The 72,089-nt window shown below is 42.0% G+C and overlaps 1 protein-coding gene across 1 annotated transcript; it reads left to right on the top strand.

Moving 5' to 3' along the window:
* The first annotated feature begins 31,915 nt into the window (after positions 1 to 31,915).
* LOC145412134 (uncharacterized) lies at positions 31,916 to 64,651 on the top strand. Its single transcript, XM_080282068.1, has 4 exons — positions 31,916 to 32,166; positions 38,754 to 38,922; positions 48,868 to 49,022; positions 63,500 to 64,651. The coding sequence occupies exons 3-4, from the start codon at positions 49,005 to 49,007 to the stop codon at positions 64,568 to 64,570; spliced, it is 1,089 nt and encodes a 362-aa protein (XP_080138194.1). The 5' UTR covers positions 31,916 to 32,166; positions 38,754 to 38,922; positions 48,868 to 49,004; the 3' UTR covers positions 64,571 to 64,651.
* The last annotated feature ends 7,438 nt before the right edge of the window (positions 64,652 to 72,089 follow it).

The raw sequence follows: 72,089 nt of genomic DNA, 5'->3' as shown, positions 1-72,089 counted from the left end.
TAGATGATTTACCCAAGCTTTTCTTATAAGCTTTTCTAATACCTTGCTTACAACACTGGTCAGTGATACTCGTTGGTAGTTGAGTGGATTTTGTCTACAGTATTTCCTTTCTTGAATAAGGGGACAATATTTGCTTTTTTCCAAATATCAGGTAGTTTGCCTTGACTCAAGGATTTCTTGAAAATTAAAAATAATGGTTTACTTAACTCCTTTGCACATTCTCGTAGTACCCAACATGAAATTTCATCAGGACCACTTGCTTTTCCTCTGTCTAATCTACTTAACTCCTCCTGTATTACATTTTCTGCTATTTGTATATGTGGTAATATGTGTGGACATGCATGTTCCACATAGTCCCTCTCAAAATTTTTTTCTTCTGTAAAAACTAATTGGAAATTCTTTTTTAGTGCTTCACAAATATCTTTCTCTTGTGTGTAAGTGATTCCCTCGTCCGTAATTGATTGTATTATATCTTTTACTTCGGTTTTGCTTCTGATATAGCTGTGAAACAGCTTTGGTTGATCACTACTTTTATTTATTATATCCTCCTCAAACTGTTTTTGGGCTTCCCTCCTTATTCTTGTATAATCGTTTCTTGCCTGTTTGTAATTACTATACACCCTTTCACTATTGTGTCTTCTGTATCTATTCCACAACAAATCTCTTCTTTCTTTTGATTTTTTACATTCTGTATTGAACCATTTCTTTATTTTCTTATCTGCTTCTTTGTGTTGTGGGATGTACTTCTGGACTCCTATTTCATAAAATTCACAGAATTTTTTATATACAGCATTTAAATCTTGTCCTCTAAGCTCATTTTCCCAATCAGCTTCTAAGAAATACTTCTTTAGGTCTTGATAATTTCCCTTTTTATATTTTAGGCTCTTTTTGTAACTGTCATTGCTGTTTACTGTCATATGCTATCCTGAAGTTATAATTTAGTACTGCATGATCGCTTCTGCTGAGTGAAGGGTGATATATTAAACTGTCAGTATCATTTTCTTGCCTAGTAAATATTAGATCTAGCACTGAAGGTACATCAAGTCCTATTTTTCTGGTGGTTTCCCTCACATGTTGCGTTAGGAAGAGCTCTTGTACGTGTGTGTGTGTGTGTGTGTGTGTGTGTGTGTGTGTGTTCTTACCTAATTGTATCTGTACAGGAATGAGTCATGCTCGTACTGTCCCGTGTATTAAACCATTTTTATCAAACATATTCTTAAATTTATGAATCATTTTGGCACACTATTTGGTAGTGCATTGGATTCCACTGATAAATTATCCTATTTGGGAAACTGATTTTCCGTACATCTTTGTCACCTCTCCTTTTATGCAGTTTTTTGCAGTGTCCTCTTGCTGATGCCACCCCATAGGTTATATACTCATTTATGTCTGTTTTATCTTTCTCTGAGATGCATTTGTATAGGGTAATCATGTCTCCTATTTTCCTTCTCTCTTGTAGTGTTGGTAGGTTCAGTTTTTTTAGTCTTTCTTCTTAGCTGAGATTCATTAAGCTTGGTACCCATCTTGTAGCAGCCCTTTGTACTTTTTGAGTCTTGTCAATGTGTTTTTTGAGATGAGGATTCCAGACCACTGATGCATGTTCCCGGGTTAGTCTGATGAATGATGTTACTGTATTACTTTCTCAGCATGTCCTCATTTAACCCTTTAACCCCTAATGCGCGGCCATGGACAGCCGGCCCCCCCCGGGTGGCGGTGTTCGATTGCGGGCTTGAGTACCTCTAGGAAAATATTAGCCAAAAATCAGAGATTAACCCTAGAACATTATACTTGGTATGGCAGATAGTACTTACATTCAGCTTTCTCCAGAGACAGGTGTTGAACCTTCGTGGACTACCCAAGGACTTGTGGAGACTTGCAAAGTTGGGTAACAAAATCTTCACTTTCACACCTCCAGCAACCTGGTTTCCCCTCTACCACAGCCTCATTCTGTCACAGTAAACTTTATACTACAACCTACAGGTAGTTTAGAATCCGTATTTGTACAATAAGCACTGAAAATAAGGTTGAAATCAACGAAGTGTACGGCCGACATGCAGGGCGGCAGCGGTCCTCCCATCACTCAACAAACATTTCCATTTTCACAGCTAAAAACACGTATACTACATTATTTTCAATCATATTACTTCCCAAAAGATCACCGCAGCGCGCTTTTTATTCTGCCTTACACCCGTCACTTTATTCTTGCTCCTGTCGGCCGCTCGCACTGACTCGGAAGAGCTAGAACTCGCCATAATGTCACTTTGAAAGCCTGCGGTAAACTGATGCTAAACAAGGGCAAACCGTGCAAAAAAAAGCTAGTGTTACAACTGGGGAAACAAGCGTTTCCTATTAGCATAAACTGCTTGTGAGAGGAGAGCGCAGATTTACAGTTCTGAGTTGTCAGAGCGCTGCCATGTATCACAGCCAGGCTGGCCGGGCCGTGATGGGGGGGCGAGGGGGGAAAAGCGCGATATTTGACAACAGCGGAGGTCAGTAGTACAAAGGTAAAGTATGCTAATTGTAGCTAAAGGGTGGTGGTACTGATAGACAATACCAGCTGGAACATCCTTGCCCGAGTTTATTCAAAATTAACTCGAATTGCAAATGCGACGCTCCGCTGTTATGTCCTTTTCGGCGAGCGTCGCAAACGCGACGCCCCGCGTTTTAGGGGTTAACCGCGGGCTTGATTTGCTTTTTCTTGCGGCACCCGTGTGCATATTCGCACTCCGACAGACTCTTTAAAAATATTTGCCAAAAATCAGTTATTAGTCCTAGAATATTAAAATCACATATGCTTATGGCACATACCTTCAGCTTTCTCCTGAGGTATTTGTTGAGCCTTCATCGAGTACCGTAGTACTTGTGGAGACCTCTGAAGTTGGGTAACGAAGTCTCCACTTTACACTTCCCGACAACCCGTAATATGATTACCACAGCCTGATATTATCACTAGAAACACTATTCTATGAGTCTCAAATAGTTTGGAATCCATATTTCAAAAAAAAAAAAACACTGTGAAAGCAATGAAAATTACGATGGCATATGACCTTCCCACTTGCGTTAGTTCGCCGCTGGTGTTGTCATTTATTATTCATAAAAACACTCACAGTTTATATTTCTATTACTATATAACACTTATATATATCTACAGTCTTTATCCATAAGTTTCCTTCAGTAATAGTAGTTTATTGTCACTGTAGGCATTCAATTTCTTTCAGTAAAATACGTAGCATTCACTTTCTCGTTCTGTATACTAGGATTGAGAGTGAATGTCACTTTCACCTTCACTCTCATAACTCATAGTATTCATACATGCTAGAGTGAAACTTTCACTTTTATTACTCCTAGTATATATACTTGTATTCTTATAATACTGCTCATTTACATTTCTATTTACGTTCTTTATTTTATTTACTTTATTTACATTTCTGTTTTATTTACACTGTGTTATGCACTGTCCCTTCAAGTAACTTATAAAACTATTTTCCACTGTTCACTTATATTTACATTCATTGCTTTACTTGCTGTTTACACATTATTTACAATTCCACTTGCACAGTTTTACTCAACAGAAAGATCGTAGTCACTCTCTTTCAATTGTCAGCCCTTTACCTCTTTCCACACGAGGTTTAGTTGGGGGTAAAGGTCACAGGGCCCTTTGCATGGGGCTAAAAAGTGGCTGAAGTTAGCAGGAGCAAACAGACATACCTTCACCTTGGAAGATGACAGTGAACTGATAGGGGTGGGCCGGGGTGGCCTACCTAGGGAAATGCATTACTGCCGTCAGCCTCTTGACAGCTGCTAATATATAGCAGTGAAATGACTGGCAGGAAATCTAGACAATACATTATAAATTAGGTAGTTCCAGGTGAATGTAAATATCACTTAGGCTTCTCCCTTCCCTCCTCGTATATATTTTTAGTACGAGAATAGATTATACAGCATATTTCAAGGGGAAATAAACAGCAAAAATTAGCGAACGAGTGCATGTGAGGTGTTGTCAGGTGATAATTAGCCAATTCCAGGTGTATGGCACTCTCACTTACCTTATTTCTTTTTTATATATATTATTTGGTATAAGAATAGGGCATAGAGCTTATTTCAATGGATGAAATCAGTGGAAAATTCCAGGGAAGATTTACTTAGCATAGCACGGCCGGGCAGGCGAGAGGGGAGGGTAATGGAGGGAAGGTAGGGAGGGGAGTCAAGAACGGGGAGAAATGGCTAAATTGTCAACAATGGATGGGAGTACAGATGAGATTAGGAGTGGTGACTAGTGTTGGACATTGGCAGTACTTATAGATGATACAAGCTACCACTTGAAAGCCTGGGGGAATTCAAAATAACACAGAATCGCAAAAGTGACGCCCCGTGGTATGATCCCTTGCTCCCAAGCGTCACGAAAGTGACGCCCCGCGGTTTAGCGGTTAAATACAGAATGTGAATGCTGTTCTCATATTAGCATGCAGTGTATGCATGTTTCATACTTTTCATTTATATGGTCAGCTGGTGATAGTCTGTTACTGATAATCACTCCCAGGCCCGTCTCCCAGTCTGGTCTTTTTCCACTTTTCTATTTATCTATTGCCAGATGCCTTAAGCTCGTAAGGGATGGCCACAAACAAATCGCCTCCATGTCACCCTGTCCCCCGCCATTTCACTGGCCTGCTCCCAACTCACACCCCTCTCTCTCTCATATACCTCTCCACTCGATCCCTCCATCTCATCCTTGACCTACCCCACCCTCTCCCACTCTCCTCGTCAGTCTTTTGCTCTCCATCCTCTCCACATGGTTAAACCACCTCAGTGTGTTTCTGCTGATGCTTCCTGTCACATCCACATCCACACCACAATGCCCCTTCACTTCCTTATGTGTCGGTGTGCCTTTCGTTGTGACTCCACATGCTTCTCTCAAATAACTCATCTCCGCTGCTCCCATTCTAGATGTGTGTCCCGCCAACAAGGTCCAAGCTTCACTTCCATACGTTAGAGTTGGTATCACAATACTGTCATGCAGCAGCTTTTCACTTCCATGCTCACTTCCCCGTTTCATACCACTGCTTTCAAAGAACCGGCAACCTTTCTTCCTTGTTGTACCCTGTCAGTCACTTCACCCTCTAAACTTCCATCCTTACTCATCACACTACCCAGGTACAGTACTTAAATGCACTCACATTTTCCATTTCCTCCTCATCCAATGTCACTGTACATTCACTGACTTCATTTCTCTCGAAGACCAGAACTTTACACCTCCCTACATTCACCTTTAGATTCAGTTTCTTACACACTTTCCCATACTCATTCACCAAGCCTTGCAGCTCCCCTTTATCTTCACTTAACAACACAGTATTGTCTGCCAACAACATTACAGGGAGTTTCCACACACTGCTCTCTCTCATTAGGGCTGCTCGAACATCCATTGGCCTACCTTGTATCTCTTTTCTAACCCCACCCATTTACAGATTGAACAACCATGGAGACATGACACATCTCAGTTTCAATCCAGCCTTCAAATAGAAAAATTCACTCAGTTCTCTGTCCACACGCACTGAAGTCTTAGCACCCTCATACATACTCTTCGCAGCATTCAACAACTTCCCGTTTACTCAATATATTCCTAATAGAGTGGGTCCCGAACTTATGAGCTAATTGGGAGCAAGGATTTTGCTCGTTAGCCGATTCTCATTAAACAAAGTGAAGAACATGTGGGCAAAATAAGGTTAGGGAGCAAGGCCTCAGGGCAACCTCCCCCCAAACAACCAAAACTGACTTTCTGATCATGTTAAGCAGGAATATGGTAATATGTCTAAAAAAAAAAAAAAAAAGCATTAATATAAGCAGAATAACATAAATTATTGGTAAAATAGGGATGGGGTGAACAACCAACCAAGTAATCTCCACCGACCACCAGCACCTGTGACATACAGTTTTAAGCTGGAATAAAGGGTTAATGCACATGAAATACAAATACCCTCGTCTTGATTCTTGTTAGTTGGGATTTGGGGGGATTTTACCTGCTCGTTAAATAGGCAGTGGTGCAAGTTTCAAGACATCGTGTTAGCAAATTCTCGTTAAGTGATTGCTTGTTAACCGGGACTTGCCTGTACTTTCCACAATCCTTGTCTATCCACCCTATCATATGCTTTCTCTGAATCCATGAAGGCTGCATACAACTTCTTTCCCTTCTCTAGAAACTTTTCCGCTAAGACCTAAGAATGAATATCTAATCTACACAACCTCTTCCCTCCCTAAAACCCCGCTGTTCTTCTCCAACTAATGCCTCTGTTATTTCCCAAACTCTCTCAGTAAGTATCCTACCATATACTTTTCCTGTTACACTAAGAAGACAAATGCCCCCATGATTACTAATTTACCACACACTTCTTTTTCCTCTTTTCCTTTGTACAGTGGAATGATTATGACATCCAATCCCCGGGACTGTACCTTCCTTCCAGGCCAAGCTGCTTATCTTCCACATCCATTCTCCTACTATGTCTCCCCCATACTTCAGCATTTCACTACACACTCCATCAACTCCTGTGACTTTCCCCATTTTGACTTTCTTCATTGCTTCCACAACTTCCGTCATACTGATTTCTTCCTTTCTTCTCACATCCCTCCTTCTCCCAGCCATTCTCCGGTCACTTTTAATCGCATTACTTTCATTCTTTATGTCCAACAATTCCTTAGGTTCTCTCCATCTGCTCACTTTTTTCCCTTTCTCCATTAGTAGCCTAATCTAACATTTTTATCTTTCACTCCCTGACTAACTTCTTTAACACTGCCTGACTGTTTTTATGTCTTTCCAGAACATTTTCTTACATTCCCTCTACTTTACACTCAAACTCCTTCCAAATTCCTCATCCACTCTCGTCTTACGAGCCTAATCTTTTCTCCTCTCTCATCTTCTCTACATATAACTCTCTTTTACGTCTCTCAGCTTCCTCCACACCTGTTTCTCATCCACTCACTATATACTGTACTTTCTCCTTTTGTGTCACAGCCATTCTCACCTCTTCATTCTACCATGCTGTTCCTTGCACCCCCTTTCATCTTCTCTTCACCCCACACATTACCTCACATGCTGCAGAGCTTTCTTCTGTGGATATCTTGCACACACCTTCCATGTCCCCCATCTGCTCCAGATCATATTTACCCTATCGTTCCTCCAGTTCTTTCATATATTCTGCCTTTTTTCCATCCTCTTGCAACCTTTTCACCCTCCTTGTAAGAACTACTTCCTCCTGTCCTTCCCTTCTTCTATTTCTCCACTTCATTTCAACCTTGATTTTCACCACTACCAAGTGGTGGTCAGGAAGTCCATTCCCCCAACCTCTGTATGCTCTTGCATCCATTACACACCTTCTCATTCTGTCATCCACAAACACATAATCAATCGTTGCCTTCCATTCATTCAGTTCACCACCCACCCTTTTCATCACTCGCCACATATGCCTGTGGATCATTTTGTGACTAAGAGAGCATTGGCTATCATTAACCCCCTTCCGGCACATAGCCTATGTCGACTAGAGCACTGCCATTCTCATCCACTTCTGCAGGCACACCCCACTCACCAACACCATCCACCTTCATATTCCCAGCTTTTCCATTCATATCTCCAATCCAAAACACTGTCTCAGTCCTTTCACACTTTTCCATGCACACTTTCACATTTGTCCAGAACTCTTCTTTCGCTCTGCTTACATGATCTTGCATTAGTGCACACACACACACACACACACACACACACACACACACACACACACACACACACACACACACACACACACACACACACACACACACACACACACACACACACACACACACACAGGATAGCATATGACATAGTAAACAGCAATGACAGTTACAAAAAGAGCCTAAACTATAAAAAGGGAAATTATCAAGACCTAAAGAAGTATTTCTTAGAAGCTGATTGGGAAAATGAGCTTAGAGGACAAGATTTAAATGCTGTATATAGAAAATTTTGTGAATTTTATGAACTAGGAGTCCAGAAGTACATCCCACAGCACAAAGAAGCAGATAAAATACAGAAGTGGTTCAATACAGAATGTAAAAAATCAAAAGAAAGAAGAGATTTGTTGTGGAATAGATACAGAAGACACAATAGTGAAAGGGCGTATAATAATTACAAACAGGCAAGAAACGACTATACAAGAATAAGGAGGAAAGCCCAAAAACAGTTTGAGGAGGATATAATAAATAAAAGTAGTGATCAACCAAAGCTGTTTTACAGCTATATCAGAAGCAAAACCAAAGTAAAAGATATAATACAATCCATTACGGATGAGGGAATCACTTATACACAAGAGAAAGATATTTGTGAAGCACTAAATAAGAATTTCTAATTAGTTTTTACAGAAGGAAAAATTTTTGAGAGGGACTATGTGGAACACGCATGTCCACACATACTACCAGATATACAAATAGCAGAAAAAGTAATACAGGAGGAGTTAAGTAGATTAGACAGAGGAAAAGCAAGTGGTCCTGATAAAATTTCATGTTGGGTATTACGAGAATGTGCAAAGGAGTTAAGTAAACCATTATTTTTAATTTTCAAGAAATCCTTGAGTCAAGGCAAACTACCTGATATTTGGAAAAAAGCAAATATTGTCTCCTTATTCAAGAAAGGAAATAGACAAAATCCACTCAACTACCGACCAGTATCACTAACCAGTGTTGTAAGGAAGGTATTAGAAAAACTTATAAGAAAAGCTTGGGTAAATCATCTAGAAGAACACAGTATGATATCAGAAAGACAGTTTGGTTTCAGAAAAGGAAAATCATGTGTTACTAATCTGTTGAGCTACTATGACAGAATAACAAACACAATACAGGAAAGGGAAGGATGGGTGGACAGTATCTATTTAGATTTCAAGAAAGCTTTTGACACAGTACCACACCAAAGACTTTTATGGAAACTGTACCATGAAGGAGGAATTCGAGGCAAACTGTTTTGTTGGATGCAAGACTTTCTCATAAAAAGAGAAATGAGGAGAGTACTAAGAGGAAACTACTCATCATGGAAAGAAGTGACTAGTGGAGTACCATAGGGTTCAGTGCTGGCACCAATCATGTTTTTAGTGTATATAAATGATATAAACAGTAACACTGGAAATGAGAGCTATCTGAATATGTTTGCAGATGATGCAAAAATACGAAGGAGAATTACTAACACAGACTCTTGTAAAGAGCTACAAGAAGAATTAAATAAACTTCATGAATGGAGTAGTACATGGCAAATGGAATTCAATGTGGACAAGTGTCATGTAATCAAGTTTGGTAAAAGTGGAAAAAGACCTGATTGGGATTATAAGTTAGGAAATAAAACCCTATACACATCAGAAAGAGAGAAAGACCTAGGTGTGATTATCAATAACAGACTATCTCCGGCTGACCACATCAGCGAGAAGGTACGGAACATGTATACACTGCTTGCAAATATGAGAATAGCATTCACATACATAAATGAAGACATGCTAAGAAGGATAATAACATCATTCATTAGACCAACCCTGGAATATGCATCAGTAGTCTGGAGTCCTCATCTCAAAAAGCATATAGACAAGATTGAAAAAGTTCAAAGGGCCACTACAAGTTGGATACCAAGCTTATGGGACCTAAGCTACGAAGAAAGACTAAATAAACTGAATCTACCAGCACTACAGGAGAGAAGGAAAAGAGGTGACATGATAATGCTATATAAGTGCACATCAGGAAAGGACAAAATAGACATAAATGATTACTTAACATATGGAGAAGCATCAGCAAGAGGACACTGCAAAAAACTGCATAAGAAGAGAGGTGATAAAGACGTAAGGAAATTCAGTTTCCCAAACAGAGCAATTGATCAATGGAATGCACTACCGAATGAAATAGTGTGTGCCAAAACAATTCACAAATTTAAGGATATGTACGATAAATATGGTTTAAGACACGGGACAGTACAAGCTTGACTCATTCCTGTAAAGATACAATTAGGTAAGAACACACACACACACACACACACACACACACACACACACACACACACACACACACACACACAGAATCGCCCACATTTGTAGTCCAGCTTTCAATCGTACCCACACAATCCATGAGCCAACTGATTCATACTCTCTTATATTTTCCTTACATCTCTTCCACACAACAATACACACTCCTTCTTTTGCCCTCTCATCCTCACCCACTCCCACACCTATACCCCATCCATACTCCCATTCTCTTACACTCTCACTCCTCAATTTAGTTTCATTTAAAGCACATACATCCACTCTTGCACCCTTAAGCACCTGGACAATCTCTTCTCTTTAACCCCATCATTTGCACCCCTTTAATTCCATGTCGCAATCCGTACCATGTCCTTTGTTTAGTCCTTAGTCGTCACCTGTTGGTTAGTCCTGGTCCGAGGCTTCTTGTTCGTATTTTTGGTTATGGTACTGTAGTTGTTTTCTGGGGAGGGGCACTAACCCTCTGCCAACCCACTTTTTGTCACGTAGGGAACACACGTTGGGTAGTTATAAGGTTACCACCCAGTGTTGTCAATAATTTCCTGGGTTACAGGAAATTGTTTTCCACTTTTAACTTAATTACATGGCATTTGTCCACATTAAATTCCATTTGCCATCTGTTGCTCCATTCATGAAGCTTTTTTAATTCTTCTTGTAGCTGTCTGCAAGAGTTTGTGTTTGTAATTCTCCTTTGTACAGTATTTTTGCATCATCAGGAAACATATTTAGATAGCTTCCATTTCCAATACTGTATTCCTGTCTGTTTCATTTATATATACTAAAGATATAATTGGTGCCAGCACTGAGCCCTGTGGAACTCCTCTAGTCACTTTCCTCCATGATGAGTAATTTGCCCTTAGTACTGTTCTCATTTCCTCTTTTCTGAGAAAATCCTGCATCCAACAGTATGGTACAGATTACCATGGATTCCTTCATGATGGTACAGTTTCCATAAGTCTTTAGTGCAGTACGCTGTCAGATTCTTTCATAAAATCTAAATAGATACTGTCCACCGATCCTCCTCGTTTCTGTAACTGTATCATAGTAGCTTAATAGATTTGTAACATGATTTTCCATTTCTGAAACCGAAAAGTCTTTCTGTTAAAATATTGTATCTTTCCAGATGGTTTACCCATATTTTTCTTATTAGTCTTTTTAGTACCTTGCTTACAACACTGGTTAGGGGTACTGGTTGGTAGTTGAGTGAGTTCTGTCTGTTTCCATTCTTGAATAGGGAACAATGTTTGCTTTTTCCCAAATATCAGATAGTTTACCTTGACCTAAGGATTCCTTGATTATTAAATATATTGGTCTTCCTAACTCTTCTGCACATTTATGTAGCACCCAACCTGAAATTTCGTCAGGACGATATGCTTTTCCTTTGTCTAATTTACTCAACTCTTTCTGTACCTCTTGTTCCATTATTCATTTATCAGGTGATATGTGTGGGCATGCATGTTCCTTATCATCTCTCTCAAAATTGCTTTCTTCTGTAAAGATTGATTGGAAGTTTTTGTTAAGAACTTCGCAAATATCTTTTTCGTGGATGTAGGTTATTCCCTTATCCATGATGTACTGTATTTTATCTTTAACTTTGGTTTTCCGTTGGATGAAGCTGTAAAAAAGCTTCGGTTGATCACTGTCTTTATATATAATACAGTATCTTCTAACCATACGTGCTCCCTACGTGTAAAGTGGGTTGGTGGAGGGTTAGTGCCCCTCCCTGTAAAACAAATAACTCAGAGTCAAATGGCCACCCCATGCGGGATTGTGGTGTCTGGCAATAAATAGATAGATAGATCTTCCTCAAACTGTCTCTGAACTTCTTTCCTTATCCATGTAAAAATCATTTCTTGCCCGTTTATAGCTATTATATGCCTTCCCAGTATTGTGTCTTCTATATATGTTCCACAGCAAGTCACTTTTGTCATTTGAATTTTTACATTCTGTGTTAAACCACTTCTTTATCTTCATTTCTGTTTCTTTGTGCTGAGGGATATAATATTGGACTCCTGTTTCATAAACTTCACAGAATTTTCTATATACAGTATAACATTTATATCTTGTGCTCTAAGCTCCTTTTTCCAGTCTGCTTCTATAAAGTACTTCTTTAAGTCATGGTAGTTGCCCGTTTTGTAGTTTACGCTCTTTTTGTAACTTGCATTGCTGCTAACTGTATCATATGCAATCCTGAAGTTGCAATTTAATGCTGCATGGACCTGGTTGCTTTTGCCGACTGGAGGGTGATACATTATGTTGTCGATATCTTTCCTGGTAAATATCTGTCTATCTGTTTGTTGCCAGACACCTTAATCCTGTAAGGGGTGGCCACAAACAAATCACCTCCATGTTGCCTTGTCCCATGCTGTTTCGCTGCCCTGCTCCCAGCTCACAACCCCCTCTCTCATATACCTCTCCACTACATCCCTCTATCTCATCCTTGGCCTCCCCCTCCCTCTCCCCCCCTCCACCTTACTCACATACACTCTCTTTGTCAGTCTCTCACTCTCCATCCTCTCCACATGACCAAACCACCTCAGTGTGTTTCTCCTAACTCTTCCTATCACATCCACATCCACACCACAATGATCCTTCACTTCCTCATTTGTCAGTCCGTCTCTCCATGTGACTCCATACATGCTCCTTTCAAATAACTAATTTCCACTGCTCTCACTCTTGACAGGTGTCCCTCCAACAAGGTCCGAGCTTCACTTCCTTACGTTAGAGTTGGTATCACAATACTGCCATGTAGTAACCTTTTCACTTCCATGCTTACTTCCCTGTTTCTTATAATTGCTTTCAAGGAACCATCAACTTTTATTCCTTGTTGTACCCTTTCAAGCACTTCACTTTTTAAACTTCCATCCTTACGTATCACACTACCCAAGTACTGAAACACATTCACATTTTCCATTTCCTCCTCATCCAGCCACACTGTACATTCAGTGACTTCACTTCTCTCAACTTTACTCTTTCCTACATTCCCCTTTATATTCTGTTTCTTATATACTCTCCCAAACTCATCCACCAAGCCTTGCAGCGCCCCTTCATCTTCACTTAACGACACAGGATCATCTGCAAACCAAAGTACAGGGGGTTTTCAAACATTACCCTCTCTCATTAGGGCTGCTCCAACATCCACTGCCCTACATTGTAGCTATCTCTTTTATAACCCCATCCATATACAGATTGAACAGCCATGGAGACATGACACATCCCTGTTCAATCCAACTTTCAAATAGAAAAATTCACTCAGTTCACTATCAACATGCACTGTAGCCTTAGCACCCTCATACATACTCTTCATGGCATTCAACAACCTCCCATCTACTCCGTATATTCTTAATACTTTCCACAATCCTTGTCTATCCACCCTGTCATATGCTTTCTCCAAATCCATGGAGGCTGCATACAACGTCTTCCCCTTCTCTAGAAACTTTTCCACTAAAGATCTAAGGATGAATATCTGATCTACACCACCTCTTCCCTTCCTAAATCCTCCCTTTTTTTCTCCAACTAATTCCTCTGTTATTTCCCAAACTCTGTCAATAAGTATCCTACCATATACTTTTCCTGTTACACTAAGAAGACAAATGCCCCTATGTTTACCACATACTTCTTTTTCCCCTTTTCCTTTGTGCAGGGGAATAATTATACCTGGCTTCCAGTCCTCCAGGACTCTAGCTTCCTTTCAGGCCAATCTGCATATCTTCCACATCCTACTATCTCTTGCCCATGCTTCAGCATTTCACCACACACTTCATCAATTCGTGGGGCCTTCCCCATTTTAACTTTCTTCATTGCTTCCACAGCTTTCATTCTACAGATTTCTTCCTTTCTTCTCACATTCCTTCGTCTCCCAACCATTCCCCAGCCACTTACACGTGCATTACTTTCATTCTCTATGTTCAACAGTTCCTTAAAGTGTTCTCTCCATCTGCTTACTTTTTCTCCCTTCTCCACTAGTAATCTACCATTTTTATTTTTCACTCCCCAACTAACTTCTTTGGCACACTGTCTAACTCTTTACCTCATTCCAGAACATTTTCTTACATTTCCTCCACTTTACACTCAAATTCCTTCCAAGTTCCTCATCCACTCTGTTCTTACTCCCTCTTACTAATCTTTTCACCTCTCTCTTCCTTTCTACCTATAACTCTTTCTTCCTTTCTACCTATAACTCTTTCTTCCATCTCTCATCTTCTTCTGCACTCATGTTTCTCATCCACTCACTATATGCTTTCTTCTTTTGTGCCACAGCCTCTCTTACCTCTTCATTCCACCATGCTGTTCCCTGCACCTCCTTTCATCTTCTCTTCATCCCACACACCACCTCACATGCTGCACAGATTTCTTCTGAGAATATCATGCACATACCTTCCACGTCCATCTGCTCCAATCCATATTTTCCCAATTGCTCTTCCACTTCCCTCTTATATTCTGCCCTTTTTCATCCTCTTGTAACCTTTCCACCCTCTTTGTATGAACTGCTTCCTCCTGTGCTTCCCTTTATATCTCCATCTCACTTGGACACTGATGGAGGGTGATACAGTATGTTGTTAATATAATTATTTTGCCTGGTAAATATAAGATCTAGTAATGATGGATTATCTGGTCCTCTTTTTCTGGTGTTCTCCTTTACGTGTTGTGTTAGGAAAAACTCCTGTGTGTGTGTGTGTGTGTGTGTGTGTGTGTGTGTGTGTGTGTTTGTGTGGATGCCATACTGGTTGGTGTTTCCTGCACGGCCATTCTTTTACTGAACGAAAATTTGTTAAATGAATATAGCGTTCGGCCAGTTCAGGGTGGTTGTTAAAACTGAAGTTTGTTAAAAGGGGTTCAGTACCTCAAGGGTTTACAGTATCTGGCAGTAGATAGATGGATAAAATTACATTAATAGCCTGCCGTAGATGTGGTGTGGTATGCTACGTACAGTTGTGTAGGCTGAACATTTTATGCACTTCACATCAGACAAGAGAGTTTTTGTTGCTGCTGCTGATGATTGTAATAACTTTTGGGGTGAGAATAGTAGGCCTAATGACCCCTTGATAGGCAAAATAATTATATCTTTTGTGTGTTGATGCTACCTTTTTTAACCACCTCTGTAATTAACTCCTATTTATTGGCCAATAAATATAGATATGGCTCTGCTCTAGAACAGTGGTGCGTAGTGGAGTCAGTCTCTAGATGACAACGGACAATTCGTGGGAGTGCTTTGTGGGATCACGAGGGTGAAGCGTCCAGGGTTGTGTTGTTCTCACTCACTGCATAGACAACGCAGAGAAGAATAAAATGGCAGCAGATCTGAGTTGTCAGAGTTGCCACTTATTGCTTTAACCCCTTAACCGCGGGGCGTCACTTTCGTGACGCTTGGGAGCAAGGGATCATACCGCGGGGCGTCGCTTTTGTGATTCTGTGTTATTTTGAATTCACCCGGGCTTTCAAGTGGGGGCTTGTATCATCTATCAGTACTGACAATGTCCAACACTAGTCAGCACTCCTAATCTCATCTGTACTCCCATCCATTGTTGACAATTTAGCCATTTCTCCCCGTTCTTGACTCCCCTCCCTACCCCCCCTCCATTACCCTATCCTCTCGCCTGCCCGGCCATGCTACGCTAAGTAAATCTTCCCTGGAATTTTTCACTGATTTCATCCATTGAAATAAGCCCTATGTCGTATTCTTATACCAAATAATATATACAAGAAAGAAATAAGGTAAGTGAGAGTGCCATACACCTGGAATTGGCTAATTATCACCTGACAACACCTCACGTGCACTCATTCGCTAATTTTCGCTGTTTTTTTCCCCTTGAAATATGCCGTATAATCTATTTTCGTAATAAATATACATGTAAGGAGAGAAGGGAGAAGCGTAAGTGATATTTACATTCACCTGGAACTACCTAATTTATAATGTATTGTCTAGATTTCCTGCCAATCATATCAGTGCTACACAAAGCTGTTTCAAGATTTAACATTGGTAGCTCTGATTATATATCTCCTAAGTAGGCCTCTAATCTATTTTCGTAATAAATATACATGTAAGGAGGGAAGGGAGAACCCTAAATGATATTTACATTCACCTGGAACTACCAAATTTATAATGTATTGTCTAGATTTCCTGCCAATCATATCAGTGCTAGACTTAGCTGTTTCAAGAAGTAATATTGGTAACTCTGAATAACCCCTAAAGCAGGCCTCTAGGCTAGCTGGCCTGGCCCCTGCGTTATCAGTGTACTCTCATCTTCCGAAGTGAGAGGACGTATGTTTCATCTTGCTGACTTCAAGGCCTTTTTTCACCCCCATGCAAATGGCTCTGTGACCTTTACCCCCTACTAAACCTCGTGTGGAAAGAGGTAAAGGGCTGACAATTGATAAAAGAGTGACTACGATCTTTCTATTGAGTAAAACAGTGCAAGTGGAATTGTAAATAATGTGTAAACAATGTGTAAACAGCAAGTGAAAGTAATGAATGTAAATATACGTGAACAATGGAAAATAGTTTTATAAGTTATTTCAAGTGACAGTGCATAACACTGTAAATAAAATAGAAATGTAAATAACGTAAATAAAATAGAGAACGTAAATAGAAATGTAAATGAGTAGTATTATAAGAATACGAGTATATACCCTAGGAGTAATGAAAGTGAAAGTTTCACTCTAGCATGTCTGAATGCTATGAGTTATGAGAGTGAAGATGAAAGTGACATTCACTCTCAATGCCAGTATACAGGACGAGAAAGTGAATGCTACGTATTTTACTGAAAGAAATTGAATCCCTACAGTGACAATAAACTAATACTACTGAAGGAAACTTATGGATAAAGACTGTAGATATATATAAGTGTTATATAGTAATAGAAATATAAAGTGTGAGGGGTTTTATGAATAATAAATGACAGACTACCATGAGCGAACTAGTGCCAGTGCGACGATCAGACGCGCTCGTAATTTCCATTGCTTTCACAGTGTTTTTTTTTTTGAGTATGGATCCCAAACTACTTGAAAATTGTAGAATAGTGTTTATAGTGTTTGTATCTGGCTGTGGTAATCATATTACGGGTTGTCGGGAAGTGTAAAGTGGAGACTTCGTTACCCTACTTCAGAGGTCTCCACAAGTCCTACGGTAACCGACGAAGGCTCAACAATCATTCCAGGAGAAAGCTGAAGGTATGTGCCATAAGCATATGTAATTTTATTATTCTAGGACTAATAACTGATTTTTGGCAAATATTTTTTGAGAGTCTGTCGGAGCCCAAATAACCCCGCGGCACACGCAAGTAATTGGTAAACAAGCCCGCGGTGTAGGGGTTAATCATTTACTAATTCAAACCACAGTTTAGTACGGTACTTCATGAAATTAACATTGACATAACTTCATGAAATTACCTTAGTTTAATGTAAAAACAACTACCAGTTTCAATATTAATGTTAGCTACTGGACCTCTTCCCATTTTCTTACTGGATAGTTCCATGTTGACTGATGCTAACATGTGAATTTTAATGCATGTGTTTTATATCCACACATTGCAATCATTATTTCATCACATTTTATACAAATTATATACACATTACTGTATATACAGTGCAACTGTCTGATGTCAGATGCAATAGCATTTTATTTTATGGTATGTAAAAGGGACTACTAACCAGTTTTGGGGTTTAAAAATGGCTTAGAACCATCATTTTGTGGTTAAATCATCTGCTTCCAACTTATTTCAGTTGTATCTAAGATGTAGACATTTACTTTAACTCACATGACCTCTTAATGGGTGAAAAGCTTCCATAATGAAATATGTCTTTCTCTTTCAGGATATGTATGGAGAGGGTTGCTAGAAAGAGAGGATACAGAAAACTAGAGGACTTATTACAGAGGAAATCACCCCCAGCTTAACTTGAGAAGGTATCTGATGATCTCATAAAAGTTCTGTTTTATGACAGCCTGAGATTGATGAAAAGCCTTGATACAGGGGTTCCAGGAATTAATGATCTCGATCCAGATATTGATGTTCTTCAGCCAGTGCAGAGCTTTGATTTGATCTCTTTACTCCCAGATGCATTCAGGAAAAGAGATTTTAGTATTACTTATACATTTTTTGAGACCTCTAACTTTGGCTCATTTATTATGTCTCTAGATCTTTTGAATGCACCTGCAGGGGTAAAACCACCAAGTATGATCATACAAAGTATAGAAACATCAAGTAGACAGAAAGTCTCTGAGCATGGTGTGAATTCTAGACGAGCTGGCATACCATGGACAGAAAGTTATGAGAACTTGAAAATTGGAAGTATAATACCACCAAGTGAGGATAACCCATATCCTCTTATTTTCCAAGGTACTCATGATATAGGACAGTATGTTGCAGAAGCCAGAGGTGTTCCATTGTATATATTTACTGAAAGTATTCCTAACTCTGGTAAGGTACACATTTCCTTATTCTTGCAGATGTTAAATAAGGATTTGCTAAAGATCACAAACACAAGTAAATGTGCTAGTGATGCATTGTACATTGAACAACAGATGCAGACTTCAAAGAGTGACACAGGTGTTTTGTCTAGGAAGATAAAAGAATTTCCAGAAAAGAAAAAGAAGAAAACTAGTATTACTTGGAGAGTGAGGGATTCACGGATAAGCAGATCTAGACGAAGGATGGAAACACGTAGAAAGTATAGCTATCTTCGAAAGTTCCGAGAAGAAGCTCATCCCAAGTGGCAGCCTGTTGTATACCTTGATGCACAACTTGAGAGGGAGACGATTGAATTAATGAAGACTGAGGCTGTAGACAGTAGTGGCACTGGTGATAGTGCACCACTACATACTGAGGGTGTAGATGATAGTGGCAGTGATGATGATGCACCACAGAAGACTGAATGTATAGATGCTGGTGATGGTGCTAATGATGATAATAACCCAAGATACAGTTTTGATAAATATAATGGGAGTTTGATTCGAGCAGAGGAAAAAACTAACAACTGTTGTACCAAAGACATACCAGTATTTAATGGAGCAGAAGAATCAAATCCTTCACAGAATGACATTGTTGCTTGTAATGCCTCAACAAGAATTGAACAGTTAGAGAAGTATGTTGCCTGCCACATTCACAGTGAATTTGAGAGAGAAGGGAAAAGAACATTCGTTAGACAGTTTGTAACTGATTATAGATCATGTTTGTTAAAGGATGATGATGAAAGAATGACCTGGGGTGGTATAAGTAACTGTACCCAGGTCGGGAGACCAAATATGGAAAGTAATGTGATACAGTGTACTGATACAGTGGAAGCCTCATCAAGCACATGTTACATTACAGGTAAGGTTAGCATGGGAGTGAGTACATGTGAATTAAGTCTCATCCCAAGCACAGTGGATGATGACACAAGACTGAGACTGAGGTTAAGGAGTGATGAGAATAGAGATGGTTGTGAAAGATATGTAAAGCATTTAGATGTGCCAAAAATCGAAGAAACTGAGAGAAATTCTGCTGATTTTACAGTGGATGCCTCACCAAGTGCATATGACATACACAGTGGCATGGGAGTGAGTACATGTGAATCTAGGCACATCCCAAGCTTTGTGGATGATGGGACAGAACTGATGTTGGGGTTACGTGGTGATGAGAATGGAAATGAGTGTGAAGAGTCTGTAAAGCCTTTGGATATGCCAGTAATTGAAGGATGTGAAAGAAATTTTGCTGATTTTATTCCAGTCTGTAGGAACAATACTAGAGTGACAGCTCTGAAGACTAGGTTTGATGAAACTCAGTTGATCTTAAAGCAAAGAACTGATGCACCACCTGAGGATGGGACAGCACATACACCTGAGAAGAAATTTGGATCATCAGCTTTAAGGATGACACAGCTTTGCCCATTCAAGGATCCCAGGAGGAAGGAAAGTAGGAAGAAACACCAATCTAAGCTGAAAGGCATTCCACCAAAAATAGTGGTGGGTAATGGCATAGTTATGAGGTATGTAATAGCAAGTCTTATTGCTGTGTACTGTCCATAAGGCCTTATTGTTTGTCAGTGATGTATTCTAGAATATGACTATGCTTTTCATATAAGTTTAGTTTGTGTACCTTAACTTGGTGGAGATTTTAATCCTTCAGCAGCCCATTTTCCCTGGTTTATTGGCACAGTGAGACAGTACTACCATTTCACATCCTTTCTATAGCACACTTTTCATGACTTAGCAATATATTATGGTATTAGTCTGTTGTTACGCATCAGCATTCCGTATGGGGGGATGGCAGGTGTTGGCCAGGTTGAAATGAAGAGAGTTTAGTACTGTTAACTGGTGGGTAACTAGCAATTCAGCATTGTGGGTAGCAGTGGAACTTTTAATAGACATTGTTTTCTTTAATTTCTGATGACCTAATGGTAATAATAAAAAGAAATATTTAAAAAGGTGATGTACAGTATAATGAGGGCTTACTGTACTGTAGTACTGGTAATACCTGAAATATTTATTGAAGTTATACAATTGACCCCTTCGGTCACAGGAAGTGTTATTATTTTTATTATTATTACTATTATTATTATTATTATTATGCACATAAATATACATGAGATGGAGGGAACGGGAATCGTGTTGAAAGGAGCCTGATTGATTACATGCACATAGAGATGTCGATGCTGGGAATGGTTGCTGATAGGAGGACCATGAGAGGACAATGTGGAGGTCTGCCAAATCATATGATTGTGGTATGCAAGATCAAGCTGAGAGGAGTGAGGTGGACCAAGATACAGAGGAGTAGTCAGGGAGAAAGACTGAAAGTCGAGAAGCTGAGGATCAAAGAAATGTGAAGGTATGCAGGATGTACTGTAAGTGGTAGATTATTAACCCATGGGGATGAAGTAAGGACCAGATAGAAAGAATATTTTGAAAGCCTGATGAATGGGAATAGAGAGATTAGAGCCACTGTAAACATGATTGGTTTTAGGGATGTGCAGAGAAGGAATGCAGTGCCAGGAAATGTGACACTCGCATAGGAAGAAGAGCGCTATGAAGCAGCTGGAAAATGGGAAAGCAGCTGGGGTTGATGAGGTGTATGCAGAGATGATTAAGTGTAGTGGGGAGAGCAGAATGAGCATGCTTGTTGGATATAGGTGAGAAGGCATGGATGAGTGAAACTGTGCCAGCAGAGTGGAAAAGGCTGTGATTGTACTCCCGTACAAAAATAAAGGTGAACGAAGTGAGTGCAAGAATTATTTTGGCATAAGTTTATTGAGTATGATAGGGAAAGTATATGGAAGAATTATTATAAAGAAATAAGAGAGATATCAGAAGTCCTAGTGAGTGATGAACAGGGTGGCTTTAGGAGTGACAGAGGATGTGTGCATCAAATATTTGGAGAAGGCATATGAGAAGGACTATAAGATGTTTATGGCATTCATAGATCTGGAAAAAGCATACGACAAAGTAGACAGAGAAGGATTGTGGAGGCTTTGTGCATGTACGGTAGAAAAAAATAATAATAATTTGGTTTTACGCCAGGTATCCCAGAAGGGCTAAGGCGTTGCCCCTGGGTAGAGGACTTTTGGAGTGGAGCGTGTAGCATTTTATGACCGGATGCCCTTCCTGATGTCTACCAATGACCCTTGGGTGGATTCGATCCTCCGACCCTTCGGTCAGAGCGGAGCGCTCTAACCCACTGAGCCACGGTGTAGATTGTAAGCTGCTAGGTTCCGTCAAGAGCTTTTATGATGGTAGTGAAGCATGTGTAAGTGTAAATGGGCATCTAAGTGAATGGATCACGATCAGTGTGGGTGTGCGACAAGGTTGTGTGATGTCCCCATGGTTGTTCAATATATACATGGATGGGGTGATGAGAGAAGTAAAAACACGAGTAATGGAGAGGGGGATGGCATTGGTAATGAATGGTGATGGATGGAATATCTCAGATTTGTTGTATGCTGATGATGCAGTACTACCTGCAAATACTGGACAAGAACATGGTAGACTAATGCAGAGTTTTGGCGATGTCAGTGAGTGTCATGCCTTGAGAGTAAATGGAAAAAAGGGTAAAGTGATGGTTATTGAGAGAGAAGTTGACTCCCATTGTGATGTTACAGTGAATGGAGAGGGACTGGAATTGGTGGGAGAGTTCAAATACAGTAACCCCTTTACTGTGCAATGTAATAGAGCCAAAGGCATGTCCAGAAAGTGGTCCCGTCCGGAAAATGGGCCCCAGATTCCTGGACTTGTACTTATGGACTCTAACCTACCCTAACTCAGAAAAACACCTATACAACTTCCTACTGGACATGCATAGCACCTTTTTAAGACCCACTTCACACCAATAAGGGATATAAAAGACTGAAATATGTGCCAAAGAACCAGAATATGAGGTTTTAGAGGTGATTATATACAATATTAAACATTCTAGGTACTTACAACAAGTTCCTGGCTCCTGGACTGGTACTTATGGACCCTAACCTAGCCTAACTTAGAAAAAAACCTCCCTACTGCACATGCATAGCACCTAAGACCCTATTCACACCAATTAGGGACATCTATCTATCTATCTATTGCCAGACGCCTCAATCCCGTTTGGGGTGGCCACAAACAAATCGCCTCCAAGTCGTCCTGTCCCCCGCCATTTCACTGCCCTGCTCCCAACTCACACACCCCTCTCTCATATACTTCTCCACCCCATCCCTCCATCTCATCCTCGGCCTCCCCCTCCCTCTACCCCCCTCCACCTCACTCACATACACTCTCTTCGTCAGTCTTTCACCCTCCATCCTCTCCACATGGCCAAACCACCTCAGTGTGTTCCTCATAACGCTTCCTATCACATCCACATCCACACCACAATGCTCCTTTATATCCTCATTCGTCAGCCTGTCTCTCCACGTGACTCCACAGGCTCCTCTTAAATAACTCATTTCCACTGCTCTCACTCTTGACTTGTGTCCTTCCAACAATGTCCAAGCTTCACTTCCGTACGTTAGAGTTGGTATCACAATACTGTCATGTAGTAACTTTTTCACTTCCATGCTCACTTCTCTGTTTCTTATCACTGCTTTCAAAGAACCAGCAACCTTTCTTTCCTGCTGTACCCTTTCAAGCACTTCACCCTCCAAACCTCCATCCTTACTCATCACACTACCCAAGTACTTAAACGTACTCACATTTTCCAATTCCTCACCATCCAACCTCACTGTACATTCACTAACTTCACCTCTTTCAAAGACCATCACTTTACTCTTCCCTACATTCACCTTTAGATCCCGTTTCTTACACACTCTCTCAAACTCATCCACCAAGCCTTGCAACTCCCCTTCGTCTTCATTCAACAACACAGTATCATCTGCAAACAACAGTACAGGGAGTTTGCAAACACTATCCTCTCTCACCAGGGCCACTCCAACATCCACTACCCTACCTTGTACCTCTTTTATTACCCCATCCATGTACAGATTGAACAACCATGGAGACATGACACATCCCTGTTTCAAACCAACTTTCAAAGAGAAAAATTCACTTAGTTCACCATCCACACGCACTGCAGCCTTCGCACCATCGTACATACTCTTCACAGCATTCAACAACTTCCCATCTACTCCATATATTCTTAACACTTTCCACAATCCTTGTCTATCCACCCTGTCATATGCTTTCTCCAAATCCATGAAAGCCGCATACAACTTCTTTCCCTTCTCTAGAAACTTTTCCACTAAAGATCTAAGAATGAATATCTGCTCTACACAACCTCTTCCCTTCCTAAAGCCCCCCTGTTCTTCTCCAACTAATTTCTCTGTTCTTTCTCTAACTCTGTCAATAAGTATCCTACCATACACTTTTCCTATTATACTAAGAAGACAAATGCCCCTATGATTACCACACACTTCTTTTTCCCCTTTTCCTTTGTACAAGGGAATTAGGGACATAAAAGAGTGAAATGAGGTGTTAGAGGTAAGTATGGAAAATACAGTACAATATGAAACATTCTTGGTACTTACAACAAGTCCTTGGCCATCTCAGTGAATAACCTGCCTCCTTTCAGACTCTGACAGTAAAAAGGAGTACCTGAAGCACCTGCAGTACACTGCACATGAAGTCTTGCACTGAACTTAGTCATTTGCACTCAGAATTCCATTCTGTTAACACTGCACACTCTAGTCTTACTTGTGCTCCATTGTACCTTAATGAAATAAGTGTTGCACTCTGCACTTAAGTCTTTGCACTCAGAATTCTATTTTCTTAACACTACACACTTTTTTTCACTGCACGACACTGTAAATTCCCGGTTGGTCTAGTGGCGAGTTCTTGCTGCTTATTCACTGTCAGAGTCTGAGAATAGCTGATGCAGGTGGCCTAGGGGTGCGTCGCTGGGACTTGGTGATGAACTACCCACTGCAGATGACTCTGAAGATGGGCGCAAACTCACGTCCAGTGGCAACTCCACTGCCTGATGTGCTAGGCTGTGGCTCTGAGGATGAGGGCCTGTCTTGGGGAGGCAATGATGTGGAGCCAGGGCTGGGCACAGCAGGGGTCATGGGTCGGAAAAAGCTGTCAATGGTTGATTGATGCAAGGAACGACGATTTTGGCGATTAATGATGCTCTGCCTGAAAATGCACACTTCCTCCACAAGTCCCAGGGGCCCCATCTCCCTGTCGCAGTCTGGGTGTTCCTGGTAGTCGAGAACGAACTCTACGTGTTCCTGGAGTGTGCTCAGCTTGGGGATGGCTGGAGTAGTGTCACACGGAGAGGAGTCCGCATCATCATCGCCATCCTCGTCGGAATCTTCAAGCTGGGTACTGACACCTGCAACTGAAGATGCTATCTCGATATCAGACATGGTCTGATACCCAGGATCGCCCTCGTCATCATCCAACCACTCATGCAGTTCGTCCATATCAACATCGTTGCCATGCGCACGTAGACTTGCATGGAAGTCATCCACGTCAAAACCTAGGAAATCATGCTCCACATCTGTTCCGAGAAGCAGACGAGACCAACTATTTTCTAGAGTCTTGACAGGGACTTCCTTCCATGCACTGGCCCAGTTGTAAATTGCAGACTTGATATTGTAGTGGTGAATGTTTTCCAAAGTCCGCTGGCCTCGCGTGTCCCGTCCCTCCCTGCTCTCGTACTCGTCCTCGAGAACACCGATCACCTCGTTCAGGAACTTCCTTCGGTACAGCCTCTTTGTTGCCACGATCAGTCCTTGGTCCATTGGTTGGATGAGAGCAGTCGTATTAGGTGGCATAAACATGCACCAAATGCAGCCATTCTCAGCCACTAAATCCATGTCGCACGGGTGGGCAGGTGCATTATCGAGGAGAAGGAGGGCCTTTACCTGGTTGCTCGGGATTTCCAGTTTCTCCGTCTGGTAATGGATGACCTCTTTGACGAAATGGCTGTGGAACCAGTCTTTGAAGATCTGGACGTTGAACTATGCCTTCAAAGAATAATACCAAATGACAGGAAGGACATCCATCACCCCATGAAGACACCAAGGCCGCTTTGCACAGCCAACAATAACGGGCTTAAGCCAGTGCATGCCGTTAGTATTGGCACGACACAAAGCAGATATCCATTGCTCGGAGAGCTTGCGGCCAGGCACACGCTTCTCCGTCTCCTCGGCTAGAGTGTTTGTTGGCAAAGAGCGACAGAGTAAACCAGTTTCGTCATCGCTGTAGACTTGACTGAGGGTGAGGCCTTCCCTGTCGATCAAGCCCTTCACATTGTGCCGAAACTCTTCTACTCCATCCTCGTTGGCGTCCAAAGCTTTGCCATGAGACTTATGGTTGGTAAGGCCATGTTATAACTTGAATGTGAAGAGCCAACCCTCGGTTGCCTGGAAGTCTAGGGCATCGTGAAGCCTTGCAAACTTCTCAGCAGCAGCCTTCAGCTCCATGCCACGCACTAGTACAGCAACAGCACGTTGTTGTCGATACCAAATCAACGTGGAGCGGGGAGTAAACATCATCATCCTCTTCACGTTGCGTTTGTTCTTTGACAAGAAGTCAGCCGTGTACTGCATGAGTTTGTAACGGGATCTCTTGATATCAAAGTAGATTGGGCCAGGTTGAATTCACAGAGGATGCGTGAGGTTGACCATCCCGCGTCCACCTTGTCCAATATCTCCCTCTTCTTCTCCAGAGTCAAAACCACTCTCTTCCTCTTCTCAGGTGGCAGGGCCATCATCACACACACTAACAAGAGGCAGAAGAGCCTGCAGCAAGTAGGGCACCACCACAAAAGCAAGCATTTGGGAGGCCATGATGACGAGTGTGCACTCACAACAAGAGATGGGCGGTAAGTGGGGAGGATGCAGGGGCGCTCTAGCGGACGGCGGCGGAACTACAAACTAAAACACAGCTGGTCCGTGGCACACGTGCCGAGTTCAAATTACAGGGGGAGAAAAAGTCATTTTTTTTTTTTTGGGGGGAATACTGAATCCCGGGACCAAAATGTCCGGTAAGTGGGGTGTCCGAAAAGTGGGCGTCCAGATAATACGGTGATTACTGTACTTAGGTACAGTGATAGAAAAGAGAGGAAAATGTGCAAAAGAAGTGGAAACTAGAGTGACACAAGGGAGAAAAGTAGCTGGTGCAATGAAGGCCTTGATAAGAAACAGAAGCTTGAGTGTTGCAGCTGCACGAGGCTTACGTGAAGGAGTGTTAGTGCCAACTTTAACATATGGATGTGAGACTATGGTGTGGTATGAAAATGAAAAGTCAAGAGTAAGGGCAGTGGAGATGGGACTGCTGAGGAATGTATATGGAGTACGGAGAGTGGATAGGATACGAAATAATGTAATTCGTGAAAGATGTGGAGTGAGGAAGTCTGTGGACATCAGAATCGAAGAGAGTGTACTGAGATGGCATGGTCATGTGGAGAGAATGGATAACAATAGAGTGGTGAAAAAGGTATTCCTGAGCGAATTTGAAGGAGGGAGGAAATGAGGTAGACCAAGGAGATGGTGGAGAGATTTGGTGGATGAGTGTGTGAGGAAGAGAGGTTTGTAAGTTGGTGAGGCAAGGGGACCAACAAGAGATCGAGCTGGGTGGGTGAATATTGTGAGGAGAAGCGCATGATCAAGGATGTGGCACCCCTTTTTAACGTGACAGCATCTGGATTGACTTCGTTGGATACGTTTAAGTGAAGCTGCAGAACACGATGAATGTTCTTGGCTTATCAGATAGAGCCATGATTCCGGGGGCTTGAATGGTGAGCGAATGGAAGCTTGGCCCATTGGATTGGGCAATTTTAGGCTGTCTGGATATTGCCACTCCACCCTGCCCTGAGGTGGGAAAGGAGGTCCAGATGATGGTATGATGATGATGATCCGTCCATCAATCATCCAGTCCGATGTCGCCCCATGAGGAGTGTAGGAATCCAGGGCTAGGCAAGTTGGTCCTGACATTTAAGATGAGAGTGTCCAGCCTCACTCATCCCTGAGTGGCATTTCATGAACAATAAACCCCAACCATCCCTTTGATATAAACCTACATAGGCTCAATCTGATTGGAGCGCCTTAATTACCCACTAAACCACCAGGCAGCATAATTTAGCTACAGTAAGTCCTCGTATTTGGACGCATTTTACTTCGATGCCTCGTTTTTTTGCGCAAGAAGAAAGTTTCTGAGTTGTCTCACAATTCACGAATTTCCCCACAATTCGATGCTCCCAACCGGCATCCAATGACGCATATTGATGCTCATTTGTTGGTGGCCATCTTGCGACCACCCTGTCCACCATAACCGACATGGCAACCACCTTCAGTGCATACACCAGGACTATGCCTGAGACTACCAACATCCTATCGACCTTGAGTGATCTGAAGTCTCCAGCAATGGCCATCTACAACAGAAACATAAAAGAGCAGAGACAAGCCCGGATCACACGATATTTTCATGAGAGACAGAATGTGGCCGATATTCTGCAAGACTTGGACATGCCAGCAGGGGTAGACAGAGGAGAAGTGGACAGAGAGGAAGTGGAGGTGCTAGAGCCTGAGTTCAACTTCGAGGGCTTCGGCATAGGTGATGGGGCTTCCCCAGAGAGGCCCATGTCACCTAGTAACTACTCCATCTTCCCTCAACACACCTTAACCTGTCACTCAAGCCAGTCTTCACTTTATTTTTGGTAAGGATTTTTGGTGTTGCAGCTCTTTATAACAGCTTTAATGTCTTTTTAGGTACATGTTTATTGTGTTATGCTGTTTTAGCACTAGTAAACACTCTTCATTTTATTTTGGGTAGGGCCTGTTTGGTGTTATAGTATTTTCTGATAGGGTAGGTACATGTCCCACCGGAATGCTCCTATATTTTACCCATTGATTCTTAACTTCACAATTCGACTTTTTGTGTTTTGCACGGTTTTGGCAGAACATCCAAGCTGTGAAAAACGAGAATTTACTGTATATGGTTACCACCCAGCATAGTAAATGGTTTCCTGGTGTACAGGAATCCAATTGCCATGTCACTTAGTGTAGAGTCACCCATAGGCAATAGGAAGATTATTGTTATTATTATTATTACTACTACTACTTTATCAGTAATAATAATAATTTGTGGTAGGTGGGGGTGCTCACCATCCACTCACTTGATGTAGTGCTGCTCTTGGGTGTATGCCCTCTGCCCTTTCCTCTCCTCCATTCTTCTTTCCTTCCATCCTCTTATGTCTTTCTTTCCTTCATTCTTTCCTCATCCTTCTGCCTGCGGGTGACTTTATGCTCCTTCTTCTGTCTTTCTTTCCTTCATTCTTTCAGCTTTCTTCTGCCTGTGGGTGACTATACTGAGTGACAGGCCAAATGGTTTCCTGTACATCAGGAACCATTTACTATGCTGGGTGGTAACCATATATCCAAATTTTGGGGCCTAGTGGTTTAGTGGGTAATTACGGCGCTCCAATTGGATTGAGCCAGTGAAGGTTTATATCCTAGGGGTTGTTGGGGTTTATTGCTCATGTAATGCCACTCAGGGATGAATGAGGCTGGTCACTCTCATCTTAAATGTCATGACCAACTTGCCTAGCCCCGGGCTCCTACGCTCCTCGTGGGGCAGTGTAGGATTGGATGATGAATGATTACTGTATCAGATAGAGCCAGGATTCCAGGGGCTTAAATGATGAGAGAATGGAAGTATGGCCCATTGGATTGGTCAAACTTAGGTTGTCTGGACGTTGCTACTCCTCACCCTGTCCTAGGGTGGGAAAGGCAGTCTGGAGGATGATGGTGATGATTGCTTTATTTTTATGTGGCTGTCTGCAGATTATTTTATTCAGCTTTGGAGATACAGTATGTGAAACTGGAGGGGTTAAAAATAGCCTTTATTAAACTCTTTCACTTTGAGAATCCTCCCATAAGGTGAATAAAAGCATCTTTTGGTAGCAAGGATAAAATTGAATATACAGTAATCCCGCATTTTTTGCGGATTTTTTGTCTACGGTTTTGCCCTCTCGCGGATTTTCTTAGCATTAATAAGTTCAACAAAAATATCCTTGAATATACAGAAAAAAAACAAAAATGAAATTCCCGCAGCTTCCAATTGTAGCGCGGTAAACTCACGCCACCCTCTGTCCCTTTCCCGTGGCCCCTCTGCCAGTGTTACCATATCTAGCATAATTTTATTCTTTTAGCATAATTTTGATCAAATTTTCGAGTCTGGAATATTTTTTAACATATTAGAAGTTTTAGAATCATTCTAGCATAATTTTGAATGGAATGGAATATTTTTAGAATAATTTTATAAAAGCTACAAATCAGAGAGAGAGAGAGAGAGAGAGGACTAAGGTAAGATGATGTTTGAATAATTGGTTACTTTCAGTTTGGGCTTGGTTGGGTTGGATTAGGTTAGGTTAGGTTAGGTTAGATTAGGTTAGGTTAGGTTTTAGGTTACGTTGGATTAGGTTAGGTTAGGTTTTAGGTTAGGTTCGGTTTGGTTCGGTTAGGTTAGGTTAGGATAAGTTTGAGCTTTGTACTTTACCCATGAAACCTAGGTTTTTCCGATGGATTTTGGTATGATTCATTCGATTTTCAGCTTCATTTCAGTCGGAAATGACCATTTTCTGTGTTTTCCCCCCTCCCTATAACCCCCGATTCCCCAAAGATCCCTCATTATTTCAGGGGGATGGGGGGGGGTCATAACTCAAAATCTCGTTATTTCCGACGGAAACGATGCTCAAAATCGAACGAATCACATCAAAATCCATCAGAAAAACGTAAGTTTCGTGGGAAAAAGCAGTATGGGTAGATACCGATATTTATCCTCTTACTGTATGCAGGTTCATTTTAATATTTTCATAGTAAACAATACATAATTAATATGTTGCACGAATATGTATAGAATTTTATCATTTAGCTTCAAGTTAGCATAATTCATTTTTTACTTGGAACAAATATGCTCAATCTAGCATAATTTTTTCATTGCCCTAGCATAATTTCGTTGTTTGGATATGGCAACACTGCTCTCTGTCCCGCATTCTTCAGTCAACGCCTGACTGCCTTAGGCGGCTGTTGTGGTTGTAACCACACTATGATATGAGCCTCTTGCCTCCCACTTGCTTTCCACATGGCCCCAGGACGTAAGCCAGCCTCACCAAGGGCTAATAATACAATTAGTAAGAACTCCAAAGTGACAAAACGATCAAGTTATGACCTTAGCAGAGAAAATTGTGTTACTGGACAAGCTAAGAAACGACCGTGCGAGTGTTTGCTATCACCAGTTAATGCATCTTTTTATTTTGTACTGTTTTGTTAATAAATGTGTAGATAATTGTGTATTACAGTACGGTGTTTACGTTTTTCCTTCATAATGGAGTATGTGCTTTCAATCTTGTAAGAAGGTATTTCGGGATGAGTATGGAGGTTTCGGGACAATTCGCAGTCACAACAAACACAAAACAATTCGCCTTCATTAATGAAGATAGCTATGGGTGACGCTAGAATATAATTCAAAGGCGACTACAGCGAGGAAGAAACTAGTTAATTATTGACTAAAGGTGCAACTAATAAATAATATCCAGAACTTACGCTACTGAACATAGACTGCTGGATCCCCCTGAAATATAGTTATCAAAGTATTGATTAATTAATAATAAGTATATTGATGAAAGTATTGATTAGTATAGTTATAGAATGGCGGGGAATCGTCCAGGGTGCGAATTGTTCTGAAGGGGAATCGTCCATGTTTTGACGGCGAATTGTCTGACGGCGAATTGTCTCGCAATCAGTATGGACATGGACTGTGTGATGGGCAGCATGGTGGACACAAGTGCAAGTTTTCAATTGTTAATAGAGTATTCGCGGAATTGACTTTTCGCGGGGGTTACAAGAACGTAACTACCGCGAAATATGCGGGATTACTGTACATCCTTGCGCTGAATGATTTAAATACTGTATATAGCTAATGGCACTTTTGAAAATTTATATAGTTACTGTAGCAAGTTTAACCTTTTGAACATCAGAACATCATTGTAATATGTACAGTGCTTGCTATATCCATACCAATGCTGAAGAGAGAGATGCCTTCGTGTGGTGGCACCGATATAACCAGGCAACCCCACCTGTTGGTTATACAAACATTCTTCAGTAACTTCCCTGTCCTCTGAAAGGAGGATTGTGGACTGCAAGAGGAGGGAAACTTCAGCTTGCAATCCACTGGGTCCACATTCAGGTGAGCTTGGGTTTGCAACTTCTGCTTCTGCTATATCCAGACAATTTTATTCATCTTTGGAGAGACTTAGGGTTGCATATAGCCTTTGTTAACCTATTCACTTTGCATGTTCTCCCTAGAGGTGAAATTGTCTGATAGGCTTGTTGTTTTGTTGTTGTTACCCCAGGCTCATTTGGACATGAACCCAGCAGATTGCAGGCTGATGTCCAACTTGTCCTTCTGTAGCCCACCATCCTTCTTTTAGGTGGTAGAGAGGGATACTTGTATAACCACCTGGTTATACAGTATTATTGCCACTGTGTGAAGACATCCCCAGCAAGTTTGACAGAAGAGAGAGTTTATTAAAAGTGATGTACTTGGGCTGAAAGGATTAATTCTTTGTGTTTACATAACCATATTTCTATAGCCGTTGATGAAGATTTACTATTACATGAATATCCTTTTTTCTTTTTGGATTACAGAGTTTTGTATGGGCATCCTGAGAACACAGAGTCTGAACCTTGTAAGGTGAGTATTTGTAACCTCTTGCTTTTGTTGGTGTTGTGATCCCAGGGTCATATGAACATGAGCCCGGTAGCTTGCTGACTGAAATTGCCCTTTCAGAACCCATTGTTTTCTTTTGGGGAAGTTGTTGCCTTTGTAATGGCCCCAGATTCATCTGGACATGAATCTGGTGGACTGGAGGCTGAAAATTGCTCTTATCTTGCAGTTCATCATCCTCTTTGCAGAGGATAGGAAGGCAGGTGAGGGATATTTGCATACCTGGGCAAAGAAACTCCAGTTATATCCGTGCCACCACATGAGGGCATCCACCTCTTGCACTCTAACTTCCTGCAAAAAACAGGTACAGCAAAGTACGGTAGATTCCTCATGTAACTCATTCAGTTGGATGACTTACTTTTGTATTTTATTCTTGCAGTTATGAATCATTTTTATTCAGTTTGGAACAGCTCCCATGAAGTAAAGGAGTTACTGAAGGCCATATCTAACCCCTCCAGTGTGAAAATTTTCTCCCAAGTGAATAAAATTGCCTGAAATTACCAAGGATAAAGTAGAAAAGTTGCACAACTTTACAGTTGGTGAAAAGATTGAATTTTGTCAGGTTCAGTATTAATATTGTACAGTATCATATGATACTGTATATAGGGAAAGATGCCATCATGTGATGGCACTGATACAGTAGAACAGGGCAGCTCTGTTAACTAGTTACGCAAGCATTCCAGCACCTCCCTATCCCCTGAAATGTGGGTGATGTAATGCTGAAAAAAGATATCCAGCCTGCAGCCTACTGAGTTCATATCCAGATGAGCCAGGGGCCATAGCAGAAATGACAACAGCCTCACATTAAGATACTGAGTATATGCTCATGTGCATACAGTACCTGTACAGTATTCATCATTATGATTATGATGATTATTATTATTGTTATTATTATTATTAGTATCTATCTATCTATCTATTGCCAGATGCCTCAATCCCGTTTGGGGTGGCCACAAACAAATTGCCTCCAAGTCGCCCTGTCCCCCGCCATTTCACTGCCCTGCTTCCAACTCACACTCCTCTCTCTCATATACCTCTCCATCCCATCCCTCCATCTCATCCTCAGCCTCCCCCTCCCTCTTCCCCCCTCCACCTCACTCACATACACTCTCTTCGTCGGTCTTTCACCCTCCATCCTTTCCACATGGCCAAACCACCTCAGTGTGTTCCTCATAACGCTTCCTATCACATCCACATCCACACCACAACGCTCCTTTATATCCTCATTCATCAGCCTGTCTCTCCTTGTGACTCCACAGGCTCCTCTTAAATAACTTATTTCCACTGCTCTCACTCTTGACTTGTGTCCTTCCGACAACGTCCAAGCTTCACGTCCATACGTTAGAGTTGGTATCACAATACTGTCATGTAGTAACTTTTTCACTTCCATGCTCACATCCCTGTTTCTTATCACTGCTTTCAAAGAACGAGCAACCTTTCTTCCCTGCTGTAGCTTTTCAAGCACTTCACCCTCCAAACCTCCATCCTTACTCATCACACTACCCAAGTACTGAAACGTACTCACATTTTCCAATTCCTCACCATCCAGGCTTGCTGTACATTCGCTGACTTCACCTCTCTCCAAGACCATCACTTTACTCTTCCCAACATTCACCTTTAGATTCCGTTTCTTACACACTCTCCCAAACTCATCCACCAAGCCTTGCAGCTCCTCTTCGTTTTCACTCAACAACACAGTATCATCTGCAAACAACAGTACAGGGAGTTTGCAAACACTATCCTCTCTAACCAGGGCCACTCCAACATCCATTACCCTACCTTGTACCTCTTTTATTACCCCATCCATGTACAGATTGAACAACCATGGAGACATGACACATCCCTGTTTCAACCCAACTTTCAAAGAGAAAATTTCATTTAGTTCACCATCCACACGCACTGCAGCCTTCGCACCATCGTACATACTCTTCACAGCATTCAACAACTTCCCATCTACTCCATATATTCTTAACACTTTCCACAATTCTTGTCTATCCACCCTGTCATATGCTTTCTCCAGATCCATGAAAGTCACATACAACTTCTTTCCCTTCTCTAGAAACTTTTCCACTAAAGATCTAAGAATGAATATCTGATCTACACAACCTCTTCCCTTCCTAAAGCCTCCCTGTTCTTCTCCAACTAATTTCTCTGTTCTTTCTCTAACTCTGTCAATAAGTATCCTACCATACACTTTTCCTGTTATACTAAGAAGACAAATGCCCCTATGATTACCACACACTTCTTTTTCCCCTTTTCCTTTGTACAAGGGAATAATTATACCTGACTTCCAATCCTCCGGGACTCTACCTTCCTCCCAGGCCAATCTGCACATCTTCCACATCCATTCTACTACTATCTCTCCCCCATGCTTCAGCATTTCACCACACACTCCATCAATTCCTGGGGCTTTCCCCAATTTAACTTTCTTCATTGCTTCCACAACTTCTATCCTACTGATTTCTTCCTGTCTTCTCACCTCCCTCCTTCTCCTAGCCATTCCCCAGCCACTTATACTCGCATTACTTCCATCCTCTATGTTCAACAATTCCTTAAAGTGTTCTCCCCATCTGCTCACTTTTTCTCCCTTCTCCACTAGTAATCTACCATTTTTATCTTTCACTCCCTTGCTAACTTCACTTCCACCCTGTCTTACTCTTTTCACCTCGTTCCAGAACATTTTCTTACAGTCCCTCCACTTTACACTCAAATTCCTTCCAAATTCCTCATCCACTCTCTTCTTACTCTTTCTTACTAATCTTTTCACCTCTCTCTTTCTTTCTACATGTAACTCTCTCTTCCGCCTCTCAACTTCTTCCACACCCCTATTTCTCATCCATTCATTGTATGCTTTCTTCTTTTGTGCCACAGCCTCTCACCTCTTCAGTCCACCACGCCGTTCCTTGCACCCCCGTCTGTCTTCTCTTCCTTCCACACACCACATCACATGCTGCACATATTTCTTCTGTAAATATCCTATACACACCTTCCACGTCTCCCATCTGCTCCAATTCATATTTGCCCAATCGTTCCTCCACCTCTCTCTTATACTCTGCCTTTTTCTCATCCTCTTGTAACCTTTCCACTCTCCTTGCAACTACTCCTTCCTCTCGTCTTTCCCTTCTTCTATTCCTCCGTCTTACTTGAATCCTAATTCTGGCCACCACCAAGTAGTGGTCAGAAAGTCCACTCCCCCAACCTCTATAAGCTCTTGCATCCATTACACATCTTCACATCCTTTCATCCACACACACATAATCAATCATTGCCTTCCTTTCATTCAGTTCACCACCCACCCTTCTCATCACTCGCCATGTATACCTGTGGATCATTTTATGCCTGAAGAGGGTATTATTATTATTATTATTATTATTATTATTATGGAGAGAGTCAGGGGCATCCGCAGGATTTTTTGTAAGGGGGGGAAAATAAAAGAAATTCTACATATATGTGCGGTTATAATATATCAGAATACACACACTCCAAATAGGCATAGGCATATACTTAGCCTAAATGAGTTACATAACTTACACCAAATGCATACAGTGACAGAATGCATGAATCAACTCAAATCACTCACTCAATCATCCTTGAACAAGAACTGAAGCACTTTGAAATTCCAAGGGGGGCAACTGCCTCCCCGTGCCTCCCCCCCCCCCTTCTGGACACCCATGGAGAGAGATGGCATTGGTAATGAGTGGTGATGAATAAAATATTTCAGATTTGTTGTATGCAGATGATGCAGTACTGTACTACTTGTAAATACCAGACGAGAACTTGGTAGACTAATGCAGAGTTTTGCTGATGTCTGTGAGTGTCGTGCGTTGAGAGTAACTGTAGAAAAGAGTAAAAAGTGATGGTTATTGAGAGAGAAGGTGATGCCCAGTGCGATGTTACAGTGAATGGAGAGAGACTGGAATTGATGAGAGAGTTCAAATACCTGAATACAGTGATAGAAAAGAGAAGAAAATGTGCCAAAGACATGGAAAGTAGATTGACACAAGGAAGGAAAGTAGCTGGTGCTATGAAGGCCTTGATTAGAAACAGAGGCTTGAGTATTGCTGCTGCACGAAGCTTACATGAAGGAGTTTTAGCGGTGACAGAATCAGTAGAGAGACGGCCTGCAGTCCTAATGGACCCAGGTTTGGATCCCGGCTGGGTCAGGGAACAGTTTAAGGTTTTGAATTTCATAAAAAACAGACTTTTCTGATCTACCAGATGACCCGCCGACATGTCATAAAAGTACCCCCGCTAATACCAATACACCAGTTCTGTATGGGACAACCCTAGCATGTATTCAATGTGGATGGTGGGTGTTAGCGCCGAAGTGGTGACATGTGGAGATGTAGGAGGACTACTGGGCCCCAAGGAGGACCACTGGGACATGGGAATAGACGCTGAAGCCTTCACCCAAAAGTCGGAAACACACAAAAAAAAAATAAATAAAAAAATAATAATAATAAAATAAAAAATAAATGGATGTGAGACTGATGTGGTATGAAAATGAAAAGTCAAGAGTGAGAGCAGTGGAGATGGGACTGCTGAGGAATGTATGTGGAGTACAGAGAGTGGATAGGATATGAAAGTAATCCCTCCAATATCCGACGTAATAGGGCCTTAGGCAGGTCCGGATATTGGGCCCCAGCTTATGGACTTGTACTTATGGACCCTAACTCAGAGAAACACCTATACAACTCCCTCTGGACATGCATAGCACCTATTTAAGACCCAAACTACACCAATAAGGGACATAAAAGACTGAAATAAATGCAAAAGAACCATAAAATGAGGTTTTAGAGGTGAGTTTATACAATATTAAACATTTGGGGTACTTACAAGTCCTGGCTCCTGGACTGGTTTGAACCGCCAGTTTGCAGTCCACAGTTAATCCTCTGCACTCTAAATTCTAATTTCTTAACATTGCACAACACTGTATATTCCTGTGTGTTCTAGTGGCAAGGTAATGCAGTTTATTCACTGTTTATTCACAAAAAACAAGCACATGTGGCTTGCACTGCTATGAGCATCTGCTCTCGATCGGAGTTAAGCTGTGACTGTTGATGATGGCGGGGTAACAGAATTGCCAGATCGCAATGGCCACATTACCAATCTCCTCAACTTTCATTACCTAATTTAACTTTTCATTACCAAATTCATAAAGCTAGCATTTATTCTTCACTAATTATATATACAAGTGGAAATACATGTAATCACTCTCCTTATAATTAACACCATGTTGATTATTTTCACGCTATGTAGGGTAGCAGATTAATCAGAGAGAGCAAACAATCCACCATCTCCATCCTGTGTATCCTCATACATGTGAAAAATCCATTTGGTAATGCATTATTCTGATTCATTACCAAATGAATTTTTCATTACCAAATTGTCCCACACTTAGTAATGAAAAATACCAAATGGCAACCCTGACAGGGGAGGGGGGAGGAAGGAAGGGGTGAAGGGACCATGGTGTAACAGCTGTTCGGCGCCAGGCGGCAATTTCAAATTACGGGTGGGAAAAAAGTCAGATTTTTTTCGAATTTTTTGCGGTTTTTGGCCCATTTTGGGAATATTGGATCCCAGGATGATTATGTCCGGTTAGTGGGGATGTTCAGATATTGGGCGTTCGGATATTAGAGGGATTACTGTAATGTGATTTGTGAAAAATGCAGAGTGAGGAAGTCTGTGGACACTAGAATCGAAGAGAGTGTATTGAAATGGTATGGTCATTTGGAGAGAATGGAAAACAATAGAGTGGTGAAAAGGTAGATCTGGGTGAATTTGAAGGAGGGAGGAGGCGAATTAGGCCAAGGAGAAAGTGGATGAACATACTGGATGAGTGTATGAGGAAGAGAGGTATGGAAATCGATGAGGCTAGGGGACTGACAAGAGATCGAGCTGGGTGGTTGAATGTTGTGAGAAGAGGTGCATGATAGGGATTTGGCACCTGTTGTTAACATGACAGTGTTGGGATTGACTCTGTTATATTTATGTGAAGGTACAGAATGTGGTGAATGTTTTTAGCGTATCAGATAGAGCCAGGATTCCGGGGGCTTGAATGATGAGTGAATGGAAATGTGGCTCAATGAATTGGGCAAACCTGGGCTGTCTGGACACTGCTACTCCTTACCCAGCCCTAGGGTGGGGTGGGAAAGGAGGTCTGGATGATGATGATGATGACGACGACAGCGACGAGGATGATGATTGTTATTATTATAATTATCATCATCATCATTACCATCATCGTCATCCTATTCCAAATTCCCACTTTCGGTGAAATTAATGAAATTGTTTCCCTGGACATTAGTTGACATTGTTTTCCTGTTGGGTATAAAGTACGTATGTATGGCTGGAGTCAGGATTTTGGAGGTGTGAATGGTGAGTGATGGGGTATGTGACTCATTTCATTGTGTCTTCTGCTATCATGGTTTTGTTTTTCTTGCTTCTGGGCCCTACCTCACCCCATCCTTGCATAGGTAAAATAGGTCTGGATGATTATGATGAAGAAAATTATGGCAGTGATAATAAAGAACTGTACTTCTTCTTGTCAAAAGAAAAGGAAAGTGGCAGAGGATAGTGAGGAGGTGGCACTACACTACTGCTCCCCTTGTGCAACAACTGCTTCATCAAAGAAACGTCTGCGATCCCATGAGGCCAGCTTCAAGCACAAGCAGATCATCAAATCTCACATTGAGTGTCTTTGTAAGGGCATCAGAGTCTTAGGTAGGAGGCTGTGCTGCTGTTGAGCTCTTCCGCATTGTTATATACTCTTTCATTTTTTCTACCTCCAGATACTCTGTTCAGCTCAGGAGAGGCTTCTTGAGCCAGAGAGGTTGGAAATAGTCTTCATTAACCTTTGAGCTTGCAGTTATTTTCTTCATTTTATTCTTGCCATGTCTTGATGATGTTATTTAGCTATAAATGGATTTTTTGAACTGGAGGGTTTATGCCATTTAATCTGTTCCTCAGCATGAAGTTTATTTTGATTAACCCATTCAGGTGTGATATCACTCTTCATATGATTTTATTCTGGTTAATGTTCTACTCTTCATGTGATTTTCTTATGGCTAATGTTCCACTCTTTATATTTTATTCTGGTTAATGTTCCACTCTTTATATGATTTTATTATGGTTGATGTTCCACTCTTTATATGATTTTATTCTGGTTAATGTTCCACTCGTTATATGGTTTTATTCTGTTTAATGTTCGATGATTTTCTTAAGTTGAGGGAATAGTCTATTCCATGAAATGTTAATGTAAGGTATCAGACTTTTTCATTTGTGAAGTTTGCTATACCAGTAGTTGTAGATACTCATATGCCTCCACGGCTTTCATTCAGTTTGTTGTCTGAAAGTATAGTTTGCTTGTTTTCAACAGATGGAACTGTGCCACTCCCACAGCCTGAAGTTGTAGTTGTATGGAATTCAGTGAGCTTTAATTACTATGCTGGGTGGAAACCATATAACCAAATTATGGCGCCTGGTGGTTTAGTGGGTAATTAAGGTGCTCCAGTTGGAGTGAGCCAGCACAGGTTTATATCCAAGGGGTGGTTGGGGTTTATTACTCATGTAATGCCATTCAGGGATGAATGAGGCTGGTCACTTTCATCTTAACCCCTAGGGTATGCAATTCACCAGCCTTAACTACCCCCCAGGACACAAAAACAGGCCTATTTTTCGACTTTCTCAAAGGTTAATAGTTTTATGCCTGATTTATACTGTAGAGCTTGAATTTACACACTTGAAAACGCAAACCCCACCCTCCTTGACCCAGTAATTACCGAGCTATGGCCCGTCAAAGTTGATAATAGTTTTCTGTCACGGCCCCAGCAAGAAAATACGCCTCCTGCACCTGTTTTCTTCACAAAAATATGTGCAAAAATCACCAAAATCATTTTTTTTTTTGGTGTATATAGATGTTATAAACCATTGTAATGTGCTTAGAAAAAAATAAAATGGTGACAAACCCCCACAATAAATATGATAAATAGTAAAAATTATCCTCCCCTTCTCTCCTCTCCCCATACCTCCAATCCCCTCCCTCCCCTTCCCTTCCCTTCCCTCCTCTCCTCTCCTCTCCCCTCCCCTCCCCTCCCCTCCTCTCATAAAATAATTGTGGTGTGCATATCTGTATGCAAAGACACGAATAAAATACAGGTATTGATTCAAAAATGCGCCATAAAGCGTAAAAAATACACAAAATATTCGAGGCTGGGGAGGTAAAGGTAATGCATGCTAGGGGGTGGGAGTGAGGGTGGGGGTGGGGGGTGGGGGAGGTGGTTGGAAGTGGTAAGGCCAGGAGGGGGTGTATGGGGATGTAGGGATGGGAGGAGACCACCACCAGACACAAAGGAAGGGCTGCAGTGAAGTACAGGAACATGGAGGGAGGGTAGGGGGGAATACCCTCTCCCCAGATGACTGAGAGGGGGGACATTGGGAGGATCAACATGGGAGAGGAGGGACGCATGAAGAGGGTATGGGAGGGGTGGTGGTGGTGGTGGTAAGAATGGTGGGAGGTAGGGTAGTAACAAGGTAGTGAGGTAGAAGGATATGGCAAGAGGGAGGTGGGGGTACACCCCCCATTGCCTGGGTAGGGGCCTGGGTCTCCCCTCCAGTGTGTCCAACACTTAGTTCTAATTGGTTAGAAGCCAACTACGTCACAGCCGAGGTGGAGCCAGTTGCCGTCAGTTTTTTGTGGATGTAGCACGATCGGTGTTGCTCGTCCTTTTAAAAAATTGCACAAAAAGCTCGATTGACGAGCCCTTTTTTTTTTTTTCTTTTTTTTTTTTTTTTACGGCAGAGGAAGGAAAAACAAATGAATAAAAAAGAATAATCCATACACCAGCTGACTGGTGTCCTCTGTTCATAAAATATCTATAACAGTTAGACTTGAACAGCTGTAGGTTGAAGTTTGGAGGGAAACAACTCTGGGGAAGCGAGTTCCAGAGAGGTGCAGTTTGGGGAATGAAAGAATTCTGATAGGCAGAAGTTCTTCGATATGGCTGAGTGCAGAGCTGGGAATAGCGCCGCTACTATTTTAATAGCAATGGTGGTAACGCCATTACTTTTTTTTAGCCAGTAGCTGAACTGAGAGCGCCGCTACTTTTTGGCCATACTCACGCGTTACCACGCTTCTCGCTACTCATGCGACAAATACAGGTCCGGAGTCGGTGAGTACGTACAGATATGCCGATGGTTTGGTTGCATTTATTAATGACGAAAAATAATACTTTTGTCAATTCTGTCAATTAAGGATATCAGCTAGATGTAGGCAGTGCTAACACACACACACACACACACACACACACACCTCTAACTATCCCCATTTCTAACTCCTGCTCTCTCCCTCACTCTCTCTTTCAGACTAATTCTTACTACGTTATTATTTCGTAACAATATGTTTCTTTCAGTTTAAGGTAATGGAAAAAACATTGATATTGTATAGCCTTTAAAAGAAAGCCCCTGTTCATTTTTACATTTGTTTATGTACGTATCTTAAATAGGTATCATTGAAAATATCTATCTATCTATCTATAGCCCGACGCCCTAATCCCGCAAAGGGTGGCCGCAGACAAAACACCTCCAAGTCGCTCTGTCACCCACCATTTGACTACCCTCCCCCCAACTCACCCCCTCCTCCCTCATATACCTCTCAACTCCATCCCTCCACCTCATCCTCAGTCTACCCCTCCCTCTCCCTCCCTCCACCTCACCTACATACACCCTCTTAGTCAGTCTTTCATTCTCCATTCTCTTCACGTGTCCAAACCACCTCAGTGTATTTCTCCTAATCTTCTCAACCACATCCACATCCACCCCACAGCGTTCCTTCACTTCTTCATTCGTCAACCTGTCCCTCCACGTCACTCCACATGCTCCTCTCAAGTAACTCATTTCCACTGCTCTCACTCTTGACTTGTTCCCCTCTTGCAAGGTCCATGCCTCGCTTCCATACGTCAGGGTAGGGATCACAATACTATCATGCAGTGACTTCTTAACTTCCATACTCACCTCCCTATTTCTCATCACTGCTTTCAGTGTACCAGCAACCTTCCTTCCCTGCTGTACCCTTTCACGCACTTCATCCCCCAAGTTCCATCCTTACTCATCACACCACCCAAGTACTTGAATGCACTCACATTCTCCATATCCTCACCATCCAACCTCACTGCACACTCTGTGACTTCATTCCTCTCAGACACCATAACTTTACTTTTGTTTACATTAACTTTCAGCTTCCTCCTCCTACACACTGTCCCAGATTCATTCACCAAACCTTGCAACTCCCATTCATCTTCACTCAACAGTACTGTATCATCAGCAAACAGCAACACCGGAAGCTTCCAAATCTCACCCTCATTTATTAGAGCCACCTCCACATCCACTGCCCTACCCTGCACCTCCTTTACAACCCCATCCATGTATATATTAAACAGCCATGGAGACATCACACAACCCTGTTTCAGTCCCACATTGAGATCAAAGAACTTACTCAGCTCACCATCCACTCGCACCGTAACTCTAGCTCCCTCGTACATACTCTTCACAGCACTCAACAATTTCCCCTGTACTCCATATATTCTTAATACCTTCCACATACCTTGCCTATCTATTCTGTCATAAGCTTTCTCCAAGTCCATGAAGGCAGCATACACTTTCCTTCCCTTCTCTAGATACTTCTCCACTAAACATCTTAGAACAAATATCTGATCTACACACCCTTTTCCTTCCCTAAATCCCCCTTGTTCTTCTCCAACTAGCTCCTCTGTCATGTGCCTAACCCTATCAATGAGTATTCTACCATATATTTTACCAGTCACACTAAGTAGGCAAATACCCCTATGGTTACCACATACTTCTCTCTCTCCTTTTCCTTTGTATAAAGGAACATTTATACCTGATTTCCAGTCCTCTGGAACCCTTCCCTCATCCCAAGCCAATCTACACAACTTCCATATCCACTCCACAACAATCTCACCCCCATACCTAAGCATTTCACCACACACTCCATCAATTCCTGGGGCCTTTCCCAACTTAATATTCTTCATCGCTTCCACTACTTCCGCCCTACTGATCTCTTCCTCCCTCCTCTCATCTCTTCTTCTCCCAGCCATTCCCCAGCCACTTATACTCGCACTGCTCTCACTCTGTACATTCAACAAATCCTCAAAGTGCTCCTTCCATCTCCTCAGTTTCACTCTCTTCTCCACCAACAGTCTATTACTCCTATCTTTCACTCCCCTACTATTTCCCCTTTCACACTGCCTAACTTTCTTTACCCCCTTCCAAAACAATTTCTTACTCTCCCTCCATTTCACACTCAGATTCCTCCCAAACTCCTCATCCACTTTCTTTTTACTCTCCTTCACCAGTCTCTTAACCTCCCTTCTCCTGCTCACATATACCTCTCTCTTCTCTCTCTCATCTTCTCCCCTACCTCTACTCGCTAATCATTCACTATATGCCTTCTTCTTTTGTTCCACAGCTCGTTTCACCTCATCATTCCACCATGCTGTCCCTTGCACACCTTTGCATCTCCTCCTCACTCCACAAACCACCTCACACGCTGCGCCTATCTCTTCCGTGAATATCTTACATACGTCTTCCACCCATTCCATCTGCTCTAGCTCATACCTTCCCAGTCTTTCTTCCACTGTGCTCTTATACTCTGTCATTTTCTCACTAACTTGCAATTTCTCCACTCTTCTCACAGGAGTTGCTTCCTCCTCTCTTCCCCTTCGTCTCCTCAGCCACTTTCTCTGCAGCTCTACCTTGGCCATCACTAAGTGATGGTCCGAGACTCCATTCCCCCACCCTCTCCACACTCTTGCATCCAACACTTGTCTTCTCATTCGCTCATCCACACACACGTAGTCTGTATAATATGTATCAATGGTAGGGCACCTTTTTTGGCCTTTTATTTACGTATGTTACTTTCAGAAGGTATACTAGGTAGCAATGTAAAAGAACATTTGTTACATCATATAGTAAATAGCTTTTCCCTGTACCTTCGGCTCTAAGCTTCATTAAAGTGACACTGACATGTATATATATATATATATATATATATATATATATATATATATACAGTAGAACCTCTTTAGTCCGGACCCCTTTAATCCAGATTTCTGTTAATCCGGACAAAATTTAAAAATAATAAGCTCCAAAAATATGTTGAAAGTAATTCTAAAGTCATTTTCAGTATCGGCGCGGAAAGCGATCGTCATTCGTTTAGTCTCAGATCACGCTAGGTCGCAACATGGGCGCCTGTTTAAACACACACTAGCATTCGTTCCATCAACTAGTTCACCATCCATTTTTATTTTTACACTGTATTTCAAAAGTTAATCTTCCTTACCATGCCCCTTAATGCAAGTGTAGCTTCTGTAATGAATAAAGGTGTTAAAAGGAGGAGTTTGCTTACAAAAAAAGGGTCAGAATATTCTGCAGTGTTTAGTGATTACTGTAGGTTATTTTTTGTACTTAAATGTGCTTTACTTGTACATCAAACATTAGCTTCTTGCCCATATGGGTGTTATCAATATGCCAAAGATGACAATGTATTTTTTGCCTACATAAGTTTTATTTTTATTCCAAATATTACGGTTAATTAATTACTTTATTTTTTTGCCTACACGGGCCTTAGTCACTTACTACAATTTAAAATGTAAGCTAGTTTCTTGTCATGGCCTTACCTGTAAATTATGCAATACAAAACTATCGTACATGATTAGTTTTGTTATTTTAGTACCGGTATCCTTTCATCTTTTGCAGTTACGTAGGGTTGACATATGCCACATATGTTAATAATTAACAAACATACCATATGTAGACAGAGTTTGGTATGAACTGGAGATTACCCTGATGGTCCGGACAATCTGCTAATTCGGACAACCCTTCCCCCCATATAGTCCGAATGAGAGAGGTTCTACTGTATATATATATATATATTTTTTTTTAAATTTTCAGTATAAGTATATACTGATATTACAGATACACAACATAATCACTCAGACTGACAAATATTATCAAAACAGTATATAGTGTATTGCTATACAGTAAAAGTCCAATTCTTCGGCATCCAATTCCCCGGCATATCTGACATTTCGGCAGTTTTGAGAAATAGTCCCATTTACGAAAATCTCTGATCGTTCAGCAGATTTTCCGATTTTTTTCGTCAGTCTTGAAATTCTCCATGAGGACCCTCTACTGCTGGGGACTTCTTCCAGCAGTAGCAGAGTCCAATCAACCCCTTCTATTGTACATATGTAATTAAGGAACCTACTATAAGTTTAGGTAAGTGCATGTGAACTTGTAGGCCTACTGTACCATTACATTTATATACAGTATGTTCACTAATTTCTTTATTTTTCATATTCATGTATAGTACTGTATTCATTACAGTATTGTACAGTATCAAACAGTAAACAGTACTCTCTCCAAGCACATTTGTAATGATATGAGTAGTGATGATAGTGTTCACCGAAACATATAAGGTATTGAGTGGGTAGGGTTTTTGATAATTCGGCAATTTTGATATTTCGGCACTAGCCTGGTCCCATAGATGCTGAAAAATAGGACTTCTACTGTATCACAGATTTTTGTTAACCTTTCCTTCATGTACCTTTTTCTTATCCAAAGTAGCGGGAGTGGTAGTGCCACTACATTTCCTATCAAGTAGCGAAACCGTAACGCCACTACTTTTTCGAGCTAGTAACGGGAATAGGAGTGCCGCTAATTTTTATTAGTAGTGTTCCCAGCACTGGCTGAGTGACATTCCAGTCATGAGCGCTGCCAGATGCCTGTGTAGCACAAGGGAAGGCATGGAGATGTGGCACCATGGACGCAACTTTGTCTGAGCATTTGCCATAAAAGTACAGTATCTGTAAAATAATGCAAGAGAGGCAACATTCCTTCATACTTGTAGGGGAGGTAGTTTATTTGTAATGGCAGGGTTGTTAATATTCTAACAGCTTTGTTCAGAATTTTGTCTAGTTGTTTTAATGCAACCTATCCACATGCATTCCACAAGGGTGAGCAATATTCAAACTGAGAGCTCACATGACTCTTATAAATTATAGGTAACAGCTTGTCAGCGAAGAAGTTATGGACTCTGTACAATAATCCAAGTTTCATTGAGGCGGTTTTAGCAAGTGATCTAATATGAGATGTCCAGCTGAGGGCACTGTTAAGTGAGACACCAAGAATTTCAGTACTTTTGGAGATGGGAATATAAGTAGCATTGAAGGTAATATACGAGTCTGACAATATTTGTCCGTTAGTAAATTGTATATACAGTAATACTATACTGTACACTGATAAATGTCTTTTATTTACCTTATTGTGATGAACACAACTGAAGTGGTCAGGCAGCCAGGATTGTTCCTGGCTTTATCAGACTTTTTCTGATATATAGGAAATTAGTCCGGTAGCTCCTCGAGTCCGATAAAAGCAAATTCCGGTCTATTGAAGTCTGTTATATCTAGGTTGTACTATAATTACATAATTTACCTCAATTTGCCTGACCACGAGGAAAAAAAAAATCAAGATACTCGTAAAACTTTACATGGACGTGTTTTGATTAGTCCTGAGAATTCAAAATTTCAAGCATGTCCAGACCATGTGATAAGCTTTGTAAGGCCCAATTTTTAAAGAAATTTATACAAATAACTAGGTATGCTATTTTATTTGGACAATCTTATCGTCAGACGGTTATTGTAACGGTATGAATAAATCATCATCATCGTCATCATCATCATCATCATCATCATCATCCAGACCTCCTTTCCCACCCTAGGCAGGGTGAGGAGTAGCATCGTTAATAATGAATGCACTTGGACAACCAGTCAACTGCCAGCTTTCAGAAGCTTAAGGCTTGTCTTCTCAGGGTAGATTGGATATGCTATAGCTAGTCGTTAGTAGGTTTGTTGCTGCGATGAGTTCTTAGAGGAGCTAAATATGATTTTTTATTTTTTTTTTCTGTACATCTATAACCAGACTCTATAATCCCATAAGGGGTGGTCATTTGTTTTTGAGTTAGTTGTTTTACGGGGAGGGACTTTACCCCTCTGCCACCTGCTTGCTGACGCATAGGGAACATGTATGGCTTGGTTATGAGGTTACCACCCAGCATATTAAATGATTTCCTGGCCTACAGGAAATCATTTGGCTTTTCACTCAATTTAAAGCCACCAGAAACGGAAGAAGAGTAATAAAAAGTGACCAGAAAGATGGGAGAAATTGCAAAAGAGATGGCACACACAGAAAAAGAGCGATAAAGGCAAAGGAAGAAGTAGTTAGCACTACATCGGGTGAGTGGTTGATGTTCACCACCATCTAACACCTTTCTGTGGATAAAGTATTTCATTAGAGTGTAAGGTACGAATAATTAAACTGTTAACATAACTGCTTTTGTCCAGTGTGAATCCACCTTGAACGTAATACAGGATGTCCCGCAAGATTCAAGATAAATTCCTAGTCTCATCATCCATTCACTCGATGTAGTGCTGCTCTCGGATGACTGCCCTTTCCTCTCCTTCCTTCCTTCCTCTTCTGTCTTTATTACCTTCATTCTTTCCTCTTCCTTCTGTCTATGGGTGACTTTGCACTTCTTCTGTCTTTCTTTCCTTCATTCTTTCCTCTTTCTTCGGCTTATGGATGACTCTACACTGAGCGGCAAGCCAAATGGTTTCCTGTACACCAGGAAACCATTTACTATGCTTGGTGGTAACCATATAACCAAATTATGGCACCTGATGGTTTAGTGGGTAATTAAGGCACTCTAATTGGATTGAGCCTGTGCAGCTTTATATCCAAGGGGTGGTTGGGATTTATTGTTCATGTAATTCCACTCAGGGATGAGTGAGGCTGGTCTCTCTCATCTTAAATGTCAGGACCAACTTGCCTAGCCCCGGGCTTCTACATTCCTCATGGGGTAACGTAGGATTGGATGATGGATGGATAGATGGATTTTCTAGAGCAAAGTTTGAGTGCATAATGCTCTATCAAGGTGGGTCCAAGTTTCAGCCATTACGAAGCTGTAATTACCAATGACCTTATGAATGAAAAGGGTCTCCCTTATAATTTACCCTTGTCATCAGTAATTATAACCCTGTAACAGTGGAGAATGAGACCCCTGTTGATACAGCATTTTCTGCTTAAACTTAGCCCTTGAATAACCATGTGAAGAGTCTAAAAAATCTTTGCAGGAAAGGGTCTCCCTTATAATTTACCCTTGTCATCAGTAATTATAACCCTGTAACAGTGGAGAATGGGACCCCTGTTGATACAGCATTTTCTGCTTAAACTTAGCCCTTGAATAACCATGTGAAGAGTCTAAAAAATCTTTGCAGGACACTTTGTCAAATCATATAAAGATAGGAAAAATATAATAAAGATTACTTGCACAAGCTGAAGTTAAACAATTTATGTATTTATCTAATCACCTACAGCCAGATGCCTAAATCCTTGAGGAGGTAACCACAAACAAGTCTCTTCTATGTCACTCTGTCCTCCAATGTCAGGCTGCCCTTTCCCTAGTTCACACCACCCTCATTTATATACCTCCACCTCATCCTCAGTCTCATTTTTCACTTTATCTTTCTATCACGGTACTGAACACTTTTGAGATGTAATTGACTTTAGTTAATCCATCTCTGCAATTACTAGGTTATTCACTAAAGAAGGATGATGAGAGTGGCTACTGCTTGACCGTGGTGGAAGTTTTGGAGGAGGAAGTGGTAGGTGGAGATGATGATAATGGTGAAAGAACAACTAGAAAGACCTACATATACCAGCCTAAATTGATGGTGAAGATGAATGAGGTGAGTATATACTTCATGTTGTTAGTCGTGGTTCTAGGGATAGATGTCTTCACATGGTGGTACTGATATAACTGGACAGATCCACTTTCCAGTTATATGAATGTCCATCAGCTCCCTCCCTGTCCCACAAAAAAGAGAGGACGGTGGACTGTGGGAAGAGAGTGACATAAATCTTCAGTTCACTGAGTTTACATTCAGTTTAGCCTGGGGCCAAAACAGCAACAACATCAACATTATGCTATCATTTATCATGGAGGGTTGTGTTCCAAGTGGCTTTGGAGATTTCATAACACCTCATCTTTAGTGATGTAGGGCCATTTTCACAGTTGTCCTGAACACTACACGTCTCTGAACACACGTTTTGGTTTTCATAGTCGCCCCCCACCAACCCTGGGAGACCTTTATGTAGAGGATGTGTTTTGGCTGTCCCAAACAAATATTGGAACAGTCTTGGGGGAGGGTTGGGGCTTCCCAACAGATGGACCTGTTTTCATTTTCATAGGCTCCAGCGTGCTTGCATGTGTTGGCCTTGGTCACCTAATTGCGGCTGTCCATGCTGCTCAATCTATGGCAGCCTCCACTGTTCAATCCCTTAACCCTGAGGTCACACTTGATAACCATGTCCCAGGCCTTCTTCAGTCTACCCCTTGCAACCCCACCCCCCAATATTAACACTTCTCAATTTCTGCACCCAGTTATCATCCCCCATCCTCTCCACATGCCCAGACCACCTCAGTCTACCTCTCCTCATCACAGCACCAGTACACTCCAGTCCCATCCTACCTCTCAACCAATCCATCATAAACCTAGCCCCCCCCAGGCCTTGCATTCAGGGACGCACTGCACATCCACCTAATCATTGTCATTTCTGTACATTTGAGCCTGCGAATATCCTCCTTCTTTACAGCCCAGGTCTCGCTACCATACAGCATTACACTCCTAACACATGCTGCCTACAGAGATCCATTAGCATGTAGGGAGAGGCAACAGATCCCTAAACTTTTTCCAACCACTTCTCACCCTAGCCACAGAGCTACCTTTAGCCCCACCTCCAGCACAGAACATGTCTCCCAAATAATATAACTCTTCCACACACTCAAGAGACTCACCAGCAAGTTCAGTCCTTTAACCTGCCCCATCCCGACGTTTTCTGGGCAGTGTGTCACGGGGTTTTTAAAATATCACGGTAATTTTGCTATAAATGCTTAAATATTATTTAAATTGATAATAATATTCAATAATATTGAAGAGCAGAGACAATGATTGTCTTGCTACATCAAGCAACGATTACTTTACGCTGGCTTAGCACGATTCTCTGAGAACGAGAATTTATAAACTTTCTCAACAGTACACAGCAGAGACTAATTACTCACAATTGCTGAATTACTGTACTGTTAGCCTCTGGAGAAAGTTACATCACCCCTGACAATAAATAACTAATACTAATAATAATAACATCAGGTTCTTGCTGATGCATTAACTCCCAGACAACGGATTTTAAGTTAATACAACAAGACTGGTCTAAGTACCAGTTATGAATAGTAAATGTTTATGCAAGCTAGGAGCTATATGGAAAATAAGCTTAATTTGGATTAAATGAAACAAGAGTTTACTTACATTAAGCTCAAGAAAGGAACTGTTAAATTTATTAATCACAAAAAATAAATTTAACAATTCAAATCAATTAAATGAGACGCACTCGCTCACTCACACAAAAGCTAAATACTTACGCCTAGGGAAAAACACCTTAACTAAGCTTTTAAAACTACAAAATACACAAAAGAAATACCAGTCGATGAATGCTATGTATCACCACTAACGTGGGAGGACTGGATTAACTGTCTCAGTGGAGCTTGGGTGCTAGCGACCTCTCACACTTCTTGGAGCACAGGACCTTCCTCCGTCACAGCAAACACAAGACTGAATTCAAATAATGTATGGGCAGGAAGCACGAGCCACCGGAAGAAGGCGTGGCTAACGGTTTATGCAAGCAGAGGCGAACGATAAAGAAACAATTGTATCACTCAGTAGCGCACTTAGTGACGTGCATTAAATCGGTCACTTTTGAAAGTGACGAATGATTTGAAAAGTATACCCCGAAATGGAGAGAGAAACGGTTAACTGAGCGATACACAGTGAGTTTTCCACTAATAGTTCGTGGCTTCTCACAAAAGGAAATGTCGCGAATTGATTCGTGACATTACGCCCCATGAAAATTAAATCTTTCTTCCTTCAGAAGAAAGATTTCAATATACATACATATAAATCCTAACTCAGTCACACAAGATTCACACTGTGGTGTGTGTGCTATCCTGCTACAGGAGAAAGTCGCAGTCGTCAGTGAGCGAAAAAACCTCGTATTTACGTTAATAGAAGCAAGCTTGAGGGAAAAACTCCGTGACGACGGTGAAAATCCTGTACTCAGGTCAAACTGAGCGAAAATTCGCTACATTTACACTGACAACTAATTGTTGTGTAGCGTGGTGTATGTAATACACGGTGTAGGTGTGACAGTTGTAGTGTAACTGTACCTACGTGTAAAATGACACAGTAAATAATATGGCGACGACGAAGGCAGAGGAGAAGAAGCAGCAGCGTGCGGCAGATGATCAGCTGGTCCGCACAGCAAAACTGCTACACCCATTGCTGAACCTGCAAAACCAATTAAGGTGGAGCATCAAAAGTGTTAATGAGACAAAATTTTATTAAGTTAATTACTCTCTCTGCCTAGCAATCAGTACATGCTACGAAAAGTACGCTCTGGCTGAAAAATACGAGTGACAGCCAAGCTTCGTACATTCGAGGTCGCCATTAATTATAGCACACGATTATGGTCGGCAAGTTGAGAATCCCTGTACAAACTTGGGTCTTCCATAGCCTCAAACTGCACACGGGTCCTCAACCTGTGCCTTAACCTACAGTACTTATATTAATATCGGAGAGCTGAGAAACCTTGAGCAAACTTGGGTCTTCCATAGCCTCAAGTCGCCTCTGCAGAGTTCTCACTTCCCCCTTAACCTACAGTACTTATATTAGTATCGGGGAGCTGAGAATCAAAAGTGTTAATGAGACAAAATTTTATTAAGTTAATTACTCTCTCTGCCTAGCAATCAGTACATGCTACGAAAAGTACGCTCCGGCTGAAAAATACGAGTGACAGCCAAGCTTCGTACATTCGAGGTCGCCATTAATTATAGCACACGATTATGGTCGGCAAGTTGAGAATCCCTGTACAAACTTGGGTCTTCCATAGCCTCAAACTGCACACGGGTCCTCAACCTGTGCCTTAACCTACAGTACTTATATTAATATCGGAGAGCTGAGAAACCTTGAGCAAACTTGGGTCTTCCATAGCCTCAAGTCGCCTCTGCAGAGTTCTCACTTCCCCCTTAACCTACAGTACTTATATTAGTATCGGGGAGCTGAGAATCCTTGTGCAAACTTGGGTCTTCCATAGCCTCAAGTCGCCTCTGCGGAGTTCTCTCTCGAACTTCCCCCTTAACCTACAATACAATACTTATTAGTACCGGGAAGCTGAGAATCCTTGTGCAAACTTGGGTCTTCCATAGCCTCAAGTCGCCTCTGCGGAGTTCTCTCTCGAACTTCCCCCTTAACCTACAGTACTTATATTAGTATCGGGAAGCTGAGAATCCTTGTGCAAACTTGGGTCTTCCATAGCCTCAAGTCGCCTCTGCGGAGTTCTCTCTCGAACTTCCCCCTTAACCTACAGTACTTATATTAGTATCGGGGAGCTGAGAATCCTTGTGCAAACTTGGGTCTTCCATAGCCTCAAGTCGCCTCTGCGGAGTTCTCTCTCGAACTTCCCCCTTAACCTACAGTACAATACTTATAATAGTATTGGGAAGCTGAGAATCCTTGTGCAAACTTGGGTCTTCCATAGCCTCAAGTCGCCTCTGCAGAATTCTCACTTCCCCCTTAACCTACAGTACTTTACTTATATTAGTACCGGGAAGCTGAGAATCCTTATGCAAACTTGGGTCTTCCATAGCCTCAAGTTGCCTCTCAACTTCCCCCATAACTTACGGTACATAATATGTATGTACAGGCCCTGGACATAATGTGTCCTGTGGGGCCAAGGGGCGAGACGTCAGGTCTGCACCCACTTCACCACTACCCTGTCTCTCAATTGACTCAGAGATTACAGGTGTAGTTACAAATGGCACAGGAAGGGCATGTCCCTGATTAGTGGTGATACTTTGGCACACACTGCAAGAACGGACAAAACTATCCATGTCCCGTCCCATCCCTGACCAGAAAAAGTCAGCTCGGATACGGCCCTGGGTCTTCCTTTTGCCCATGTGACCTCCTGAGGCTGAACAATGACCCCATTGTAACACTGCTAGGCGGTACTTGGCGGGAACGACAAACTGCAGTCGAACCTCGCCCTCGGGTGTTCGTGACTCACGGGAGAGCCGTCCTTGTTTACGAAGGAACTTGGCTCGACCTCCCCGTGAATACTTAATCACTCGACCCTTTTGTTTGTTCCGCACGGTAGCAAGTGTCGGGTCAGAATGTTGTTCTTGCACAACAAGTTGACTACACATCAGATCTTGCGGCGATTCAATGATCACTGGGGTGACACAGTCTGGAGCCTCAGTCATGGCTCGTGTTACCGCAGCAGCCGAAGTCTGAGTAGCGTCATCATCGGAGCAACTATCCTTGACTCCTTGAATATTGCCTACTATTAAGTCAAATAGAGGCTCTGGCATGACAACTGCAAGTGTCGTACCAGTATAAAATGGAGATGCCACCTGGATACATGCCTCAGGGAACGATCTCACTGATCCATCAATAAGCTTTGCATGGATCTGTCGACCTGTATACTGCTCAGGCCGAACTAAACTCTGCTTAACAGAGCAACCTGAGGAACCATTGTCTCTCAGGACCTTCACAGGAATGCCTCCCACAAACCCTGGCTGAACAAGGAAGGTACTGTCACCTGTGGGAGGGCCTGTGGAGGAAGCAGCTAGCCACTCATGAGGCTGCTGAATTGATGTGGCAAACATTGTGCCTTGAAGGTTATATTGGGGAGATGGAACATTGGCCATCTGTGGAGGGGGTTCACTGTCACTGTGGGACTAGTGAACTGTGGGGAAGTACCCACACTGGTAGGGACGTGACCACCAGGCTGCTGCTGAGGAATGAAGGCTGCATTCGCTTCCTGCCTCTTTTGAGCTGGTGGTGAAAAAGTTTGTCTCGACGGTTGGTTGCGTGGCTGATACTGCTGCTGGTTAGGGTACTTGTTGTACCTCTTCCACTCAGATTGCTGAGTGTTTTGCCCCTGGTCCTTCCACTGCGGTTTTGGACCTTGGCCATTACTCTGAGAACGGCCTTGGTGCTGGGATTCAGTCTGAGACGGCTTCCCAGACTTGGCAGTATCTTTTCTGCTCCAGGTATTTTGCTTACGAGCTTGATACCCGTATGCAGTAAAGAATGCGTCAGCCTTTTCAGCCATTTGGCTGGCATCTTTCACCTGGCAGATCTTAAGCTGTGCTATGAGCTCAGCAGGCCACGACCTCTCTAGCTGTGTACGCAGCATTAGGTCAATTATCCCCTCACGCGTGGAAGGAGTTTCATCTTTCTCCATCCACTCATTTAAGTAAGCTGTGAGACGATCAAGGAACTGAACAGCTGTCTCCTTGTCTTGGAGACGGGCTCGCATGAACTGAACTTTGGCGTCGTCTACTGTGAGACCATACGCCTTAATGAGTGCAGCTTTCATCATCTCATATGTGAGATTGTCTCCACGAATTCTGTGGAGAATATCGAGGGCAGGGCCCTCAAATAAACTAAGAAATTGGATCCGCTTAGCTGCCTCATCCAGTTGATACATGTCTGCCATGTCCTCAAAACGAGCTATGTACGGCTCGATTCGCTCGCTTTCCTTGTATGAAGGAAGCTTGATGTGTGGGGTCGCCAGGACATGTGCAGGGAGAGCGCTCATGGAGCTTGAACCAACTGCACCAGATGTGTCTGAACCCAAGGAATCTCGCTTGAGCTTCAGCACTTCAAGTTCATGTTTTTCGCGTGCTTCTCGCTCGGCACGTTCGTGTTCTCGTTTTCTCTCTCGTTCCTCACGCTGTTCTCGCTCGTGTTCCAAGTCGAGTTCGCGCTGTTTTTGCTCGTGTTCACGCTGTTCTCGCTCGTACTCGCGCTCCTTTTCGCGTTCCTCACACTGTTCTCGTCATTATTCGCGCTGAATCTTACGCTCTTCACGGGCATCATTCTGCTGCTGCTCCTGATTATGCCGTGAGAGTATATACTCTTTAATTTCGGTTGGGTCCGAAAGACCCATTTCTTTGGCTTCCTGTAAAAATACAGTAGTAGCCATGGCGCTAATTTATTAAGCAAAACCGAAATTGAGTACTGACTGCTTAGCGACGAATACTAATAACACAAGTAAAGAGTACAGACACAAGCTAGTGGTGACCAGTCTTATCCAGTTAACTGGCAAAGAATAAATCAAAAATGTAAATGACTGGGAAGACTCAATAATAAACACAATGGGTACGGCGACTTCCCAGGAGCGAATAAAATCGTGTGGCGTTACCAAGAATAAACTAGAGTTAAGTACTCTATTGATTAATAAAGCAAAATTCACTTGCTAAATTAAGGGTAAACACCAGTAAGCTTGTGCCTATAAACTTTAATGATAAATACCTAAATATGAATGAGTGAGCACTATCTCGTGAATAGCTTTAGAGCTAGGAGTTAATATCCTGGAATGAGGTCGCCAATTGTCACGGGGTTTTTATAATATCACGGTAATTTTGCTATAAATGCTTAAATATTATTTAAATTGATAATAATATTCAATAATATTGAAGAGCAGAGACAATGATTGTCTTGCTACATCAAGCAACGATTACTTTACGCTGGCTTAGCACGATTCTCTGAGAACGAGAATTTATAAACTTTCTCAACAGTACACAGCAGAGACTAATTACTCACAATTGCTGAATTACTGTACTGTTAGCCTCTGGAGAAAGTTACATCACCCCTGACAATAAATAACTAATACTAATAATAATAACATCAGGTTCTTGCTGATGCATTAACTCCTGGCACAACGGATTTTAAGTTAATACAACAAGACTGGTCTAAGTACCAGTTATGAATAGTAAATGTTTATGCAAGCTAGGAGCTATATGGAAAATAAGCTTAATTTGGATTAAATGAAACAAGAGTTTACTTACATTAAGCTCAAGAAAGGAACTGTTAAATTTATTAATCACAAAAAATAAATTTAACAATTCAAATCAATTAAATGAGACGCACTCGCTCACTCACACAAAAGCTAAATACTTACGCCTAGGGAAAAACACCTTAACTAAGCTTTTAAAACTACAAAATACACAAAAGAAATACCAGTCGATGAATGCTATGTATCACCACTAACGTGGGAGGACTGGATTAACTGTCTCAGTGGAGCTTGGGTGCTAGCGACCTCTCACACTTCTTGGAGCACAGGACCTTCCTCCGTCACAGCAAACACAAGACTGAATTCAAATAATGTATGGGCAGGAAGCACGAGCCACCGGAAGAAGGCGTGGCTAACGGTTTATGCAAGCAGAGGCGAACGATAAAGAAACAATTGTATCACTCAGTAGCGCACTTAGTGACGTGCATTAAATCGGTCACTTTTGAAAGTGACGAATGATTTGAAAAGTATACCCCGAAATGGAGAGAGAAACGGTTAACTGAGCGATACACAGTGAGTTTTCCACTAATAGTTCGTGGCTTCTCACAAAAAGGAAATGTCGCGAATTGATTCGTGACACAGTGGTACGCCCCAGTCCCGACATTTTTGGACCTTTTTTTTTTAGGCTCAAACATTCGCTTTTGGTGAGAAACATCAAAAATTCATAGAGAAATCGCTCACCTGAGGTTTAAAATACTCGATCCAGGTACGAGTACCTCCTTACCTGACTGGGTTTTCTAACAGGCTGGCACCAAAGAAAACGAGTTCTATGGGAGGGTAACTATTTTATGCATTCATAAACAGTATTTATTTATTTACTTGGTACAAATTTATATGTAGTACAAAAGTATATTGTTTTTCAAACAGTAATATAGGCATTATAAGCATTGTTTCACTCACTAACTCATCACCATTCATGACCTTTTTTACCCACATTACCTAATCATCATTTCTGACTGTTTCTTCCTCTAATGCTATGTAAACTTTGTCCTCCACATTGTCATCGATTGGGGAATCACTCTGGCCCTGAATGTCTTTATTGGCCAGGTCACTGGTAACAGGTGAATTACCGAGACAATGGCGTGCAGGGGGGGGGGGGGAGAGGTTATGCGTTGTAAGGCATTGTCCTTGCTTGGCATCTTGTAGAGGAATAGAGGAAGGTGTCCCGTGTATACGTGCCAAAAATCACTCGCGAAATCACTCGCGAAAATTGAAAATTGTGCAAATTAGGGACCTTGCAATGTTGCCGTGTTAATTTACGTCTCTGGGATATGAGTGCACAGCATGTGAGGACGTGAATTCACGTCTCCGGGACGGGGCGGGTTAACACCTGACAGTCTCCACCTGCTCTCCGCGACACACCGCACACATAAAATCAGCATTATCTCGCAGTCTACCTCTAATATCATTACATCTCATATGCACCCACTTATCACAATCACTGCACAAGATGGAATTACTTCCCACACCCTTGTGTCATGGGTAGTAATTCAGTTAAGTGATTCAATTAAAATAAATTGAAGAATCATTGTCTTATGCATATTTTAATCATTGTTTAGGAATCAGGTACCTGATATAATATTGCTGAGATAATTATACGCCCCATAAAGAAAATACCTCATACAGTTTTTAAGAGACTGTAATTTATCTAAATACAAGCCAACTTATCGCAGTTTATATCACAGCCAGTTGGAGGCTTCACAACAGGTGGACCTGAAAGATGTAAAAGAGTTGTTGTCTTATGGGTATTTTCCTCAAAATTTTAACATTAGATGCCCCATATATTGTAGCTGATATAACAAACACGCCCCATTTAAAAAAACCTCTTGTTTATGTACTAATACTATACCCATCAATAAACCAAACCATCACTAATTAGATGTTACTGTATTAAATAATTGTTATTTCTCCAGAGTTACTTTTACCTATGTCCTTCTTACAGCACTCAGCATTCATGACATTTCAACTTACTTCCTATGTTTCAAATAGGCACATGGTGAGGTTACCATTAGTTAACCCCATCATTCCAGTAGTGTGTCTTATTCTTTATTTTTGTTGCCTTCAATATCTCAGATTTGTTGTATTCAGATGATGCATTGCTACTTGCAAATACCAGACAAGAACTTGGTAGACTAGTGCAGAGTTTTGCTGATGTCTGTGAGCGTCATGCCTTGAGAGATGTAGAAAAGAGTAAAGTGATGGTAATCGAGAGAGAAGGCTACTCACAGTGTGATGTTACAGTGAATGGAGAGGGACTGGAATTTGTGAGAGAGTTCAAATACTTGGATACAGTGATAGAAAAGAGAGGAAAGTGTGCCAAAGAAGTGGAAAGTAGAGTGACACAAGGAAGGAAATAGCTTGTGCTATGAAGGCCTTGATTAGAAACGGAGGCTTGAGTATTGCAGGGCTCTTGTTTGGCGAGCCACAGCTCGCAAATGCGAGTATTTTTTCCCTTCGGCGAACAAATTTTACATGTAAGTCACCTTTTGGCGAGGAGAAAATGCATCCAGTTCAAAACCCAGTAAACTACAAAATAAGTAAATCTCAATTAAATGAACCAAAAAGCACGTTGTGATCGAATATTAAGTCTTTCCTTGTCGCCACTGTGAATGTTTAAAACCTCATTATATGATTCTAATCATCAGAATGTATAAATTAATAATTATATTTATTGCTCATAAAATATTTCGGCATGTAGTCAGTTTGGCTACTAAAAATTTATTTGGCTCGTAAATCTGAAACTTTGGGAGCCAAATGGCCGCAACCATCGGCAGTTAGCAAGAGCCCTGTGTTGCAGTTGTGCGAGGCTTACATGAAGGAGTGTTGGTACCACCTGTAACATATGGATGTGATCTGTGGTGTGGCGTGAAAATGAAAAGTCAAGAGTGAGAGCAGTGGAGGTGGGATTGTTGAGGAATGTATGTGGAGTACAGAGGGTAGATAGGATACGAAATAATGTGGTTCGTGAAAGATGCGGAGTGAGGAAGCCTGTGGACACCGGAATTGAAGAGAGTGTACTGAGATGGTATGGTCATGTGGAGAGAGTGGATAACAATAGAGTGGTGAACAAGGTATATCCGAGCAAATTTGAAGGAAGGAGGAGGTGAGGCAGGCCAAGAAGGTGGAGTGTGTGAGGAAGAGAGGTATGGAAGTCGGTGAGGCTAGGGGACTGACAAGGGATTGAGCTGGCTGAATGAACGTTGTGAGAAATGCATGATCTGGGATTTGGCACACCATTTTAACGTGACAGTGATTGGATTGACTGTCGAATATGTTTATGTGAAGCAACAATGTGGTGAATGTTTTTTTTGGCATATCAGAGAGAGCCAGGATTCCGGGGGCTTGAATGATAAGTGAATAGAAGCGTGGTGCATTGGATTGGGCAAACTTTGGCTGTCTGGATGTTGCTTCTCCTCACCCTGCCCAAGGGTGGAAAAAGAGGTCCGGTTGATGATGATGATGATTATGTTGCCCTCAAGTAAATTTCTTCACTCCTGAATATATTAAAAGAGTTATGTGAAGTGGGTTTTCCAGCCAAACCATTCACCACATTCATCACCCTGTAATTGTATATATACTCAACATATGGAAGATGCTGTGTGAGGTGTCTTTTCTTTCTAGCAGTTTACTTCATCCATTTTTTGACCACCCCAAACTACCAGCTATACCGCATCAGCACAGGCAGATGTCCCCATGTTATTAAGCTCCCAAAAACCATCTGGAAGGACTGTAGTAGTAGTAGTAGTAGTAGTTGTTCCCTAGGCAGTCTGGCCAAACAGCCCCGAATCCCTAAGGAAGGCCATGGCCGAGACCAGTCTTTCCCACAGACCTCTCAAGGAGTGTGCTGTGTGTTGTGTTGTTCGCGCAGGCAGTTGTGTGCAATGCAGTCTTCCATAATGTGCTTAATAGTATGGGGTGCTGTGTTGCATCCTGGACAGGCATCTGGCCTCTTCTGATAAGAGGGCTGGATGATGCCCACATCTCAGCCTGGCCAGGTAGACCCTGTCTTCATGAGGAGGTACGATTCAGAAGGGTGGATATCAGAAGGCCGTGAATGCAGCTGTGTGTTGTCTTGAGTGACTGAATGGAGCAGCAAGTGATCTGAGCATGGATATGCTCCTGGAAGCTGGTTTGAAGCGGGTGAGGGGGGAGAGATGACAGTATCTGTGTATGATATCGTGTGCCGGGTGTTGTTTTGTTGTTCCTTGGTGTGTGTGGATGTGCTGCCATGTAGTGTAGTGAATGGTGTGGGTTTGTGGAGGCAGCAGCAAGAATTTGTGTGCCTCATGTCTAGATGATCCTTGATGTTGAGGACTTTGGATTCTTGGTGTAGGTGGTCTCTAGGTGTAGTAGCTGTGCAGCCTATGATTATTTTTAGGGCCTTGTTCTGTATGGTGTGTAGTGTTACAGTGTGTTTCACTGAGGTTAGAAGCCCAAGCAGGGCTTGCATAGTTCAACACTGAACGTATATATTGTTTGTATGCTGTGGTGGTGGTTTCTTTGTTGTGTCCAAATGTTGTATGAGCGAGTGACCTTAGGGTGTTGAGTCTTGGTGTTAATTTTAATGTTTGTGATGTGTTGGATAAATGACACTGATGTATCATATGTTACACCAAGGATTTTGTGTGTGTGTGTGTGTGTGTGTGTGTGTGTGTGTGTGGTGGGAGTGTTGTTTATAGTGAGGTGTGGAATGTGACTTTGTTCTGCAGTTCAGTTTGTGAGAAGGGTCTCTGTAGATTTGGCCAGGGCTATTGTGAGTCTGTTTGTGGTGAACCATTCGTGTAGTGGGTTGAGGTTAGGTTGGAGGGTGTGTGCAGCTATGTTTGCATTTTGGTGTGTACATGTAACTGATATGTCATCTGCATAGAAAGCTATTCGTATTTGTGGTGTAAGAGGTGTGGGTATGTTGTGCATGTATAGGTTAAAGAGTGTAGGGGACAAAACAGATCCTTGAGGGACACCATTTATGAAGTTTTTGATGCTCAGTGACTGACCGGCAAATGTTACATGTGCACATCTGCCTTCTAACTGGTTTGCCAGCCATCTTTTTGTGTTACTGTGCATGTTTGTATTGAAAATTTTGTTTGTGAGGTTATGGTGAGGGATGGCATCAAAAGCTTTGCTAATGTCTGGTGTGACTAGGAGTGTTTAGCTTGGTGGCATAGCTGAATTAATGCTATCAAAAACTCTTGTGTAAGGTCTGTAAGAAGAGTGTTTGTAGAGTGTAGCAGCCTAAAACTATGTTGTGATGTGGCTACAGGGATGTGAGATGTTACTGATTGTAATAGTCTTTCAGTGACTTTGGAGGGGGTACAGAGGGTGTGATGGGGCAGTGTGAGGTAGGTAACGTGGGGTCTTTGTTGGGTTTAGGGATAGTGATGATAGTACTGTACCGTGCTTCCAGATGTTGGGTATTATGTGGTGTGAATAGCTGTAGCTCGATATGTAGGTGAGTGCCTGTATGCCTTGTGGTCCAAGATGTTTGAGGTGTATATTGCTTATGTGTTCTGGTTACTGGCAGATAAGTGCTTAAGGTTGCTAATAATGTGCTTTGTCTGGTTGTAAGTGAAGGGTGTGAAGTTTGGGTCTGTGGGGAACTGTCTCTTGAGTTGGATGACGTGTTGGTCGTCGCGATGGGAGGGAAGGACTGTTAAGTCTAAAGGTGCATGTAGTTTGAGTCTGACCCATGCTTGGGCCCAAAAGGTTAGGAACGATTGTGAAAATGACCCATATTCTCATTACACCTCAGTATCCCTCATTATGTTATTGATACTATGTTAATTTTAAAATGACATAAATTATATACAAGAGAATGTTAAGTTGTAATATGCAAATAAATTCGTAAGAAAGGGATGCTACGGAACTTATGCCACATGGAAGATATCCTTAGGAAATATGCAGGCAAAATGTAACTTGAAGTTATACGGTGTTGAGACATGCTTTTAGTTCTAAACTGGAGGGGTTAAAGGCACAAAAAACACTTTTTCTAACTCCAGAGCACCTTTATAGTCAATCATGAGCAACTATCTATCTATCCATCTATTGCCAGACGCCTCAATCCCGTTTGGGGTGGCCACAAACAAATCGCCTCCAAGTCGCCCTGTCCCCCGTCATTTCACTGCCCTGCTCCCAACTCACACCCCCCTCTCTCATATACCTCTCTACCCCATCCCTCCATCTCATCCTTGGCCTCCACCTTACTCACATACACTCTCTTCGTCAGTCTTTCACCCTCCATCCTCTCCACATGGCCAAACCATCTCAGTGTGTTACTCATAATGCTTCCTATCACATCCACATCAACACCACAACGCTCCTTTATATCCTCATTCGTCAGCCTGTCTCTCCATGTGACTCCACAGGCTCCTCTTAAATAACTCATTTCCACTGCTCTCACTCTTGACTTGTGTCCTTCCAACAATGTCCAAGCTTCACTTCCGTACGTTAGAGTTGGTATCACAATACTGTCATGTAGTAACTTTTTCACTTCCATGCTCACTTCCCTGTTTCTTATCACTGCTTTCAAAGAACCAGCAACCTTTCTTCCCTGCTGTACCCTTTCAAGCACTTCACCCTCCAAACCTCCATCCTTGCTCATCACACTACCCAAGTACTTAAATGTACTCACATTTTGCAATTCCTCACCATCCAACCTCGCTGTCCATTCACTGACTTCACCTCTCTCAAAGACCATCACTTTACTCTTCCCTATATTCACCTTTAGATTCCGTTTCTTACACACTCAAACTCATCCACCAAGCCTTGCAGCTCCCCTTGAGTGGAATATAGGTGAAATTCAAGACCAACTTGACCCAGTTTTGCCCAAGATCATTAAAATAAGGATTGCATTTTAGAAATGACTGTTTTATTGAGATTCTGGGATAATCAATGGTAGTACTCATACCTCTCTGTGGTAGCTTTGCTGTAATTTGGACACCTTTTGCATTGGTGAATCAGTCACTTGTGAATATCTGGGGTGAGTCTTTTATCTTGGGTCTAGTTGTTTTGGTTTCACTGATGGAGTTAGATCTTTCCACAACTTGAATTCTAAGTCATACGTGCACAGAGTTGCATGATCCTGTTATAAGGTTGAAATGGTTGCTAATCACATAACACTCCCATATGACTGTACCTGGCTGTGAGTTGATCTGAAAAGGGTAAGGGATCTTTGTCAGGTTAGAACAAAATGCAACTGTATCAGTAGACTGAATATCTATGGTGTTACTTGCATTATTAAATTTTCCTGTTTACTTAGTTTTTAGCACAGTGCCATGAAGTGGAAATGGAGCAGTTTGAACATGACAGTACCTCTTTGAACACTGAGAAGAGAGATTTCATACCAAATGTGAACATGGTTAATGCCAGGACAAGCTTTGAAACCCAGATGACATCTTCAGCAAAATCTCAAAGGTTGGTTATTCCTGGATTCCATGAAGAAAAACAACATGCTTCAAATAATAGCTTGTGTGTTGACATTTCTTCTGCCCTTAAGAGAGCAAGAATTGAACCTGTAACATTACAAGAGTCAGAATGGACTGAGGAGGGGGGTCCTTGTCCTGACATGCGTTTTCACATTGTTAAAAAGGATAACTTCATCAAGAGAAGAAATAAGCCAGGGAGAGTAGTTGTTTGTAAAAGAAGGTACCTCTCTTACAAGAAAAGGGGGTTATCCACCAGAATCCAGCATGATAATGTGAACGCATCTCAGGCACTTTGTACTTACCCTGCCATCAAACCAGAATTTCTGAGGCTGCCTAAAATATATTATCCTCACCCATTGTTGACCAAACCTCAGGAACTCTACAGTGATGCTTCCCCAACAGACAATACCTGTAGCACAAAACAGATGATAGTTGAACAAGCTTTGATAGTACCACACACCCTATTTGACAGTTCCAATAGAAATTACACTGACTGGGACAAACCTGAACAGCAATATAAGTTTGATATAACTGAAAATGGAGACTTTGTCTATATTACAGATCACACTCTTGATACCATAGTTAATGAAGAGCACTGTAGAGATTGTGTCTTATCAGGGAAAGAGAATGATAGCTTTGATAAAAATTTAGCCAGTGAATTAGTCCGTATCAATAATGAAAAGGCAGAGTTGCAGGGAGAAAAAAGAGTGAAAGACAGCCTGATGAGAAACATTGAAGCAGTCAGTAGTCTTAACACCCCCGTAGTATCCCCAGTGCATGGAAGTCCACAAGAATTATTTGACACAGGTAATTTGATGGATGCTAGTTTGCAAGGAGATTATGATGAGCACTTTGAAGACCTATGGTATCAGTGGCAGGAACAAGAGATCCAGTCGATTAACTAAGGAAAAAAATGCATGGTAATACTGCTTGGGGCATTTTTTTTGTGTATGCTCAGTGAATGCTGTACTATAGTAAAAAATTTGAACATTAATACCACAAATTAAGTGCCTTAATATTGCAAAGAAACATTATGTTGATTATCAAGTCATAGTGTTAGTTACTGCTTATTGGTATATTGTGTGTCTTGAATTTTGCTCACATTAATTAGAATTTATAATTATTTGCTGTTTTATGACATTGTGTGTCTTGAATTTGCTCACATTAATTAGAATTTATAATTATTTGCTGTTTTATGTATGTAAAGCTGCAACATTTCTATTTGTTTTACAGTAATGATGATAAAAATGGCAACAGTCATTCCCATATTACCCTTTCAAGGTGTAGGGACCCCCAGGACTAGGCCAGTGTAATCCTCAAGAGGTAATTGGAGGTTATTGATCAGTGATCATGTAATGGTACCAAGGGAAGAAAACTGGTCATTTACCCTTATATGTACTGGCCTACAGTAGTCTAGCCTTGGACACTTATGCCTTGAAGGGAGTAATGTTTGATTTTTTTTTCTTTAATTTGTGTTGTGGAGTTCTGATAGTTTTAAGAGTAGCAGATCTTTAATTAATAAAATAACAAGTTTCTGGAATAATGAGATTTTAGTTTGTAAAATTTTTATGCTGTTTAATTTAGCCAGGTGCTCTTGTATACTTAAGTTGTTAACCTCCGAAATTGTTGTTGGAGAGGGATGGCATTGATATATCCAGGTGGCTTCACTGCCTGGTAAAATACCGTAAATGTTATTTGACTCCCTATCTTCCAAAAGTAGAATTGTGGATTGCAAAAGAAGGGCAGCTTCAGCTTGCTGTCAGCTGGGTTCACATCCAGATAAATCATTGTAACAACATTCTCATTTATCTCTAGATTATTTTATGCAACTTAGGGAAGACCTCTTGTGATATTGTAGTTTTTGTTGTTTAGTAACCCTGGCCTGTATGGCCAAGTGGATCTATCAACCTCAGGTAGGCTGCTGCTCCTGCAGGTCCATCCCATGCAGTGAACCCATGTTCCCTTGATGTAGACAGTGCCTCACCACAGTGAGATGCAACAAAGAGTGAAGAGGTTTGTTTCATGGATGGACGCTGCATTTGTGTGTCTTCACCCAGTTAACAGGCACTCTTGTAGGCCTGTCGTCATCCACTTACAGCACCAGTATGTGGTTTTAGGGTTACAGCCTAGAATTGTAAATGGTTTCCTGGGTTACAGAAAACCATTAGGCCTGTTACTCAGTGTCGAGCCACTGAAGTGGAAAGATTAATATAAAGGGACAGGAAGACTGGGAGAAATAAAAGAGTAAATGAAGGTTATATCTAACCCCACCATTTAAGAAAATCTTCCCAAAGCTGAATAAAGTTGCCTGAAGGTAGCAAGAAAGGAATGGAAAATATATTCTTTTGTATAAGCTCTTCAGTTCAAAAAGCTTAAGAAAATAGAAAATACATTCTGGTGTATAAATTCTTCAGTTCAGAAAGCCTCTCATCCTGAATATAATTGTCTGATAGCAGCAAGAACAAATAGCACCCTTGTGGTCAAAAGATTTAAAGGTATTGTCTGTGGTACTCTCTCTCTCTCTCTCTCTCTCTCTCTCTCTCTCAACTGTTTCACAGAGTTTACAGAGAACCTCTTGTATTGAAGGGTACAGGAACAAGCTCAATGTAACTCTTCAGGCTAATCATGATTTTTTATTTTTTCATTCAGCTTATGGAGAATACCTCATAATGAAGGGGTTAATATAGTACATTTGAATTTTTCGTTGTGCATCTGTTAAAAATGCTATGAAATACTGAAACAAAAGCATAAGTGGTTGTAGTTATTGTTTAGAGTACAACTTTTTCATTTGAGTTAATGGAGTTTGCTAAGGCTAAAACTCAGTGATTATTTCTGTAAAGTGTTATGTGGAAGAATAGTACATGGTAGGTTAGTTGTAGATTGTTTATTTCTTTTTATTTGCATTTTTTGGGGGAGGCAAGAATAGTGGATTTTTTTTTTTTTTTTTTTTTTTTTTTTTTAATGGTACATGCTAAATAAAGTACATACTTTTTAGGTGCTGGTACAGAGAATATACTGGTAGGATATTTTTTTATGGTACATTCAAAATAAAGTACATACTTTTGAGGTACAGGTACAAAGAATATGGGATTTTTTTTGTTAATGGTTCATGGAAAATGCAATATACTTTTTAGTTATTGGTACAGTCTATTCTGCATTTTTGTATTTTGTCATTGTAGAAGCATTATAATTTTAATTTAATGTGCAGTATGATTCGTTGTTTTTATACTGTATCCAGAATTACAAGTACAGTAATTTGCTTTATGCTGTATGCTTCTTTGTCTGTTAGACTACAGTACTGGCAGAGTTGATTGAAGTAACAGGCTAATGAGGTATTACTGTAATGAGTGCATAGACCTGCAGTATTTCAACTGAGAGAGTTTTTTCTTGTGTGAAGAACAAGGAACTGGAAGTCAAATTCAAGTAGTGTACTGTTACAGAGAAGGCCATTATATTAGAACATTGGAACACCTTAGTGTTGCTGTAACTGTGGACCCAGGTTCATCTGGATGTGAGTGTGGTGGATGGCAGGAAACTGGCCACTTCAAGTAGGTGCTACCAAAGATCTTTTGTTGAAGGTTTGGCTGTGTTTTGAGAGAGAAAGGTGCATGAAGCAAGTGTCTTTTATGTGATGGGTTGGTGGAATGTTTTGTGAGCTGTATTTTATGTTGTAACTCAGGAGACAAATACTCCTCTCCCCTCCTCCAAAAATGTGTTGTTGGTTAGATGTGTGAGGTGGAGCCAGGATTGCATGGGTTTGAAAGATGCATAAATAATTATATGGCCCCTTTTGCTGGGCATGCTGTTAATAGATTTTTCCACCTTTGTAGCTGCCTCCTGTTTACATGTTTTCTGGATCCTGCATCACACGATCTTTAGGTTGGAGAAAAGAGCAGGTGGGTGATGATGGTAATGGTGTTGATTTGTTTCCCACTTATAATAAGTATATCGTATTTTCTCTTTCCCTGTTTTTGGATCTTACCTCAACCTTTTCTAAAGTGGGAAAGAATTTCAGGATGATGATGATGATGATGATTATCCCACATTCTTATTGTCCCTATTCTGTTTTCTTGATGCTCGCCTAACCCATTCTTAATTGGGAGGTGATGATTATGATGACAGAAATAACCATTTTTTTTTTTAATTTTTTTTTTTTACATGACAGTGTTGTATCTTCAGGCAGGAAAAAGGTAATGATGATGATGACGACAGAACTCCCCACGTTTTCTTGGACATGAGGACGGTGTTGCATTTGAAGGTATGAATACAGTTGGTAGAAGTTGGTGGTGACCATTATCGACTCACATGATGTAGTGCAACTGACTTCTTCCTTCACCTTTATGATACTTTTTTCTGTGTCTGCCCACCTCTCTCCCCATTTCTCCCATCATTCCTGTCGCTTTATTACTCTTCTTTCAGGTGGCTTTACATTGAGTGTCCCCCCCCCCCCCCAAATACTACCCCTTGCAGTCTTGGGGGGGCTCAGAGGTCGGGCTGGGGCCTAATGATGGCGGTGGTGTCACTATGCCCTGCTTCCCCCGCCCTTGGTTCCCAGTCCTTGACACTACAAATTTTGCTTGTTTCTTTTTCTTCCCTTCTATTGTTTTCTCTTCTTTTCTTCTCACCTTCTTAAGGTGTGAGAGCCTTGCTGATGGGATGCAAAGCTGTCTCTTTTGTGTCGGTCGCGAACGGCCTTGGGGAACCATGGGTACGGTAGCCCTTGTATCTTTCGCCTTTACTCCTGACTCGGGCTCTCAGGAGTGGCATGTTTTATATAAGTAGGCTCACCATGGCCAATAATGAATCATTACCGATTATTCAAGGAGCAACGGGAGATGCTCCTCGAAAACCTTCTCCCCCCTTCCCCTACATTTCCGCCATTTTCCTTCTTGTTTCTTCTCCCCCCCCCCTCTTTCCGAATCCTTCATCAGTGACATCAATTTTCAGTCGCCAGACGTGGCCCAAATATTTAAACATCCAACCAATGACGAACGACCACACACACCACAAAGCCAGCCAGGAGACAGGACTTGTGTGCTGGGCAATCCCCAGGTTCTGTCCTCCCCCCCTTACTGTTTTTTAACCAACCCATACCCCACTGACCGGGCTAAGGTATGGCCCGGCCTGCATTATAGGTGCAGGGAATCTTACGAACAACGAACGACCTCATTCTCCATCTCTTTCCTCCGACAAATAGGTCCCGACGTCACAGTCATGTCCTTGGCGACTGTTTGTTGACCGTTCAAACTGCTGTGCAGGCTGAGAAGGCTTTGTCACTTACTGATCCCTCTCTCAGCAAGTACAGATATACAGCTAAACTCTACCACCGGAACTGTTCTGATCCCATCATATATATCCATAGGAGACCGCAACTTTTCTGAATGTTCTACTGACATACAGCAATCTTGTCTGGCCAACACTTCCAATATTTTCTGTCCAGTGCTACACGCTTCCCCCTTAGGGCTCTTCGCAAGTACTCTGCTAACATTGCTAAAATTATCTTCAAGGACCGCGATCTTCCCACCTCTGTAATTATTGGTGGCACACGACTCTGGGTCAAAGAGTACACGCCTCGTCCTCGACAATGCTCTTCATGGTGGTATGGCCTCCCAGCCAAATACTATAGGTCAGAGGCAGTGTGCCCAACCCGGCCACACCTCCTCGGCCTGCGTAGCAAAGATCCAAGTCTGCCCCAACTGCCAGGGCTCTCATGCTGCCTCATCCCGGAACTGTCAGGTATATATTTTCGAATCTGAAGTCTCCAGGATTCGCTGGAAAGAAGATCTCTCCCTCCGTGCAGCCCGTCAACGTGCCCGTGACATAGAATTCTCTTCCCGTCTTACTTATGCTCGAGTGGCCCATCCTGTCTCCACCAGGACCCATATATGGGTCCTACTCTCCACCACCTCTGGCGACACATCTGCCCCCTTGGTATCGCCAGTCTCCGGCTCCTCTACTGTCTCGACCTCTTTTCCCGTCTCTGCTCATACCTCCTCCCCACCTATCCCTCCGACTGTCACTGTCGTCTCCTCTACCTCTGTCTCTGCTCTCCCCTCTTCCACCTCTCCTTCTCCCTCTTCATGTTCTACTTCCTACTGTCAGGCCCGTCCAGTTTCTCTTTCCAACTCTTTCTCTTCTAGACTCTTTCACTCCTGCCTCCTCCCTGTCGCCTTTATTGTTCACTCCTCTCTCTTCCCCTCATCGTCCTTCCTGTTCTGCTGCTCCCCCTCGCTCTTCCTCTTCTCTCCACCAACGATCACTCCCTCTGCCACAATGTGGTGCCCGCCGCCTGCCTCCCTTTGGCAAACGTGGACTGTCCCCCACTGCATCGGATGCCAAGGGTTCCACAAAACGCACACATTCTCCCCTAACTCGTAAAATGCGTACCACTCGTCCCTCGCTCTCCGGGGCACCTACTCCAACAAAAATCCCTGTCTCGACTCGATCTGGTTCCAACCCTATCCCAATTCCGCAAGCCACTCCACAACCGACTCCAAATCCCCTATCGACACCACAAGCGACATTCCCAACAGGTGCTGAGAGTGAAACCCTCACTGATATTATGGGGTTTCTAGCGAGTCCTTTACAGGAACCATTGAGTCCCCTCAAAATGCTCCATACGGCAAAAGTCCATTCGGTTCCTGATCTCCCTTCCACTTCCATCCCTCCTTCCCCTTCTGCCCCCCCTCTCTTCTTGTTCTAATCCCTCTCCTTTATCCCTCCCTATGCCACCGGGCTATAGTGACCGTCCTGCTCATTCGCCTCTTCCACCCTTAGCTCCTATTCCTACTATCGGACCAACTCGATGATGTGTGACACCCATCCACCATAAATTCGTTTTTGTTTAAAGTTTTAATATGTCTATTTTATAGTGGAACATACGTAGTTTTACGGCCCATCGCAAACTTCCCAACCAGACCTCGATCTTCCTAACTGATGTTGGTTTTATTTTACACCATGGCTCCCATCATACAATGGAATATCCGCAGTTTTACTACACATCGGTCTGACCTCCGGTTTTTATTTTCTCAATATAACCCACTGATTCTCTGCCTACAAGAAACATGCCTCCCATCCCTCACCCTATTCCGTCTTATTCTTATCTGAGTCTACCCCATTCCCAGTATGATACCTGTCTTCTGATACATGTTGACATTCCTTTTCAAACCCTTTCTGTTACAACTACTATCAAATGTACCTTCGCCAGAGTGTTTCTATCTAGGTGGGTTACAGTGGTTTCACTATCTTTCCCCTTCAGTACCTAAATTTTACTGACCTCGATCGACTTTTATCTGCCCTTCCCCCACCTATCCTACTTTTAGGTGATTTTAACTGTCGGAAGCTCCCTTTGGGTGACTGTTTTAACTGCACGTGGGTCCTCCTTGGAGGATTTCCTTCTTGCCCATGATTTTTACAGTTAACTTTGATTCCCCAACCCATTTTGACAGCCGTACTCAAACTTTCTCTGCCATTGACCAGTCCATCTGCACCCCAATGATTTCCTTGGACTTCACTTGGTCGGTCCTGAATGATTATTGTGCCATGGACCATTTCCCAATCATCCTAACCCCCACGTCTTACTATCTGGGCCCCGGCCCTCTGATGGCCCTTCGATAGGGCAGACTGGGTGACTTCTACGTCCTAGGGTGTTCCTCCCACTCCTTGTCCACTTTCCCATGATCCAACTGCTTTGCTTTCCCGTTTCCATTCCTTTCTCCATACGGCTGCCTGAACCTCTATTCCGCGTACCTCCCGACCTGTGTCATCAAAATGTGTGCCATGGTGGAATGACCAATGCACCTCAGCCCTCCGGGTCAAGAGGGCCAGGTGGAAGAGCTTCCGCTGGAAAAAGGGCACTGCGTTGGAGGTCCAAGCTTTGATACTTGTCAACAAGCTAATGCTCTCCTTCACCGCACAATCCATCGAGCAAAAAAGGACAGCTGGATGTCTTATGTCTCTACTATCGTCTCGGACACATCCATTCCACGTATATGATCCCACATCAGGAAAATAGCGGGTAAACGGTCACCTACCCCGACTCCAGTCCTCACTACCAATGGTGGAGCCACAGGCGATGCTTTTCAGGTTGCCAATATTCTGGGTCACCATTTTAGCTATATTAGCAATGGATCCCATCTCCCCCCTACTTTTTTAACAACCAAGAGACGTTCAGAACAGATGCCCTTACAGTTCACGCCGTCATCAGGTGAGCGTACAATGCTTTTCCCCAGCTCGGAACTCAAAGCAGCTCTAACTGCTTGCGGTTCTACCTGTGAGGGACCCTTGGTGCACACTAAAACATGATAAAACATCTGTCCCAGACAGCCCTTCACATTCTGCTTAGAATATTTAATACTATATGGTCAACTGGGAACTTCCCTGATGAATGGAGACAGGCCTACCTCCTACCATTCCTTAAACCTG

Source organism: Coenobita brevimanus, chromosome 92, assembly GCF_032717465.1.
Source record: "Coenobita brevimanus isolate Jiangsu-jjx chromosome 92, ASM3271746v2, whole genome shotgun sequence".
NCBI classification, from domain to species: Eukaryota; Metazoa; Arthropoda; class Malacostraca; order Decapoda; family Coenobitidae; genus Coenobita; species Coenobita brevimanus.
The sequence above is the reverse complement of the archived record's forward strand: the minus strand, read 5'-3'. Positions and strand labels throughout refer to the sequence as shown.